We start from the raw sequence: 72089 nt of genomic DNA on the forward strand, positions 1-72089 counted from the left end.
GATATGTTTCAGGGCTGCACAGCACATGCTTTTCACAGACTCACAGAATGATGGGATTTGGAAGAGATCTCTGGAGATCATCAAGGCCAGCTCCCAAGACTGATGTTCCCATTGGACAGTTTAATCTCCCATATGTACCTTCCTAGATGCTTAAACACAGCGTTTCCCCAGGAGGCTCTGGAGCACACAAAGCAGTTGTCCACTAATGGATAGCCCCAGCACTGCTCAATTGCATCACAGCTTTATGCAGCTGATGGCAGCCAATGTGCAGCTCACCTGTGTACTCACAGTCTTCCAGGACCTTCTATTAAAATGTCCCAAAAATCCTTGCAAGTTTGTGGCATCCTCCTCACCAGGTACTGTCGGCAAACACCCATGTTCCTCTGCTGAGGCATTTAATGAAGATAGATAGTGATCAACGTAAGCTTCATCCCACTCCTTGAAAAATCTCTCCTCTCCTCATTACTAGGCCTATTAGCCAGTTCCCCACCTATTTCTGAGCTATTCAATTAATCCCCATCTTCTCCAGGACAGTTTACAATGTTAGGTATTCAGAGCATGAAGGCAGGGGATTCACTGAAATCCCAGAGGAAGAGAAGTGCTGGATTTCCTTTATTTGCAAGGTCAGTTAGGGATTTCAGGTTACTCTGGCTGGGTAAATCATGTTCTGTTCACTCCATTTACCTTCATGTCTCCAAAAATGGTCTTCCTCTCAGAAAAAGGTCACTGAGCTCTGAGTACTGGACCCTGTTCACTTAGCAAGCCCTTCTTAAAGCAAGCCCCACTTCCTGGAGACAGTCCCACCCTGATCAGATACACTTGTTAAGGACCCACCTGTAGGTCTACGGGCCAAATCCTTCCAAACTGTGGGACACCAACTGCTCCCTTTCTGCTGTTGGCCACCCCAGGCTGCTCCTTAGGTACCTAACAAACCCAACAAATTATGCAAATACTTTAAAAAAAATCCAGTTGCAAGCCCCCACTGGGCAATAGGAAGCCATAAACCCCAAGTCAAGGTGGGCTGTCATGTTTGGGATTTCATTTCTGCACATCTTTCTTAGCCTCCAGGCCGTTTGCCTTTAGCCCAAGCTCCAAAACTTTATGCTTTCCATGTGCTCCTACCCTGTGCTTCCAGCCAGCTACCAGCCCTCCACTGTTCTCTCCTTGGTCTTTCTCTTGCCCTGCAGCTGTAGAAGTTACACATTTGAGTAGTCTTTCCTAAGTGTGCTCTCTGGCAAGTCTCTCTTCATCCTTCCCCTTCTATTACATGCAGCTTGCCACTTCATGCTATTTAGACTCTACTGATTCTTGGTGTCTTTCCTAAGAAGACACGTTACATCCAGTTCTGCCTCCAGCTCCTTCCTAAAAGTTTTTTTCCCCCTTAAACTGAGAGGCCTTTTTTCAGATCTGAAGCAGTTGGCCTGTCCCCACCTGCTCACCATGTGACGATGCAGATGGTGGAGTTGCACAGCTCCTTGGGTGATCAAGTGCTTTATAAATTTCAAGCCAGAGATATAAAAAAAAAGAAGAAAAAAAATTGGGGAGGAAAAAATCCCAGTCTTTCCAGGGAGCACAAAATCAACACAACTTTAGCTAACTGCATGCAGGCAGAAACGTTGCCCTGCCTGAAGTCTGCACAGATGTTTGTGCCCAGCTAAATCGAGTTTTCCAGGTACTGCCCGCAGGCTCAGTCTCCTCCAGCAGCACTCGCAACCCCCTGAGCCCCATAACCAGAAGGGAAGGGAACACTAAATCCCAAACCTCTCCTGGCATAAACCAGGCAGCAGATCATAAGCAAACCGTCAGTAAGTATCTGTGCTATAAACACACAACAGAGGGCTTCTAGCCAAATCCAGCAGCAGAAAAGCATCCCTTTCCACCCCTCAGTCCCCTCCAAAGCCCTAGCCATCACAGCTGGCCCCGGAGCTGGGCCTGGGCACACACTGCCCTGCCGTGCTCTGCAGTGACTCCTTGATTAGAGGAAAATTAACAGTTGCAAAACTGTGAGCCATGGGGCTGGGTGTGGGGTTTTAGAGGCGGAGGTGTGCACACACCTCTGTGTCTCCCATAGGACAAGTTCAGCAACGTCCTTGTGTATCAGGCATAAACACAGACATGGAAACATTGGGGAAGGGGCAGAAATGTACATCCCATCCTTTCCCTGCAGAGTGGCATGAAGGGCCAGAGAAACAAGCACAGACCATCAGGCACAAGCTCAAACCAAGATGCTTCAGGCACTGAGACAGACGTTGTTGTATTGGGAGGGTCGAGAACAGCCCCCACATAGCCAGGGCTTCCCCAGACCTTATGGGCAGGTGGTGTGGCCTCTGTGGAGCAGAGCTGGGCACCAGGGCCACAGCCCTCCCAGCAAAGCTCACACTTTAGCTGGAGGAGGGTATGGGAAGTTCGCACATAACTATATAGAGGTCTTTATCTATCTAAACCAGGCATTATTAATTTAATGTTTAAAAGGGTTGTGTATATATATGTGTGTGTATATTTATACACACACACATATATTATACACACACACACATATATAAATGCTGGCTGTATTTATAAAGACCTTTTAAAACTAAAGGAAGGAAGGTTTAGATTAGATATTAGGGGGAAGTTTTTTACAGAGAGAGTGGTGAGGGGCTGGAACAGGCTGCCCAGAGAGCTGGTGGATGCCTCGTCCCTGGAGGTGTTCAAGGCCAGGTTGGATGGGGCCGTGGGCAACCTTGTCTAGATCCAGGCCTGATTGGAGCTCTATGATCCTTGGGATCCCTTCCAACCCAGACCATTCTATGATTCTATGATATTTAGACACATACATACTTACACATACATACACACACACATGTAAAAGACATACATATACATTTACATATGTATTATATATATCTCTGAGCTATAAGTTTATAAAGGTCTTTCAGAAGACCCATATATACGGATGTGCATGTATATAGGTATATTTATATGAATATATATGCACATAATATAATGCATAAATATAACTACATATGCTATAAATATTAAATGTGTGCATTTTATTATGCATGCTATATAATATACTATGTATAATTATACAGGAATAAATATATTTATGCTCTTCATTATGTATATTTATATTGTTATAATTTTTATATATACATTTAGAATATATCTTTTTAAAGGTCTTTTAAAAGGTCTTTACATGCAAGTATAATCAGTGCATATATATGCATACAATACACGTATATACATATATTTTAATGTACACCTGTTTTTGCACATTAATGGATAAAAAATAAATAAATGAAACCACAGAAGTGAGATTGTAGCATTTCAGTTGCAGCCCCTGGGTAGCCCTGAGGTGAGGAGATTGCTCAAATAATTCGTCTGCCTTTTAATGAAAACTCTTTTCTTCAACTTGCTTCCATTTAAGCTGCCCTGTTTCAGGAATACTTGCTCATTGCCTGGCAGATATGAATGTGAAAAGATATAGATAACATCCTCTGATGGGGGTGTGTGTGTGGAAGGGTGTGTATGCACACATGTGTACATGCATATGTACACACACAAAGGAATTTAGATTGCTCTCTGGGACCATCAGAAGAAAAAGCAGCTCAGGTTGGGCTCCCTGATCCTGGGCTGGCACTGACAGTGTAGAAACTCAGCAACCTGTCACCAAAGATTACCTGAACTGTAGGAGAATAGGAATAATATTGCTCCCTGCAGCTCTGCAGAGTTTTATACATGAAAAGCGTGTAAATGAAGTCAGGTGTAACTGGATAAAGCTCTGCCTCTGTGTGCACAATACACATGCCCTTCACCTGGGAGACGCCCTGGTACAGCAGGGGCTGGGAGCCAGCGCTGGGGTGTGATGGCTGGCGAGAGAAGTGTCTGGGATGAGGGAGGCATCCTCCTGCTCCGTGCCAGGAGACACCGCCCGAATGCAGACACATCGCTTGCACATTTTACTTTTAAATCCACTGGCTGCTGCTTTCAGGCCTGACAGGTGCCCTGACACTTTTCCTTACCTTTCCTGCCACCAGCTTGGCCAGAAGACACGGTGTCTGTCTGTCCATTCCTTGTGCGCCCTGCTTCTGCCAAAGCCCCCTGCTCACTTGCACAGTCCCAGCTGGAAAGGAGGACCTGTCACACCATGTCATTTCTCTCCTCCAGCAAGGGGGTCCTGCTGAAAGAAGTGAGGAAATATCATCAAAATCCAGCCAAAGGCTGATAAGCAAACTGACAGTTACCCAAAAAAAATAAATAGGTGAGGTGGGAAGAAAAGCCTGGGTGGGTAGGTTAGTGACTGGCTACACTTACAAATCTTCTGGGTGAGCCTTTCGGGCTCCCCAACATAAAAGCACTTCCTGACACATTCCTAAAATGCCAGGAAAAGTATTATTCCCCCTCTCCCCCAGCTTCTCTCTCTTGTTAGCCGCTCTCACAGAGCTGCCCGTGCCCAGGAGAGTGGCAGTGTTGAGGCAAGCATGTCACCATCTGTAGCTCCAACAGCAGGAGGAGGACAGCAGGCAAGGGTTAAGTAACAGCTTATTTACGAGTGACGAGGGCGTGCAGAAGCCTGGAAGATTTTATATTTTTTTCTCCAGTTTTCATTGGGTGACAGACACTTTACAGGCAGTTCTGCTGTCCCCAGGAACGTCAGTGTGAAATGGAGGACTGGTGGCATTTACAGACTGAAGTTTCTCCTTGTACCCAATGACAGAATAAAGGGGAAAAAAGAAAACAAAAAGAAAAAAACCCAAGCAAAAAAACCAAACACATGAATGTTTTCAACCACCAGTGCCTCCAGCCTGTTTTTATGCCAGCTCTAACTCTGTCTGGTTAGACTCACTGTGCTGCTGCAGCAAGAGGCATTTTGAGCTGCTGGTGGACAAAGCCGTGTTCTACTCAAGCAATTTCTCACTCACTTAATTATATCCTGCACTTACAGTTTTACAGACAACAGATGTGAGAGCTTACCTTGGGACAGATACATTATGTATACAGCATTAACTTCACACCCATACAGCCCCCATTTTAATTACACAGCCAGTGGGGGACCCAGGATAGTTTGCTGGCAGAGCAGTTGGTTTCATTAGCAATTCCCAAGACCTCAGCTGTCTGCAAGCATCCTCACCCACGCAGGCTGAGCAGCACTGGAGAACCTCTCCATGGAAAGATGAGCCACCCACTACCTGACCTCTGGGCTGTCATCGCAGTGTCCTGCCCCCCCTTCCCCCCAAATCACCAAAAGACCAACTTCTGGTGCTCACCTATGGGTTTGTACAAGCTCCAGCCTGAGATTCACCTTCAACAAGTATTTTGGAGAAAAGCCTTAATGTGACATGAAATGTGAGGCCAAAGGATATTGAAAGACAACTCGGATGCACAGCACTGTAGTAGTTTGTCTGATCTCTGACCCTTGTCAGGGAAACATCAGTATGACAGGTCCCCACAGGCTGCATCTCTCTGCTAATAAAAGCCTTTTAGCAACACTGAGAGAAGGGGTTTGATCACAGCCTCTTGCTGGGTTTAATAGGTGGTGAAGGCCAAGCAAGCATTTGGTTTTGTCACTCCATTTGACACATCTCTTCTTTGTACCAAAATAAGCAATGCCCTCACATTTCCTCAGCTTCAGAGAACTCCAGAAATTCCTCCAAATTTTAACAGATCTGAAACCAGACTAAAATTTTACTTGTGCCACTATAAAGCAGAGGAAACCACTCTAAAAGCGCAGTAGTTTCTCCATCAAGCCCACTGTGTCAAAGCCAGGCAAGGAGAGAGTTTCTGCACTTGTTTCTTCCCCTGGTGAACAGAAAGAAGGGTTGGTTTTCCCCTTTATATCTCTGCCAGGAGAAAAACAGGTGTGTTGAACCCTTTCAGCCACCTTTCCTTAGCTGGATTGCCCCTGTCCCCACCCATGGCACAACCACACAGTCCTCTGGTTCAGAAATCATCCATATATATGTGTCAGGTGAAATAAAAATTGTGCCTAAGTTATTCTAGGACACAAGCTAGCACCGGCTACATTAAATCCCATTAATTAATATTTAATTCATTATTTTCCTTGCCCCCTAACAGTGATACTGCAGAGCACAGAGACAAGTATTAGCTGGGATACTTCAAGACATTATAACTCTGAGAGTTACAAAAGCTGCATATTTGTTAAAAACAGTATGACAAATCTGTCGCTGTTAGAGCCGCTCTACCAAGACTAGAAAAATCCTGAATAAACTGCAATAGGTCAACAATTTGCCAGAAATATCAGCTGAATCAGGAGACTGTGGTTTCATCTCACTGGAACATTACTTATTATGTGCACAAAGAGCCCTACCTCAGCAGAACACTGTGCATTACTTACCGAAGGGCCAGCAAGGCATGGCTCATGTTTCGCTAACTTTCACTCATTCAAGCTTAATTCTTTCCTTAGTTATTTCTCATCTGCTTGCTGACCTGGTAAGGAAGGGCACACGGTGGGACAGGCAAACTGCCTTTTGTAGCACAGAAGACCTTTGCGATGGCATCTGCTGAAGCACGGCAGAGGGCAGAACTCAGCTGAAGTGGCCTGCTCTCAGCAAACGTGGTGCTCACTGCTAATCCCTCATATGGGGGTGATGCAGAAAGTGTGAGAGCACTTTTCTGTTTGTTTCTGCTGGTTGGGAAGATGTTCTTCCAGCCAGCACTGCTTTGGATGGCTGCACAGTGGTGCTGTCCTTCCTCCTGCACTCTTACCCTCATGGTTGGAAAGGACAAGGGGGATACACAGGGATAGGTGGTCGGAGGTGGTGAGCATCCAGGGCTGCCTCATTCCCATGGGATCCAGCACTGCTTTGTCCACACATATAAACGGGTCAGCCAGGCTGGTGAATAACAACTCACCAGCTCATCACCATGTGCTCACCATATCTATGCCACTTGAAGAGACGGCAATGTTTTTTTTCTCCATCCATACTAGAGTGACTGCTGATGACATTTATCCAGGTGGTGACGACTTTCTCAGTGGCCTTAGAGACCTGGGAGGTGAAGCTCCCAAACAAAAGCCCTGGTGGCCTTTTGAAAAATTCATCTCTCTCTTTCCCTGCTGAAAGTAGAAGAGGGGAAAAAAAAAATAAAATATCCTTTTACTGAAGTTGTTATGCAATGAGTCATTTGCTGCCTGACAGGAGATGGGCCAGCGTCCCTCTCTGCGCCGCAGTGATTTGACTAATTACTTCTATCTGCTCCAGCAGAAAAGCAGTCTCCTCCAGCTTTTCTGCTGTCTGGGTCCTGTCTGCCAGCAGCAGAGAGGTGGGTAGCGATGGGAAACAACGTCCTTCTGGTTGGAGCTGTGGCATTTTGCCTGTTCCTTACTCCTGCTGGGTGGCAGATCCCAAAACGAATTGCTCCCACTCAGTGAAAAGCCAAAGCCTGACGAGCTGGGACTGGGTAGGCTGGACATTTTGGGGCTGGCGTGTGGGCATTCACATCCTCTCAGCATGGCACAGTTGCCCATTTTACCGAGCCCTGTGTCTCTGCATGCCTCTTGGCTGTGTGACTGCTGGGGTGACAGGTCCTGTGGGGACAAGGAGGCTGCACAGCACAGCCCACTGCAGCGCTCGCAGTGATTAAAGCCTCCCTGGGAATTAAGCGCGGTGCAGACGGCTGGTTAGACTCAGCTGTCAGGCTTCAAGGGAAACCATAGTGAGTTTTAAGGTGGTATTACCTTTTGGCTCAAGGCTGATGTCTTCTTGAGGATTTGGGGACTGGACGGCCATAAGTCTCACTCAAATGTGTCTCCTGGTGTGGCTGGGCAGAGGGTGAGGACGGAGCACAGGCTGTGTGGGGCTTCTTCCAGCGCTTGCAGAATGCTGCTGCCTCCTCCGAGCTGCTGCACAGGGCCCGGGACTTCCATGACTGTTAATTATAGGCAAACGTTATTCAAGTAAATTAGAAGGAAAAGGCAGCTGCTTATGCAAACTGATTATATTTTTACACTTGTTTAAAATCACAACTGTGATTTTTAATTATAGTGGATCAAAGAAAATAACCACATTAATCCAACGTAATCACGTGTGAGCTGATTTGATAACAACATTGTATTTAATTGGCAGTAAGCTCAGGCAACGTTAAATACAAATGAAAAGCACTGACACATTCTGAAGACTAATTAATATGACAGACTAGTAGCAAATGCATTGTTTATTACTACTAATTTCCAGTAGCTGGTTCAACACCATTTTGTTACCGTGATCCCTAGCGCTGCGTCCATCAATGCATGATATTTAAAATGAAAATTGAACATGATTTATTTTAAGGAGGAACAAAGGAGTTCAAAGATAATTAAATTATGCATTTCAAATACCAAGCTGCAGATAAAGAGCTTTAAAATACAGGATTTTTCTCTTTCCAACCATAAGTCCCCTTGATATGTGCACATAATTCACATTAATGTGCTACATCGGTGACGGAAGACACTTCTTTTCCCTGCACATTTTAATGCAGTTAACAAATGGTGATTTTTTCAGGGTCTGACACAGCTCTCCATGAAGTAAACACAGAGATTACCCTCAGGACCCTGCCAGAGCCCAGCAAGCCATTGGAAGAATTTCCTTTGGCTCTGTTGGGCTCTCAATCATATTTTAAGCTTTACAGATCAGGGCCAGTTATGTTTTATTTTTTTTTAATCCTTAGAAAGTACCTAGCAGAAATGAAGATCATTCATTCACATAAAGTCTTTAAAATACAGTGTCCTGAAAGTTTGCTAAAGCTTTTCAGAGAATGGCACACATTAAAATTCTCCTACCTGACTGCACTACCTTCCACAGTTGGTTATGGACTGTAATGGCACATATTTGTCACACCTTGTTACAGCCTTGGTCAATAGAATAATGGAATAATCAATCATCTATATTTTAGTGGGAGACATAATAAATACAGTGCATAATAGTCAATCAGGTCTTCACCAAGGAAAAGTTGAACAATTACGGTGGTTGTCAATGGTAAACTGCCTATGATAAGTATGCAAACATTGACCCCAAGTGTTGCACTGAGAACATGGAAATTAAAATCATCTATCTTACTTGATTCAAAGCCTCCCAGATAACAAGGATGGTATTTAAGGAAAACCTTGGCTGGACCCAGATTGCTTCTTTCTGTTAGATTAAAATGAAATTAAGTCAAAATTTAGAAAATACTGGTTTAATTAAAGATACTTCACTGGCTCATAAATTATACATTCTCCATCCTGTTGCGAAGTGTAAGTTTGATATTAGGTGTCAGAGCTGTAGAGGATTCCTAAAGGTTAGGGATTCACATTTATGTGCCATATAAAGCAGACTTCTGGAAGCGAATGACTAATTATTGAAGTTCCCAAATTGCTACCACCGCCTGCTCAGCAAGGGCAGTCTCCCTGATTTCAGCAAAAGCAGTGTTTTCTTCAGCAGTTCAGTCCAAATATGCAAAGTAAGAAGGCCAAAAGAGACCTTGGCCAAAAGCAGACATTGGCATGGAATCAAGCATGAAAATATTAATAGATAATCATCCAGAAACTAATTATGAAATGTAAAAAGTCCAGCTATCTTACACAGGCCACTGCAAGGAAGAGTGTTACAGTTTCATTAGCATGGCAGCAGAAGGAGAATCCATGCAAAGTAGTTTTCTGAACTTCCTAATGCTCTTACCCATGTACATCTGTTAGCTAAAGCCACAGTCATTTCACTTAGAAGGGTAAAAAGAAATTAACAATGAAGGTGATAACTCACTGAAACATGCTGAAGATACAAATAAAAAAACAGAAACAAACACAGAAGGATTGGGACCAATACCTCCCTGGAAATATCCTGGAGCCCAGTGCACATTATTAGGTCATCTCTTTGGAAAACTGGCCAAAATTAAATGGGTGGTGATATGTAGCAGACCAGGCTGGCAGAATGGTGACTTCTTTTGAACTCAAAGCTTCTTCTTAAAATACACCTGGACCAAAAGATTTACAAAGAAATCTAGTGGGACTTAGGCAGACAGGTTTTAAACATGTCCTGGAGACATCTCCACACCATCAATGGGTTGGTCCCAGCACATGCATCCATGGCAGTCATTCCCTTCCTAACCCCAAGGCCAGGTTACAAAAAGCAGCCTTACCTGGGTGGGGTTTAATAAGGCCACATTTAACATGCAACCAGTTCTCCTGTCACACTGGCTTTGCCCTCCCCATTTCCACCGTGACACATAGGGGGAAGCAGCCCTACCCACCATCAGTGCTTATACTCATGCCTGCTGAATGGACTGCTGCTCTCCAAAAGCAGCCACTGCAAACCAAAAGGAGCCTGACAAACGGTCCCTGTGAGGCTGGGAACACAGATGCTGATCACCAGCTTGCTCCCAGTAACACTCGCAGCTCCGATCAAGGTACCTCCAACACAGACTTACAAGTGCTTGGCACTGAGACCATGGGTAACAGATGCCCATCAGTGCTGAGGAAGACTGCTGAAGATGAAGATGGGGAGAGGCAAACTCCCTGGCTCCAGGGAATCTGGAGGAGAACCACAGACGTTACTGATTCACAGCATTGCTGAGAGGCTCCCTTGCTGCTAGGCAGCGCTGGCACTCACTTAGATGCAGTCCTCCATCCAAAGTGTGTCTGTGATTGCCTGAACCAGTGTGACAGACACACATCAGTGCATCCTGAAATGGTTAGAAAAGCTCCTCATATATTGACCCAGCCATTAGCAGGGTGCTGAGGGGTGGCACAGGGAGCAAAGCCGTCTGGCACTGCTCTTGGCTCCATCATGACACATTTTGGACAGCTTTGCAGAACCACAAAAAAACCAAAACAAACCAAAAAAAAACCCTTCTGAAAAGGTTTAGAAACCCTGAAGCTGATTATTCCCATAAGCCACAATGAGAAAAGCTCTGATATCATCAGAAGGGGTGCAAGACACCATCACACGAGGGAGGGAGATGGGAAGGATGTGAACTCTATTTAAGCAATCCCGCGGTAAAACAGCTTGCAGCCAGCGCACAACTTACTGTCAGCTCTCTCTGAGCGGCTCCTTTGATTGCGCTGCTCTGTGAAGGAGCACTTGTCACTTTTTATCGAAGGAGAGGGGAAGAAAGCAAGGCAGCCTGTTGCCAGGAGAAAAGATGCCACTCACTTTAAGTTAAAATATAGACAGCTGCAATGCCCTGGCTGCTGGTGATCGAGGACTAGCAGAAGCGTGAAGAAGTATCAATGCAGGGCAAGAAAAAGAAAACAGCAAGAGATCGGAGTGAGAGTGGGGAGGGACAGTGCCCCAGACTCCCTGCTTGTAGCTGGTAGTGCCTGAAATGCCTGAGCGTGCTTGAGGAGAAGGCAGCAGCGATGTGCCCTTCAAAAGCTGGCAGCTCCCCATCAGGCTGAGTCAGGATGCTGCTTCCACGGCCCTTGTATCCAAACAGCCATGGGATGCCTGGCTTAGGATAAAAGGCAGACTCAGGGTGACCCACTGCAGAGGAGAGGTTTAAGTCCTCTAATAATAAAAGGCCATTTGGTTGTTTGGCACTGTCTTACTGTGAGCTGGATACTCCTTACAGCAAGTTCTCCTCCTCACATGATGAGCTCTAATCGAAATGGAGAAAAGCCACAGCACAGCCTGTCCCACAACCTCTGCCTCCCCATTGTCAAGCTCAGAGTTGTTCAGTGAAATCCACCTTGGAGAGAGCTGGAAATCCCTAGCTGTAGAGCAAGAGTATTAAAGCACTGTGATCGTATCTCTGCGACCCAGCCGGCAGAGGAAAACAACCTGGGGAAGGCACAAAGGCTCAAGTAACACAGTGTCTCTCCCCCTCCGTGGTTTGTCAGGATTGTGGTTGTTCAAGATAACAATCAGCAAACAGAAAAGGCTGCACAAAAAGGCTCTGGCAGAGAAAGCCAATTCCCCTCCACTTCTGGTGCTTCTGCTAAGTTACTTCGGCATATTGAAAGGGACCAGAGATGACAGTAGTAACTGAAGAGATGGAGGGAAAGACTCTGTAGACAGGGAAGACAAAAATGCAAGACACTATTACAGTAGCCCGATTACCACGAGGCAAAGTGTTTCCCACTGAAGCTGGGAAAGATGATATTTAACAGCTCTATCCAGCAGACTAACCAATTTGCTTCTATGGTTTTGTTGCTTATAGCAAAGCAGAAAATATTTATAGCTATTGTTTCCCTAAATTCAGCTTCATCCCTGCCAGATTTGTCTACAAAACCTGTGCAATTTCTGGCAAGGCTCTTTGGCAGCGCTTCCCCACGCACACTTTGCAAGGTCTATTGCATTTCCCAGTCCCGGCACACACCTGCAGTGTCCATGAGGCTCCAACCCCTTGTCCCAGTTACCGGATTTTGAGGATCATATCCCTCTGTGCAAGCCTAGGAATCACAAATGCTGTATCTGTCCTGAGCTGATGATGGATAAAGTCACTAAAATCACTTATCCACTTGCTTTAATGGCATTACAGCATGATTAACTTTGTGCTGCAGAGGGTGGATAAGTGGAGGTCTGATTTTTCAGTTGGTTCTAGTTGTCATCAGTCTGCTAGATTTCATAATGGATGTTGCATACGCTCATGCTGTATTTTTCCTTTAATATGAGCACAGGGTCTCACTCATAGATTCCACAATTCTGCTGCTAATACCACTCTGTGTCTCATGGCAGCACATAGCCATCCATCCCGGCAGTGGAGAGCAATCACGCTAAGAAATTACACGTACATTTGGCAACAGGCAATACCAATGTCACCTTCTAAACAGACAACCAAGGGATGCAAAGAGTAAACAGAGGAACAGCCTTTCCCCTGAAAGCAGAGGAAGGCAGTGAGTCCAAGTCCTGCAATATTGAGCTATCATCTGGACCTGGCTGCATTTCCCTGAGACTTGCTTCCCTTCATCTCAGCCTCTAGTGGATAGGTGACATATGGATGTCTTCATGCTCCTGGCCGCCTTGCCAGAGGTCACAGTCCTTTTCTTTTCCCCTGGTAAGCTGGGGGTGGTTCCTGGAAGCATCATGGACTCTTCCCTTCCTATCTGCCTCTTGAACTCATTAGCTCTCTGCTGCGCACTGACTTTGTGTGGAAGGGCTTCAAGAGCAACCCTGCCGGCTTCAAAACCAGAGATTTTCCTCCAGTAAAACCCCCATTGCTGTGCAGCGATACATTGTGCCTCAGGCACTAATCCCTCACCAGCACAGGGCTGCCTGGATGTGGCTCTCAGGCACAGAGTCCTCTGGCATCCCCAGGGTGAATGGGCCAAGGCAACTGCAGAAGGGGCAAACAAATACAGCACGGGAACGATACCACAGTCTGCAGGGACAGGCCACCTGCCAGCTGCCCCTGGGGACACACAGAGCCATCACTGTCCTGTGGCACAGCACCTGGGGTGCCCAGAGGGTGTGCATCATCCATAGGGCAGACCTGAGCTGCGACAGCATCTCCTCTGCTGTGTGAAGACATTAAAATGCTTCTTCTGCTGTCTTTTGCGGAGTCTTTTTTTCTTTTGTTTTTGAGAGAGAAGGCTGCAGATCTTGTCTGTCCCAGGAAATATGTTATAAAGCTGCAATTTGCCTGTCTTGGCTCTCTCACCCTAGCATTGACCCTAAAGATGAACTCCCATGAATAAGTCTAATCCTGTTTTTCATGTTTCCCCAGGTTAATGAATATTTATGAATTGTTTCTCCAGAGCCAAAGCATGGCCCTTACAACTGGCCATGATAGTTCAATTTGTTTTCTTGCCAGTTCTTGGAATTGTTTTTTTTGTTGTTCTTTTTCTTCTTTTTGAAACTTGGGGGGAGGGGGGGAAATTCTCATTCCCAGTTGGTTCTTATCAAAGTATGTGGGGTGGTTTTTGGTTTGTTTGTTTGTTTTTAAACTCAGCTGGTGCTTGGAGACTTTCCAATCGGCTTGAATGATTAATGTGGTGCCACTGACTTGTTTTGTGTTTGTATTAAGAAAAAAAAATCAACATCCCCCCCCCACACACACAATTCATGTTTTCCAAAGAGCCAGTTAGGTATCTCTGATTGACCACGCCATGTACATTTTAAATTGTTCTTTGTGTGCACAAAATGTATAGCAAAAAGGAAGCATTTTCACAGAGATGAATGGAACATTCAAGGTTAGAGACACAGGCAAAAAAGAAAAAATACCACCTCTCAGCAAGCTGTGTATTAGACTATAATCATTACAAAGCCAGGTCTTAACATCCTACATTCATTTAAAGGAGAAGATTTGTTCTTTTGCTTACTATTCATTTAGCTAGTCTAAATTCAGTTTGAATAGCAAAACAGCCTTCCCAGTTTAGCTGCATTACCAAGTCAAGGTCATTCCCCTCAGAGAAAGATCAAGATCCTCTATAAGGAAAGAAGGAAAAAAAAAAAAAGAAAGAAATTAATCTCCCCCCTGATTGATCTACTGAACATCATTAGCGAACGGTAAAAGATACCTAAACATGCCCTGTGATCCATTGAATTGCATAGGTGCTTTTTGAGTGCGAAACAGAAGGAAGTTATGCCATTATCCTGTGGAAAATAATGTTCCTTTAGTGGTATTTGGAACTAAAATAGAGTTGTGAAAGGGGGAGGATCCTGAAGGACTTTTACAAGCCGCACGTTTGTAAGTCAATAAAGTGGTAAAGAAATGCAGCTCTATTGATTTGCATTATGTGCTGCTTCCCAGGTGAGAGTTCAGCCTTTTATAATGTTTTCCATCCGCTATTTTAATAATTTCTCTAGAATTTTGATAGCACTTAATAGCCCATTTTAATTTTGAAATAATAACTGTTTGTGCTTAAACTCGTTAGGCTAAGACATGCCATAGTAATCCTATCACACAGAGACTGCTTGGCGAAGCATGCAGGAGCTACATCCAGCCAGCACAACTTTCACACCAGCCAAAATATATTGCACTCTAAAACCCCAAACAACACAAAATATCGCACTCATTTTTGTGATTTTATCCTCATGTCAGAGGAAAAAAAAAAAGTCCCTTCAAAGCCTGAGAGGGAAGGGTAGCCTTTCTTTGCTGCAAGAAGAAACACCATTACCAGACACCCAGGAAACTGTTCCAAGGGTTAAAATCACTCCATGTATTAGGGAGAGCTCCTCCACACGCTCAGTACTGCCTGGGGTGGGGACATGGGCAAGTGGGCTCAGCTGCAGCAGCGTGGCCAGGGGACGATGCTCCCCATCCCCTGGCACTGCAGGGTCTGCAGGGCACGAGACGTTTCTCCTATCGACCTGAGCAAAACCGATTACAGCTGAACCCCAGTGAGGTCAGCGACCACGCGCTTCAGCTCGGGCAGCACCACCAGCAAGCGCCGGGCAGCAGCGCCTTGTGAGGCTGCCTGGAAACGGCCTGGAAAGGCTCAGTTACTTTTCGGTTCCAGTTCCTTTTTTATCCACTGGAAGTTTAATCACTGATCTCTGTGACAATACCTTTTTTATCCAGGGTAAGCTCACAAATCCAGGGGGCTCAGCACCTTCTGAGGAGCGAAGGTGCTCTTGCTGCCTCCACCATGCCCAAGGGTAAACAGCACTGGCTTCACTGGCCCCGCGGGTGTTGGTGGGGCAGGGGATGTCTCTCCAGGCTGCTCGAGGGTTTGAAAATGTGCACAGCTCACACTTGCACATTTGAGAGACTGCAGAGGTTGATACCAGTGTCCTGAGACTGCACCGTGGAGGCAAAACAGGGCTAAACCAGTCTCCTCTGTCTCTCTGCCAGCCACTGCCCAGGCCCAGGAGAGAGCAGCCCTATTATAGTCTGTAATTAAAGACAAAATAAAATGCTAATGATAAAAGCCTCCTTTCTTTGCCTGTCTCCTTTGCCAGCTCACACAGATGACCAATACTCCATTTCAGAGGGGTGCTGCTCCCCACACTCACATCCTCCCCTACTAGTAAAGACAATTCTGGGCTCACACGGCCCTTGCCCAGGCCTGGAGAAGGTGCCTGGAGGGGAGCAATGCCAACCAGAACCCAAACCTTAATGAACCATTAAAGAAAAGCATTGCAGAAAGCCCCACGAGATCCCTGCCTGCTCCTCCAGCAGAGGCATCAGGCAGCTCCAGCAGCACATTTGCTGGTTATCATTGCTGTAAATCAAAGCAGAATTAGCATAATTGTTCAAGTCTGGGGTTTGTTTTTACTGAGGTCATAAACAAGCTGATGACACTGGTTTTTTTTTTTTTACACCACGTTGTAATTGTGCTGGCAGCCTAATTTCCAACACCCTGCTCACCTATGCTCGGTCGCAATAGTGTTAACAGCAACTTTCTTCGAAAGAAAAGCAATTGTTCCAGGAACACATCTGAATTCAGCGATATTTCTGTCAATCCAGTGGGCTGTCTTTACTTCTGCCTTCCTTAGGAGACAATCATTGCCTGCTGGGACTTTATGCATAGATTGCTAACTTGCTGTGCATACACTGATGCAAAGAATGAGCTTTGTAATTTAAATAACAGACTGTGGAATTGATGACAGACGCAAACACGGTCATTCACCCAGCTGCAGAGAAATGCAGCTAAGGCTCTATCAGGAAGGTGAAGGAAACACATTGCTTTTTCAAGGACCAGAAACACAGCCTGCAGCCGTGGCTATCACACACAGAACACTGTATTTATGCATGCAGAATAAAGCCAAACACAGCAAACACCCTAAACCACAAAGGGCTTCCACAGCATTCTGCTCTGAGCATAGAAGCCTTCCAACATTTGCTTACCCGACTAGATCTTCAGTCCAGCTCTGCTGCAAGGTGGAGATGTTCCTTCTTGCAAGTAGATTGGGGAACTGAAGTAGATTGTGGAGGCTCTGTGGTCCCTGGGAAGGGCAGTTGGGGAAGAACCATCAGCTCAAAGACAGCAATGCCTCTTTGCTAGGCAGGATCATACCCATCAACACTGCCTGCAGCAGCAAAGCAGAGAGACAAGGGGCTCCCTCAGCCTCCAAACCGGGCTTTTTTGCCCCTGAATATTCTGTGACTTACCTTCAGGCTGGTGGTAGGTCCCACAGCTGCCTCAGTGCCTGCACGAGCATCTCAGGGACCTAAAGTTGGACCAGTGCGTTGGGAGCATTGCCAAGGAACAGCTCCTGTGCTGGAGAGTCACACTGCAGGAGGAGCTCTGAGAGACCCTGTTAGCAGACACAGAGCCAGGTTGGACCCTTCTGAGGATGGCCAGGGCTCATGGGTAAATGAGATGGGGCAGATGAATGAGGCTGGACAGAGCCACAGAGCTGTGTGACAGAGCTGGTCCTGGTGAGGAGTTAACTTGCAGAGCAAGACAAGGGCACTGCGGACAAAAATATGACAGCAAGAGTGCAGAAAATTATTGTAAATACCTGTTCAGGTAAAATAAGCCTCCTTAATCTGGTGTGTCTCATTTGCATAACAACAAAGGCTTTTATTTTTTATTTTAAGGGTGATAAATACATTTTCTTTCTGAAAAGAAACAAAGACTCTGACAAGGCCTTTAATCATCAAATCAGTATAAACAACATTATAATACATTAGACTTGGAAATGATAAACTGTTATTATGCACCAACTAATTAAATTAGTACTGACAGCTTTCAAAGAGTAGAAGAAACAGGCAAAATATATCCCTTGCTTTCAGGGATGACTTTTCCTAGAAGAAGTGAAGACAGATAAGCTGTAATCACTTGGGACTGAGGATCCATGCAGGAAACACCTACACCTGAAACACCACCTCTTCCTGACACCAGGAAGCCCCTTTTTACAAGTGGGAGCTGAGACTGGTCAGCTGTGAGCAATAAGCAGTAAGTTAAAGTCAAGTCCCCCTTACAATTAAATCCAAGAATGCACTAGAAAAGACTAATTACAGCCCCCTGTGCCACTGAGCAAGAGTTACCGGTCTTCTGGCAGTTAGCTTGAATTTCATTGTTTGGGAAGATGAAAGCCTTCACTCGGCTGGGGAACGGCATACAAACAATTCATAAACAGGAGTGAGACAAACTGTGTTTATTCATGAGTAGCATTAACACCCTTTTGAGTGTTCTTATAATAATTTAGGGCTGCTGTGCAACACACTGGTCCAAACCTGATTCCAATAGCAGCAACAAAGCAAATTGTCTGCTGGCTTTGGTAGGACCTGGAGAGACCCTGCACAGGCACTGCTGACTGCACCCAGCACGACATTCCAGCTGTATATTTCCAAATGAATGAGGGATAAATGCAGCATAAGCCCCCAGACCACCACTATGCATGGCTACATTCCCATCCCAGGAAACAATAGCAATTGTGGAAACAGAAATCCCAGCCCAGGCTCTTGTCATATACAACACTTGTCAACTTTGTCAAGATGCTGCTTTCTATAAATGAGCTTAATTTACATGTTAATAACACCAAAAAACATGGTGTGGGAAGGAGACTGAGGAGGAAGCAGGGAAGACTGAAACTGAAGCATCCATCTGAATTTGTCAGAATTGGAAATTTTGAAATCTTACAATAGGCTTAAAATAAAATCCACCCATTACACATGCATTTCACAACAGGGCCCTCTAGTTATGCATTCAGCTTTTCATCTTGTGGAGACTTTTGCAGGTGGCCACATTTTGCTCATGACAAACCTTGTCTGTTGTGGATTTGCTTTTTCCAACCACCAAAGTCCCACCTGTGTTTGCAAAAGCCAAGCATGCTACAGAGTCAGTGCTTCACCCTGCCAGGAACCTGCAGCATGACACACAGAGAGCCAGACCGCAGCCTTGCCTGGATTTGCAGGGGACACGCTTGCTTCCCAGCGTGGAGGAGGTGACTGGTTGTGATTAGAAAGACAGTGTCTAAATGCACTGGGGAGAAAAGAATCAAAAGCAGAAATGCTGCTCTCCCAGCTGTGGGAACTGGGGACCAAGAAAGCATCACTGCCATCCCTTTCGGGTCAGCAGGGCTGTGGAGGAGCATGTTGGAAGGATCAGGTGCCACAAACTGAAAAGAAACTCTGGGCTGTACACTGCCAGCCCCACTTAGGGTTTTCCAGCCCCCATGGATGGAGCTGGGTTGCCCTTAGGCCAGTTGGGTCCTGTCAATCCTCCGGTGATAGACAAATCCTGCAGTGACACAGCCGCCCACGCACACACTGACAGCTCTGGATCAGAGTATTCCCACCCCTACTGCAACTACCACTTTACTCCTCACCAGCACTTCCACCTCCATGTAAGAATACAACGACAGGCTCCGGGCCACCCCAGCTACCCTTCTCCTCTCACAGCACAGATCTGGGATTTTCAGTCTGTTCTTTTTATCACCTTCTGCTTTCACATGCTGACCTCTCCCTTCCTTGAAAACTCCGATTCAATGGTTGTGTGCAAGCACGTTCCCAAGATAACTGGGCTTGGGGTGAATATATGCAGAGAACTGGATGGAACGAAGCCAACCAGCCATGTGTGTTTATCTGTGAGGAAAGCTGGTGAAGGAGGGAATCACAATGCTACTATCCATTCAGCACCAAAAACTAAAAAATGGAAAAACAGTTTGCTCTGTAAATGGCAGCAGCCAACGAGCTCATCCATCCCTCACTGTCGCAGGTCCCTTTGCTTTAGCTTCCCATACATAGCACAACAAAATCAGTGAAGCTTGCAGGATCAAGCCAACAAGTCAGCTTAGGAGACAGCAGAAAAGAGTCATTTTTTTGTATTTAATTACTTTGTCATAATGGCCTGTGTTATCTAGTTCAATGTTTGTGTTTGCCACAATGTTCCACTGTCAGGACTGAAGTAAGAGTAAAATTAAAGCTTTCTTCTGACTCTTTGTACTTGGCCACATCACATCCCTGCAAAGATGCTTAATCAATTCATTTGTGCATGAAAGGACAGATAAGGCGTCCTTCCCGAAGGGCCCCTCCCAGCACAGTCAGCCTGGGAGCAGAGGTGACTCGGAAAGTGATAATTAAAAGAAAATTCTACCCAGGACTCACAGGCCCTCTACGGTTGCACACATTTAGAGAAGTGGGGACAAAGGTCCCTCTTCTTCCCTATCCTCCTTCCCAGGGCTCATGGTTGGGTATTTTCAGAAGTGATGCAGCTTCAGAAGGACAGCTCTGGATATGCTGCTGAGGGATGTGGTCTGGAGACCCCTTTCCTCTCCAGCATGCTCTTGTCCAGGCTGTGAGGGAAAGTGGACCTGGCAGGTTTACTAGGCACGAAACATGCAACCTTAAAAGCCACCAAATCCAACTTTCTGTCCTTCTAATACACATCAGATAAACAAACCTATCCTAAGATAACAAAGAAATATAACCAGTGCCAGAGAAAGTCCTGCAGCCAGCAAGTCTCTCCTGCATATTTTATCTTATAATCCACTGCACTAATACTTAACCACCACACCAAGCAGGTGGAAGTTTGAGGGCCATTGAGCACTGTGAATTTTCCCAATGCATCACAATTACCAAAACACCTGTGCTAAATAACTTTGCGCTGAGCCACTGTGAAAATTCACAGAGTGCTCAATAGCCCTTGAAATTTCTCATTTCTAACCGGCGGCGGAGTGGCTGAGTGCTCACACATCACACCGCGGCACAACACACGTAAGGACACTGGTTCAAGACCTCATAAAGGCCCTTTTCTCCTCGGCTGGAAGTTATGCCGTCCCTGTGATTTTCAGGCTGCTCCAACTTTTGTCTCCGCAATTACACTCACTTGGAGCTGGTGAACTTTTGTGTGAGAGGACTCCAAACACAGACGAGCTCCCCAAGCTCTCCTTCCCAGCCCAGCACAACTGCCTGCCTCAGGACCTTCCTTTTCTTCTTGCATAACCTGGACAGATGACAAAGCAGAAGCACAGAAAATTCTTGGGCTGTGACAAGCTGATCCTGAGCTCAGGACTGGCCTCTCCATGCTCCCCATCCCATTCTCATGGGGCCACTGGAGCAGGACGAAGGGTTCAGCCTGACCTTGGACACAGAAGCAGCTGAGGAGAAATTCAGCTCTGCGATGCACAGAGCAAGGCAAGGCTCAGTGGGTGGCCAGGAGCTCTTTACCGCTGGTGGAAGACATGAAAGAGTGCACAAGCCCCTGCTGCATCGGGCTGGAAAAGAGGACGAGAACAAATTGGAGGGGTTTCAGCAGGCAGAAGCAAGAAGAATGGGAGGCTGATAAACCTCCCTTACAGCTAGGAACTAGAGACATTCAATCCATTTAGTCTGTCCAGGGGAAGGTTAAGAGGTGACTTGAGAGTGGTCAGCAAGTGCCTACACAGAGAGAGGAGTAATAAGATGAGGCTCTTTAATCTGACAGATGAAGGCATCTTGAGATCCAGTGGCTGGAAACCAAAGGCATTTCTACAGAGAAATAAAATTGTTCTTGGTGCAGAACAGTCAAAGTAATTAATTAACCACTGGAACAATTTACCCGAGGACATGACAGATTCTCTGTCACTTCAGCTCTTTAGATTGGACCTCTGTGGGACATCTGAACTCCACCAGTGCACCAGGGTTTTAAGACTGGGGAGACGAAGACAGGGTCATGAAGGAAAAATCACTGGTGTGCACTACTGGGGACTCCTTTATAGCCAGTCCAGAACTGGAGACCTTTGCAAGTCAGATGTCAATAACAGCCGGCTGCTGTTGTATAAGACACAAAACCAGAGGGGAAGTAAAGGCACAGAGAAACAAGATTGACTTGGAAAATATCATGCATCTCATCAGCAGTCCCCAAGGCTTACAAGGCAGCCCAGGGCTGTGTCCAGCTCCTGCTCTCTGCCACTTTGCTGCTCAGGGAAGAGCAGAGCAGAAGAGAACCATCTGTTCATGGGTGGAGGTTGAGCATGGCCCCACCATGTCCTAGTCCTGCCATTCCCAACGAGGTCTATGAACTACCCACAATCGATCCCATCATGAGCATCCCGGGTGCTCACCAGCCACTTCCAGCTCAAGTGCAGGACTGCAGAGCATCACTTTGGTCTTGTTGCTGAGGCTAAGTGCTTTCCTGAGGAACCATTCAATTTGGCAGCAGTGCAACACAGAGCAGCGTGAGTGCCTTCAGCAATGGTCCTTTATCCTTGGATAAAGACAGACTGAAAGCAGGAGTTCAGATTAGAAATGCACATTAATAAATTGCCCCATTTTTCCACAAATTAAATTCATTTCAGATTACCTGCACCCGCATCCTCACTTTCTGTAGCTTCTCAAGGCAGCCCACAGCACAGCCTCAGATTCCCAGTGCTGCCCCACTACTCACTTGTAGCAAGTTGCCATCATAATGAATTACTGTAAACAGCCTGTTGATAAAAATAGTACAAACCTGATTTTTAGGGTTGCTTAACTCAGTCACTAAAAGGTTCACTGCATATCTACCAACCTCCAGCTGAAATCCAGATTATTTAAAGTATGACTTTTCAAGAGCCTTAGGCTTTTATGTTACTTTTTGTATTTTAGAAAAAAAACAACAACAACATGGTTTGGAGCCCTTGACACAAGTAAGAGGTGAATTTCAATGATTCCAGTTTAAAAGTACTTTCGTGTTAATCGTGTTTAAATATGATTATGTACATTAGCATAGGAATGTTGCCACACAAGCCCTGCTTTCTCATGCATTTTTCTAGTAATTAATACTCTAGACACTTCTGATTATAAAATAATATAAATACATCAATGGAGCAACATGATGTAAAATAGTAATAAAGAAATTAATCAGAACACATACATGCAAAACAGACAGAAGAGGTCAAAATCTGGCCACACAGGCACACCATCCCCACGCCCCTAAGTGATCTATCACGAGACTCATCAAAATAGAGGGCAAAAGAATTAAGAAAATTAAGCTCTGGAAAAGTAACTTTTTGTTTAAACCACAATTAACGAGGCTGCCCAAAGGATTCCCACCTCCACAAAAGCAAATGGAGAACCCCAAGTCCCTCAGGCAGTACATTCACATCCTGTGCTGAGCACCAATGAGCCCTACCTGACCCCCAGCTCCTGCTCCTGAGACACCTCTCCCCATGCTGGGATGCTGCACAGCAGTGCGGGCTCCTCCTAAGGCACTCACAGCCTACGTGGGCTCATCACAGCGAGCCAGGTTTTTCCCAGCCTTGCTCTCCTGGGCCACAGGTGCCTGTCAGATTTGCTGTTGCTCCCTGCCACTGCTCAGACAAAAGGTCTATGTGACCTCAGTGCTGCTTCACCAATTGTCAGACAACTGCCTGGGTAGTTAAACAGTTTAGGTGTTCCACATATTTTGGTGTGTTTATTTGGTGTTGGCAAATAGCAAAAAAATAGTAACTTGCTCTGACTGGGTAGAAGACTTATTTCACCCACTGTCCAGGCTTCATTTGTCTTCAAGCAACTCTAAATAGGTGGCGTGGCCATTAACCATAAAATAACCACAGCATTGCAGCCAAACACCTTTGTAGACTGTCCAGAAGTCTCATGACTTCACTATGAATCACAGAAAAGGAATAATCAACGTCCCATTATAATGACCTGAGCTATTAGTTCAACGTCAATAAAAGTGACTCTCAGATATCTGCATGGAAGGCTTCCACAGATGCCATTCCCTCTCCAGGAGTGAGAGACCACTCTGAATGTCAGTGGAAGGTAGCTGTGATGTTAATTGGCACATGAGCTTTATTTGGCTGACTTCTAAATTATTTCCCCCTCCTTTCTGATTAGGAGAGCTCTCAGATCTTATGCAGAGGGCTCTCAGGCTCTTTGTTCTTCAAGACTTTTTTTTTTATTATTAAAAAAAAAAAAAAAAAGAAAGAAAATCCCACACAAAAACCTGACATCTGCAAACAGAAATGCAGGAAGACAGCCAAAAATGAGATCGTGAGCATTAACATTTAACTATCGCTGTATTTCACTGTGTGCCTGCACACGTGTCGTACAGAGGCAGACACCCTTATGCTCCATGTCCCCTGGAAGCAGGCGAGTACACATGCTCCATTCATAATTAATGGCCCGGCTTTTCCAAAAGCACTAACAACTGCATCTGCTTCTGCCTGTGGAGGATTTGACCCTCAAGGTTTGGCTTCACCAGACTAATGCTCTGCCTGCAAAATAGCCACCTAGGACACGCTGGAGCCAGGCTTTGTCACCTGGATCCCAGATGTGTCCAAGCCAGTGGCAAACATCACCCCACTTGTCCTCTAAAATTGATGCTGACTTTGCCACCCATTTCAAGGGCGGTGGGCTTGGCCTCCAACCGCTCAGGTTTCCGAGGCGTTCAGTGTTTAGGATTGGGACTAAGATCTCCCAAAGCCTCAAGCAAGCTGAGAACCTTCAGCACCCCTGCTGAACCGAATTACTACCTTATTTCAAGCTGCCATACTGCCCGGAGGATAGATGGACAGACACACATCACCATTAGCACAGAGCTGGGCCTGCACCGATCGGGTAGCACTTTCTCAGCAGGGCAGCAACAATGCTCCTGGCAGGTAGGTTTCTACTAAAAGGCATCAAAATCCACCTGGAGATGGTCTGATTTGTTTTATTTGCTTGCTACCCTGCCCATAGAGTGAGATATGCCCTGAGTATATTTGTTTTCCTGTGGCAACCAGAAAGAAAGGCTCCCCAAAGCAGGCTCTCTGCTGCCAGAGGACTGACTCCAGTGAGTTTTTGTGTTTTAAGGGAACCCAAAACTGTTGGTTAGTGGAGACTCAACCAGAAGAAAACCCTTCATTCCTTTTCCTGATGGCTTTTATTTGAGCTTCTCTCCACACTGTAAGGCAAACGCCTCTCATGCCCCCTTGGGAAGCTTCTCAACAAGAAAAATAAGAGCTTGCGTGCACCAGAGGACATCTGAGGCTCTGGATGTGCTCTAGGGGAGCGCTCTGCACCAGTACCTTACACAGCTTGTGGCCAACAGTTGCTGGCAACTGCAATCAAAGGCACAGACAGCGTTCAGCTCAGCTGGGACATTCTTCACTGCCATCCATTACACCCCATCTTCACCATTCACCCTCCAGCACAGAACCCATTATAATTCTTGAGCAACACAGGAGGGGAAAAAAACCATCCAAAAATAGGTATGTTTATCCTCCTTAGACCAAAAAACTATTCTGGGTGCCCTTGGAAGTCCATGAACAATAAAACCTAGAAGTCAGGCTCTGTAGTTCACAAACTGCCCCCAAGGTGATCCCTTCTGTGTATAGCTCTTCATGGCCAGAGACACCAAAGACCTGGGACAGATGCTAACAAAAAATTCTGCCATCCCCCTAAAACCAACAATCTGAAATGTGCCCTGAGACTCAACTATACTGTATCAAATGAAAATTTTCTATAGCTATTTTTCAAGTTTTACTTTTCTACCCATCACATGAAGTTCCCCTCAACAGTGATGACTGCCCATAGGCATGCCAATCTTTACTTCTTCAGTTACAGGAAAGTATGTTGCAGAGGGACATCCCCTGAAGATAATATCCACATCTCTAGAAACTAAATTTCTTTGTCAAGATGCCCCAGATGGGTCCAAAAGACCTTGTTTGCTTTGATATGCCTGTTTGGCTTTTACCTGTTTTGGCTGGTTTTTTCTCTTTTAGTGTGTTTCTCTCTTATTTTGGAGTAATCTGTGAAAAACTCTAAAGGTACAATATGGAGGGAACAAAGCAGTTTGTCAAACTGACAAAAAAACCCAATCCAAAATCAAAGCAAAACAAAAACAAGCCCAGCCCTCCCTCCCCCCCCCCCCCCCCCCGCCCCCCAAGAAACAAAACCAAACAACAACTAAGAAAAACACACACAGGCACAAAACCAGAAGAGAAAACATCAAGCAAAGCCAACTCAAATATCAATCTACTTTTGTGTGCTTTGTTTCATTAAATTTGCTTTATGATTCATTTGTAACAAACTGGGGTGGATAATGAGTACTTGCATCACAAACCTCTGTGTGCTTAAGAAATCAGTCAGGCTCTGCAAGGAAGGGCTAAACAAAACGAGAGCCCTCTCATTTGCAAAAGTGTTTGGTGGTGTAACCATGAGTGGAGATCCCTCAAGCAGCGCTGAACTGATACCTCTAGCAACAAAGCAGTCATGTCATTGCCAAAGCATTGGAGTGCTGTGGAGACAGTCCTGCCCAGCCCATTGCATTCAAGTCTGCCAAGATGTCCTGAAAGCCTACCTCTGAGCACGTAGGGGTTTTGGGGCAGCTGCCTCCCCAGTGGATGGACCAGAAGACACCCACGTGCTGGTGGGCCAACAGGTCTGCCAGGGAACACCGCCAAACGTGTCTCAAAAGCCACTGGGTGGTAAGTGTTCGAGGCTGCAAAAGTCACAGAATCACAGAACCACAAGTTGGAAGAGACCTTTGAAGATCATCAAGTCCCACCGTTCCCATCCTATGCTAAACCATATCCCTAAGTACCTCATCAACCCTTTTTTTGAACACATCTGGGGACGGTGAATCAACCACCTCCCTGTGCAGTCTGTTCCAGACCCTGACAACTCTTGCAGTAAATTTTTTTTTTCTAATATCCAATCTAAACCTGCCCTGGCACAGTTTTAGTCTAACACATTATCTTGGTGATAGTCCTGCAGCTCAGGGTCAGGTCTACTCCACCAGAGTTTACCCAGCTCCCTTTTGACATCACAGCCAGGCTTTACGAACTCAAGAAAAACATCTCCTGTCACAACCTACTCATGTGTCAGGCTGGATGTGGACAAACACAAAGAGGAAGCAAGCCCAGGACGTGATATCCCATTAAAATAAAACCAGCTTTGCAGCAGAGTTCATTTCCCACACAATACTCACCCCTTACACCGGGAACTTCCAGCATCTTTCGGGTTTACAGAACTTTCTTAATATTTCACTCATAAGTGATTCTCCAAGGAGTCAGATCACAATCAAGACATCAGATTTCCTAAACTTCAGGATTGCTCCATGCTAATCCCCAGCTGCGCCTGTCACCTGTCTCCTTCAGCCAGGATCACAAGGTGCCAGAGAGGCACAGAGTAATTGCACCTCTCCTCCTGCCGACAGCCCTGCACACAAGGAGTTGCTTCAGTAACAATAACCTCTGTGCTGGAGAGGGCATCTCCCGTGTGACAGGCAGCTAGGAATGAGCTGATCAAGCAGGAATAAAAGCGCCCGGGATTGAGTTGCAGGCAAGCTGCAGGTGTTACAATAATTGTAAGAGTTTGGCAAACCATGGAACAGCACACGTTCCTGAAACAACAGCACAGGCGTTTATACTTTCATTGCACATCTGTGCATCAGCGTCTCAGCCCCCTCACAGGCATTCTGAAAGTACACCAGGGCCTGCAGAGCCTGTGGGTGAAGATCCAAACACTCGGCGAAGCGATAAACGGGATCACAACCCGCTCTGTTTTCTCACACTGCTGCAGACAGCTGTTGAGGATGGAAACGTTACGCAGTGAGAGGTGACTCAGGGAGATGTTTCCTGGCACCATGACCAGTCCCTAGCTGGGGAACCTGTCGCTGCTGGATTCCTTCAGCTGTTTGGCTTGGTGAATCCCTTCCAGATACACAGGAGAGAGGACTGTATGGACTACAAGCCTTTTGCAAGCTAACCTTGAGGGAAGAAGTAGCCAACAGGACAGGTTTCCACTTGACTCAAACGCACTTTCATGCTTGCTTTTTTTTTTAGTGGCTCCCCTCCTCCCCATTTTCTACAATTCCCCATTTTGCAAAACTTTCAGTGTAGGAACACAGCTTCTCTTTCACTACAAAGGCCCAGCAAAAAAGCAATATTCATTGCAGCCTGTATTTCCCCATCTCTGCCGAGGCAGAATTCTCCTGCACAAGGGAAAGCTGTGCGAGTTTACCAGCTTTTACTTTTCTGTGCATCCTATTAACACACATTACAGTTTCCCGCTCATTAATCCTGCAAAGGAGCATTTACAGTGTATTTAAAATGGTTTTCCTCCTTTACTAGCTCCCTGCGGTGCCGTCCAGTTTCTGATCTGAAGAGCAATCAATAAATAAGCTCCGCCATCCGCCGGGGTTCCTGGCTGCCCAATTAGAACAGCAAACCTCAACATGCTGTTTTATTATACGACGACAGCAGTCGGCTCTGGCGCAGCTCGCAGTGCCTAATGCTGGTTTTAGATGTTTGCATTTGAGTAACAAAGCAGTGTCGGCCTGGGAAGTCAGCAGGGCTGTTCTCTGCCAAACTCTATACAAATTCGCTCGCGGAGGACTGAAGTTTCCATCGCAGAGCGCTTTCGCCAACTGGTTGTGTGGGGGTTGATGGCCATGTCATCATTTTAATTGCTCCAAACAGTGAATGGGCGGATTTCTGGCTTGTCAAGGACGTTGTAGAGAAAAGAGACATTATTAATCTCTCCAAAGCCTAGCTGGTGCGCAGGTCCTTAAAGCAGCTGAACAGCGAGGAAAGCACACGCAGCACAGCGGGCAGCCTGCCATGGTGAGGGACAGCGTGGACTATGGCTCAAAGGAAAGGTGCTGCTGGCTGGTGAGGTCTCCTCAAACTGCTAAATAAGTAGTGTTAAAAAGCCTGGCGGGAGGGAGCATAAACAGAAGGTGCTGCTCCACCTCATGTAGTTTTCAGAAAGAGGGATATATTTTCTTGGGGCACAACAAATGTACTTCGTGGGCCCCTGAACTGGCAAACAGCAACAATTTGTTGTGCCAATGGGGTGCCACCACATCTCCCCAGTGCCTGACCAGGAGGACACAATGGGCATCTACTGATGCTAAAAGTGGAAAATGCTTCTCAGCTGGTCTGGATCAGGCCTAAGGAGGCTGTGGAGAAAGAAAGGACCACATAAATGGTCTCTGCCTGCCTCTCCCAGAACTATGCGGATTTCTGCTGTCTGGCAGAACTATGCTGATGAGCACAGCAGTTGGTAGGGAACGAGCAGGACATGATACAAAGAGACAGCATGCAAGGTGGATGAGAAGAATCCCATCTCACCAGACTAAGGATTCTATATGTACTTGAAATTAAAACCAAGCTAATTCTCCAAAGGTGTTGATGGAAAGTCACCATGTGGTTTTGCAGGGAAGCACCACCATCCCATCAGAATTTATTCTTCTGTTACCTGGTTCCTTGGAGCACTGAGCTCCACAGAGGTTCACTCGCTGCAGAAAGCACACTTTCACAGTAGAGCAGGTCAGTCCACAGCATCCTACATCACATGAGGAACAGTACCAAGCTGGAAGAGACAGTTTACCCAACGGATGCTGGAAGAGGAAGGGAACCCCAAGGGACAGCAGTGTTCCCATTTTCTAGGCCTGTCCCCAAGTCACCATTTTCCTTGTCTTCAACACATCCTTGCAAAGTCTAGCCAACAGCTCAGTTAATCTGAACCCAGGCTTTCCTTGCTGCACTCCCACTACTTGACACTCACCTGCTCTCCTGCTCCCCTTGCCCATCACAAAGCCATCCAGTCAGTCACACCTCTACCCCAGAACAGTAACTTTGGAACTTAAAATCAGATGCATGGCAAAAGCAGCAACAGGGTCAGAGCAGCCAGAGCAATGCGGCACCTTGTAGACAAGGAGCAGACCCCGCTCTAGCAGGCAGCAATCTCAGATGTTCTCAAACATCTGGTTGAAATAGTTTTGTATGCGTAACACAGACTTGTAGAGGGGGAGGTCAGCATGGGTGAAGAGCTTGGGGTCTGTCTTCCAGCACTATCTTAGCCAAGGCAGGGCAGGCCCCTGCCTGGTCACTCTTCATTCTGCTCTTCCCTCCTCTGAAAACACCCTTCTTCAGCCTGCAACCACTGCAAGTTCTGCAGGACAAGGATTAGTTTTGATGCTCATGGATGCAATGCTAGAGAAGTTAGAGGGGAAACTAGTAATTTGTTTTCATGCTTCAGAGCTAGTGTGAGAGGTTTGATTTGTTGTTGTTTGGTTGGGTTTTTTAAAGGAACATCATCAGAACTGGAAGCACCAAATGCCCAGATATTGGGACCAGAAAGAACAGCATCCTAATACAACTGCACATGGGTTTGACCATGACCAGACATACCTGTGATTCTGTCATCATCATGAAAAAAATATAAAAAATAAAGTGTTTGGATGTTTCAGCAGCAGCACAGAGCTCAGGCCAACACCCAGAAGGAAGCACAACACAAAACCAAGCCTTTCCCAAACAACACACTGTCTTTTGCTAACAGCCTTAAATCCTTCTTAACCATAGAAGTACAAGAAGCAGATCTGGAAATAAAGGATGATGGTGGTCTCTCTCAGCAGGGGTAGCATTCTCCTAGGTGAGCCTTCTCTGGAAGTGCAGCAGAGATCATTAGAGAACCTGCTTGTCCTCATTTAAGCCTCCCCAACTATCAGGAGCCCAGTTGACCTGCTGTTACCTGGTGGGTAAGCAGAAATACAGGAGACTCGTTACCTTAAGCTAAGGCATGGCAGGTCAGTATGCCTCCTAAGGAGTAAAAAAGACAAAAGATTCCCAATTTTCCTCCTTCCTGAGAGAAGCAGCCATTTTGCATATCCATAAAGTGGACCTCATCTGAGCTATTTGGCCTATACAACAATTAGTCAGCACTAACTAGCTGCCAGCTTAACACCAGCAAAATGTTACGTTCCTTCTTCAGTCCTATTTTTAAGCACTGACATTAGAAGGAAAGACACAAGAGACTTAAATCTGTTGGAAGCCTTTAAGAGAGAACACATTTCTTCCACCTGCATTTTGCAGATAACACCCTAAATTTCCAGCTTTTACGACTTACTCTCATTAATTTTTTTATTGCACTACCCACCCAAGGAATGGGATATTTGCAGACAGGAAGCAGAGCTGCAGATACCTCTCACAGGTAGTCAGAGCATCCTCCAAAGAAGTTCTTTGCATCCCTCTCTCAAGGAGCTGAGTGCCCAGCCCTAAGGCAATGCACATCACACTTGATCTGTCTCCATTAGCAGCTTGACTACTTCCAATAGATGCATGAATTTAAGATTTTTTTTTTCCCCCAAAACCACAGAGTATTCAAATTAGCAACTGCTGCCAAGAAACAAGTCCCAGAAAGTTTAGTGGTAAATAGGCACAGAGAAGGTAATTAAATGGAAGGGATCCTGGTAGAGCAGAGACATGCAGGAGAACTAGGCAGACACATCAAAAGTACTGCCCTCAGCCAAAGGCCCATCTGGAGGAAAAGGGAGATGGCCCTGACTCTTTTGCAGGGAAGCCACGTGCAGCTCTAAGGAAGAGGGTCTGCCCTCCTCAGGTAGCATTTTAAGCAGGGAGACCTTTTTAGACCTTTCCCTTACAATGTCTGTGCTCTATGACTGTACTTTGCCGTATTTTTGCTTGAGACAAGGCTGATGCTCCAGGCCAAACGCTGCTGCCAAGAAGTGACACCTCCCTGGGGATATTGCTTTGCTGTTCGTCAGGGCCCTTTCGCACCTCCCTGGGAAGCAGCTGGTGCTGCCCACACTCTGAGAAAGGCTCCCGGAGCACATGAGTCACTGGCTTGATTAAGCCTGGCAATTCTTACCATGCTGGGCAAGACACATACTCTAGGTGCATAGCAAAGCCTAGCCATGGAGTTTGGGCTACATCACACCAGAGGTTTGCAGGGTGCAGTGTCTGTGTCTCTCTGACCCAATTAGTGTTGGGACATGCTAACAGGTATTTCACAAGAAAGGTCTCCCAAATTAGTAAGCCAGTTATATCCAGTGATGATGCGGCCCCAAGGCCACCCTATTCCAGGACCTAGGATGGTCCTTTTCATTTACAAAGCCCATGACACAGTAACTGAGCAGTCCCTACAAAGAGGGGCTGCATCTGCTTAGCACTGTTGCCACAAGGCTTGGGTTGGCCCCAGAACCCCCAAAACCGGCACTTCCAAAGCTGCTCTCCGTGCTGCTGCAGCACCCAAAGCTCTCACAGAGACCAAGCCTGGTGGCAGGTCACAGGGCTGCCAGCTGGTAGGGGCTGGCCCTGACGCTGTGCAATGGGATAAACAAATAAGTGCCATGCTGTGAAAGGCCTGAAGTACTGGTGGGCTCCTCTGCTGCTGAAATAGCCTCATCTCCCCAACCTGCATTAAGCCCAAGCCCCATGGATCTGAATCTTTGCTGAACGGAGCCCTAAATAAGTAAATCAATCATTCTCCAGCATCCAATCCGTCACTGCCTGCTGAGCTGCCATTCCCGCTTCCCCCAGCCTCTCTCTAACAGGCTCATATTGACATTTAACAGTGAACGGTACAGATGGGAGCCGCCACATGTGGGTGTCCCAGAGGGGTCCGCAGGGCCTGCAGACAGCACCCCACTGCGCCACACACCAGCGGGAGCCCGCGGATGCAGCGCTTCACGCCGCGCTAATGACCACGACAAATCGCTGACGACGCTCAGCCGGTTTGCACCAAGCTGCTCCGACGCTCCTGGTTGATACAAGCAGTGACGTGCTGGTGACAGGGAAACATTAGTCATCCCTAGTCCACAAATGCCAACCAAATCCCTTGTCCCTCGACCCCTGCCTGCAGTGCGGCTGTGAAAGGGAAGATTACTCTGCATGGCCAGGACCACCTGCCTGCGCTGAGCTGAGTGGGGCGAGAGAAAGAAGAGGGTGCCATGTCCCAGCACGGTCAGAGAGGGTGCCATTCCTTCCACCAAGGAGGTAGAGACCAAGCCACCTTGTAGGACCCCTTCATCCACGACCCACAGGTTGCCGACAGCTGCTGTGAAGAACTAAGCCACGTGCATGGAAATGTCAGTATTCCTCCACATTGCCCATACTTGAATTTCAAATACCAGTGCAGAGAGCTCACCATCACACTGTCAGACCTGGAGCAAGAGCCATCTGTGGTTAGCAGCAGAAACTTGTCTACACTAGGTAAGCTGATAGGTGTTGAAGGCCAAGGTGTGACACTGCCACACACAAATTCTGTCCCACTCTAGGTTTAGTCTAAACTTGTGCTCTCAAGTGGACCAGACTTGCTGAGAGAGGGAGGGTCATACTGGGGCCAGCCCAGAGTATGGGCTGGCAGCCTTTCAAGTGTGCAGTGGCTGTGCATTAACTTCCCACAAAATTAGAATCTAATGGAAACGCTGATGACTGGCTTACAAATTCTCCTGCCCTACATGTACATTGGACCCTACACATGCCTGGCTTGTTTGCCTTACTCCCTCACCTTATAAACCCTGTATCAGCTTTTATCTTTGTAGCTGCAATCACATTACACCTCTGTATTAATTAGAGTGTAAGCTCACCATGAGCTTATAGGAGTTCATTCTGGGTCTATGACTGTTTCCAAGGTGGAGAGAAAACCGCAGCAGTATTCAGGAGAGGGAGGAATACTTGGCTGGTTGGCCAAGTTCCCAGTATTTCACTGGACACAGCAAGGAATAATCCAGGGAGATGTGGTTTGTGGCTTTTTCCTAATGAGGTCAGGTGTCACAGTATTTTAGCTGGATTAAGGGTCGCAATCACATGCCTCATCTTTGGTTTTCATGAGCTGCTCTCTGCTGTGTAGGGCCTGAGGATGAATCAATCTTTGCCAAACTGGAGCTTCACCTTTTGTGCAATTAGCTCGACACTTCTGGAACAACACATGTGGCCTCATTGGCAGGGGGGCTTTACACACACCATTAACCATACTATGGCTCTGAAGGGCTCGGTGATGGAAGCCCACTCCTCTGGGCTGCCCAGGGACCTGGCCCCAAAAGCTCAGTGGGGGACTACAACACCCCTAACTGTCTGCAGGAACCGGGCTGTAAATCTGCAGCAGCCCTCTGGAGGGTGTCAGTGCCAGCTGCTGGGAGACCTCCCTGCAGCATGAAAATCTCCCTCCAAATTAGGTGAGGCTGCTGTGGGAGGGCTGGGGCCACTCTCACACTACAAAGGCAGATATTTCCCCTTCTCCCTGCCCCGAAAGGTTTCTGTCCTGGGGTGAATCAAGGTTATAAGCACAAGAGAAACATAATCCTTGAGCATTGAAGAGGGAGAAGGGAACAGGACACCTGAGCTTTGAAGCAAGATGGAAGATGAGTTGAGAGGCATCCTCCAATAAGTAACCTAAAAGAAACAAAATGCAAATTTGCAAGAGTAATTTAAGCTCCTCATCCCCAGAGTTCAGTCCAAGACAGCATCAACTGTTTCTAAAAATCCCTGGGAGAAGCAAACTGGGAAGGGGCACAAAGAAAACTGCTGATGAAAAAGGCATGACATACACAAGGGGTGAAGACACACACAGCCCCAAAGGCAGCTGTCATCTTCTCACCCCCCACCTGTTCCCTCTGCAAAAATCTGTGTCAAAGGACTGTGAAATGTCATATTCTGTGTAAAGTTTTTGGAGTCAAAACCGAAAGAGCTTTCATGGAATAAAGCTGCTTTAAAAGTAAGAGATGACTCAAAGGATGACACATCCTGAGTGCCTGCTGAGGAACTCCAAGGGGAACCCCAGCCGAGGAGCTTGCTGCATACTGAAGTGTGCTGAGCTGCTCTCGCGGTGCCACCCGTGCACAAACACGCTTCATATCACAGGATAACCTTAAGGGGAATGGCTTTGAAAATCCAGAATTAGACATTGCTGTTAGACATTACAAGAGAAGAAATGCTGCTTTTAATGTTGCTTCCACCCTGAGACTGGTTCGCGCAGGTAGGAAGGAATGTTGTGCTTGTTTGTATTACTCACCAGGAGAAAAGACATCAAGAGCATCCAGTGATAGCACATTTCTGCCTTTCATGAGCATACATCAGCCTTCACTGAACTCCTCCAACAAAGCTATTGACAACATACAGGCATCCCCTGGCCAGTGCTACTACACGTTGGTTTGCCAGACAGAAAGATCTCAATCAAGTTTGTTTTCAGACAAAGACAAAAATCTGAATTCTAGTGCAAGATGCAAGTTGGGACAGTAGAGAATAACCACCTTGACATCTCCACCTAGAAACTTTCTTTCTGTACCCCCCTGTCCCACACACAACAACCTCTGCAGCTGCAACCCTCTTGGTAATAGCAGAAAGCAGAGCATCATTCCAGGAGATAGATCCATGTTCATTCCCAGAATATGGGACATGGTAGCAATTTCAAATCCCAGCACACTGGTTTCAGATGGGTGATGTGCTGGCAGATGACTCCACAGTCACTGGGCAGTGTCTTTCTCCCCTAATGCTCGCAAAAGAAAGAAGGCTGAAACAAAGGTACAGATCAACCCCCAATCAAAGGGTCTGTACATCCATTCATTTACATACCACACTAGAGGCAAACTCTGTGCCTTATTTGACAACATCAGGAAAAGAAACTTAGGCAGCAAAAGGGAAAAAGACTCCTGTGCCACATTACCAGACTGCCAAGGAACAAACCCTTGTCATAGATCATTCATGCACTACATACAGCCGTCGCACTTCTGTAGCCTCTTCCTTCCTTCCTTGGATCTCCAAGCTATTTGCAAACATAAATGAATAAAACCTCTCACCTCCCATGAAGCAGGTAATTTGTTTTTATTAATACATAAATGATAGAGGAAATTAATTAAGGAATAGAAAGGGCAAGAGGCCCAAGATCACACAGCAAGAGCACTTTAATCACTACATTCTGGCCACTTAAGAGTAGTGCTTGCATGTTAATGCTTTCCTGCTCTCCAGCAAGCACTTACACTGAACCACGCTTCCTCAGGCAAAGGACTCCTCCAGTCCCAGCTAGCTTTGCAACTTTGCACCATCAGGGACGTGGAGTTTTTCTTCACATCCACGCCATCACACCTACGTCCCCTGGTTTAATTATTATGTATGTTGGATATAAATAGCAAAGATGATTGTAAGATGAATAATGAAAAGGCAACAAGAGACACAAAAAAACCCCTGCTCCAGTCAGCTAGTATCCTGCCTGCTTTATATTAAACATGTCTTAGCACTGGTTCTCTGCATACCAGAGAAGGAAGGGTGAGTTTTAGGGCCATTGCACAATATGAACTTCCCCAATGTATCACAGTTACAGAACCTCCTGTGCCAAATAACTTTGTGCTGATCCACAGTGGAAATTCAGAGTGTTCAATAGCCCTTGAAATTTCTAATTTGTACGTTCCCATAGAGGAGTGGAGCACTGGGTGCATTTCTTGCTACTGCACCGCACATTGGACACGAGATCAGACACTTTTTGGAGCCTGACTGCTCTCCCCGAAATTTGTGGTTCTATTTTAATTATTAAGCAATGCATATCTATCTGCTTCCCCATTTGCATCTAGCGCTTCTAACGAGGAGAAAATACATCCTTTTAAAATGCTAACCTAGTGAGAGGTATTAGGGAAAGTGAAAGCTATTACATGTGCAAATTTCAGAGCAATTAGTCACAGAGGCAGAAGCACAGACACAAGATTAGTTCTCAAGCCTCCATTCCCGTCTGCTTCCCCACTGGAGCCAGCAGCTTTGCGCAGACCCAGGAGGCAAAGGCTACACCCAGCACCACTACCATGTCTCAGAGCAGCTCCCCAGCATCCACCATGCCACTAGCAAGTGCAATGCCCTTCAGTCAGCATCTTTGATAGCTTTGCAAGACTCTGAACCGGGCACAAGCTGTCAGAGATAGACTGGCCAAGGGGCAGGACTCAGAACAGCTTTAGATATAAAGAATTAGGAGTTTTCTTTCTCTGTTTACCTGCAGCCAACATGATCCCACTGAAGAATATATCCTCTGTGGGTAAAATACTAAGTGCACGTAGAAAAGGGGACACAAATAGCCAAGTTCTGTTCATGTGAAGATTTCTTCCCCTGACAGTGCTATTCTAGATGCATCACTGCATATTTGCAGTGGAAGATGGAAATACTTCTGGCATTAAAGATAGTGACATTCTTAATTTATCTCACATGTGGGAAGGTGCGTGTGGGAGGAGTGTGAGCAACTCTTAGGAATGCATCCTGTGTAGTTTAATAAAGAATAGTACACATTTCCCCTAGGATTGTTTTTAATGAAGCTCAAAATTGTAATAGAAGATTCTTTGTAAGAGGTTAGAAAAAAATAATGGAAATGAATCTCTTACTGTGCTCCATCTTGCAGGATTTTTGAGTGCTGTATGTTTATATATAAAGAGATTAAATTATTAAAAATGAAATCAAAATTGTTCTTTTTTTACACCACTCTTATGCACTTACTCAAGTCTGCTCTCTGATCTGAATTTCTTTAGATTGTGGATTGTTCCCAGTTTTGAACAAATGTGTAGCTACAGTTGCATTGTGGCAATGAAAACCGGTGCCTTAACAGCACGTGGACTGCGCATCCATTTCTGGGACAAGACTGGAGCCAAGGAAAACCCACCAGCCTGGAGATTTCACACTGAGATCCCTACAAGAAGCGGTGTGTCCTGTGAGGGTGAAGGCAACGACCACCATTTGAGGTGAATTTCCCAGGCCAACTTTGCTGACAGGGCAAGGAGGGCAGCTCAGCCCAGCCCCGCACCCTTGCCGACCTATGCAGGATGGAAAAAACTTTTCATGGGCAGTGCAAGGCTGCCAGCAGAAGGTGAGCACATGCAGAAGCACCTTCCCACACCTCAGGAGCTGCTCAAGTTCTTCATGGGAAATTGCAGAGCAAAGGTGCCACGGGGCAGCGACGGGGATCCAGACCCGCCCCCAGTACAAGAGCTACAAATAGCCTATTTTCCTCTGGCTGACAGTACATTAGCAGACCTATTTTTGTTGTTCATAGATGTTCACGGAAGACCTAAAGATAGTCTGTTATTGTCAACAGAAAATGCAATTCAATTCCCTAAAAATATCAGGAACACGGGTTATGAAGAGTTTGTTTTTCCCCGGTAATGCACTTTTTCATTATTGCCCTGGATTAAAATTAAATTGCTAACATAAGGACAAGCAGATGAATCCGTGGTTATGATAGCATAGAAAAATGTCAATACAATTCTCGTACACTGTATGCTGCTTCAGTATTTAAAGATTTTGATCTCTAGAATAATATAAACTGAAACACATTGTGAGGATCTCACCCTATTAAATGAAGCGACGCTGCTTGTATTGCTTCACTTCGGGGATGCTGTCGTCAGAGAGGCAGCATATAACATTCTGAAACCCAGTTTCAAGCCTGCTTTCCAGGTTTGCCTGCTCAGGAAGCCAGCATAGTCATTGTTCAAAAAAAGAATAGGACTGTGTTCTGGTACCTGCAAAACCAATGGCAACACTGGCAGAATACTGATAAAAATGTTAGAATTGTGTACCAACCTTAATCATATCAATGTCTTACCAAGCTCTGGCTCACAACATTTTTGTAGCAGGGGCAATGTGCTGTCATTTTTTGGTGACGGAAACAACAGCAACTCAAGTTCTGAAACATTTAAGAATATAATAATGACTTACGTGGTCAAAGGAATTGTGTAATTTCCAATTCCTTATAAGAACATAAAAGTAATGGGGAATTCTGTTGTTTCAGAACAGGACACATTCATACACTCTTCAAAAACACTTCATAAAGACAACCTCTACTCTGAAAATATCTTTTCTCTTCCCAGCACGCTGAGGTGGAGGTTGCAGCCAATCTCCATGGAGCTGAATTTCATCTCATTGCCTCACACATTCCTCTAGATAAATAAAAGTTTCTGTCCTGGAAAAGTTTCTTTACAGATCCTTTTCCCGCCCGAGTCTGTATTCTCCTTGGTTTTTCCTTTTCAGCTGGTGAAGAATAGTTTAATTTGCAAAACATATTTTTACACTTGTTTCAAAGCAGTTTCATCACTAAGCCCTATACAAATACACAGGAGCAGTGACTGGCAAAAGGTGGTTACCGACAACAATCACTTCGAACCAATTAACTGGGAAACACTATAGATGGAAATGGCATCACACACCAATAGCTTCCTTTTTTCTTAGTGACTATTTTCCTCAGGATTATTCCCAGGATACTGTGCAGATGCACTTTCCCCACGAGACCCGCTGGCCGGTGCAGGCACTTGGCAGTCCCCGAGAGAGAAGTACCACAAGAGCAGGATTAAAGCACGCGAAGCTGCATGAAATCGGGCTCTCAAGTCTCTGAGCTCAGTGCAAACCCAATATCGCACACGTGGCAAGCAGCCCTGCTAGCCCTTAGGCTCTCTCAGGAGATCAGAAAGGAAACCAGGGCTTTGTTCTAGGAAAGGCATAAAGGGCTTCAGAAGTCACATTACCAAAGAGCTCTGCAGGCACAGGCCAGAGTGCAGCATTTTGTTATGCAGTCTCACCTTGTTGGAAACATGCTGTTGGCTTCTAAGGAAAAAGAATAGGGATTGGGTTCATTTCTGCAAACTCAATTTTTTTTCTTTGCTTTCTGGACAAGTATTGAGGCTCAGAGTTCCATATATTGCTGCTTGGAAAATATTAATCTAAAATAATATGGACAAAAAAAAATATCACTGGTTGTTGTTGTTGAAGTCTCAGGGGAGCATCAAATGAAAAAATAATTCTGGACAATTTCTGCTCTTCCTGTAATGAAAAAAGTAAATGGAAGTATCAAAGTGACACCTCCATCAATTTAGAATTAAGGAATCGACTTTTCCTATCTTGAGTCAGAACACTGAAAAGAAATTCTGACAACCCCAGTTTAGAAAACTGCCATAGGAAAAGCAGCTAATTCATTCCCCCATGCAACCTTTTAATGTATAAGAAACTGTACATTATACAAACTAATATACCTACTGCATTTTACCCTACACAATTCTTGTCTCACTTTTCACTTCTGTGCTTTCACTAATTAAGCTTCTGTCCTTTGTTATTTGTACAACAGCATCTGAGGTCATCCTCTTGCCCTCTTTGTGAAAGCGTGACTTAAGTGCTCCCATAAAATAACCATGTCTTTGTATTAAGGGGTGTGTTGCAGCTGCATAGCTGGATCATTTACATATACTGGAGAAGACACACAGCACGTACAGAAAGCTTGCATAGTGTTTACATAGTCTTCCCACACATTTTACCAGAACTGTATTGCTCCAAGTCCTGTAACATACTAAACAAAACCAAATTTGGTACCAACAAGGGCAAGCCTCTAGCACAGAAAAACACAGTATGGAAACAAAAGTGTTATTTACCATAAATCATATGGCTGAGATCCTGAAAAGAAGCTCCTTCCCTATAGGATCTTGATGTTACTGAAAGGAGTGACCCCCAGGATGTGATACTCCCCACAGGACAGCTGACCGTTAGTGCTCCACAGCTACACTTCCTGAGCCCTCACCATATGCCACACTCAAAACACATAGTTTAGAAATCAAGGCTCTGTCCTTCAAGCAGCTATGTGGAAGCTCATCCATACTCATGCAAGTCCTGACAAGCAAAGGTAATTCATTTTACAGTTACCTACACTGGAATTTACGGGCTCAGATGTTTACATATTGGTCACAATTAACAACGTGTTTATCTACATTTTTATTCTTCATGTGTGTGCTTGAGTTGCACATCGGTCAGACAAATTATACATTTAAAAAAGGAAAAGCTAATTAATTTCAGCCAGGAAAAGTTCTCTATGGACTCAGAGAGGAATGAGAGCTGCACAGAAAGGAAACTGTCCTCTGCAATAAGCCAAGCTGATGCATTTAGGCTCCAACACAGGAAACATCAGACTTCCGAGTACCAAGAGGTCTGACCCCCAGCACAGCTGGAAATACAAAGGTGGCAACAGACTCATCTTCCCACCACATGCGGATGCCAATAGCTGAGAAGGGGCTCATGACGCAGAGCAAAGGTGACATCGGGTGGCAGCAGGGTTCTAGGTAGACAAATGAACTTACCCACCCAAAATTAAACCTCCCCTTTTACAGCAACACACCTGGAGCAATCATCAGAGTCCCAGAGCTGTGGGCACAAATGACCTCCCAACCTCTGCACCAGCTGGGTGCTGCAGAGGCACAGAGCATCTCCTCTTGCAAAGCCAGGGATTAAACTGGTACCCAGCTCCTCATCAGCTCAGGCAGGAAGAGAAAACACAATGACATCTGGGGGATCCAAGATCACACACAAAAGCATCCATTACCAAAAATATCCTCAAGGGCCACCAGAAGCCACATGGCATAAGCCACATGCATTCCAGTTCCCTCTGCTCCCACCCTAATCCAATGCGTTACTTGCAAACGAAGGCACAGAGATGCAATTGCAGTGACAGGCTACTGGGTTTCACCATGCAAAGTACACTCTGCTTTCAGCTGCTACTCTGGATTTTAAATTAATAATCAGATACACAGCCTCTTCTGAAGCAAATAGCAAGAACATACATAACTTTATGCTCATTTTCTGCCCCTCCATGGCAGATCTGCAAGGAATTCGTGGCAGATTTCTGTTCAGACTGCAGTGAGCAAGTTGTGCCAACACATGTAAGGCACAGGGAAGGACTTTGTGCTGTATCAGAGCTGGTCCTGGCGTGGATGATCACAGCCCCACGCGCTCCCCTGGAACATCCTTTCTGACACACGTTTTTAAGGCGTGTTCCTGGGGTTGCACACATCTTTACATTGCAAATGACCACTTTCTTTCAAAAATCAATCCTTCACCCATTTTGGCACCTGGTGTATTTGTGGCACAACCAGTGAAGCTGTATTATACATAACATTAGCACTGTAAGGAAAGGGGTGTGTGTGTATATATATATGTATTTATACACGCTCACACAGTATTGTCTTTTCTCAAGTCTGTCAGATCACTACATTATAACAGAGAGGCTATTACAGACAGGTTTAGTTAGCTGTGCATCATTTCACACCTTCATTACAATCTTTACCGGGAAAATGGATTGCTTTTGAGCCTCTCTCCATTCTCATTAAACTTCCACTCTTGCGAGGTGTCAGAATTGTAAAATGCCTAATATGGCCAGTTAATTATAACACCTCTCACAGCTTTAGCCTTTTCAATTACCCCTGTTTCCACTGGCTGAAGCAGCTAAGCTCCCACCTAGGGTCAGTCAGACCAAAACTAACAAGAGAAACCAAGGGGTGGCCAGCAAGCAGAGGACAACACGCTCCACCAGCCAACATAATACTTGGGAGGCCAAGAAAGGTCTTTCCACCAGCAGGAAACAGCATTTCTCAGAAGATGGAATGGGAAATCTGGGCTTTTGCAAGGAAGAAAGGCAGAGGTGCAGTGTGCTTTTCAGCCTCCCTTACTAATACCAGTAACTAGAAACCAGACAGTAGAAACATTATTAAGGAAGCTGTACTTGGTACTATTTGGGATAATGGTACTATTGGTCAGAACAAGAATTGACAGACATTAGCCTGAAATAACAAAAACTTTGATTTCTTCTTCAGGATACAAAATGCCAGATGGCCAGGAGTTACCTCTATCCTTGAGCATTGCCACCTTTCCACACCTGTGGTGAGACTCACAGAAACACTGGCTGTCGGCAGCTCCCATGGATCAGGCACTGGATTTTCCTTCAAGTTCAGCAGGGCCACTTTCATTCTTCTACAGATGGAGAGAATAAGGGTTTAGGCAAAATCCCTGATGCTTACACACAGCAAATGCCTCCCATGTCCCTTGAGATTCTGGTGTGTGGTTGTTCAGCCCCAAGCAGGGGCTGATCACCACACACTGCAACAGGGCCTCTGTGGGTTGTGATAATGATTGACAAAAAGACAAAACTGACAAAAGAACCCTGAAAATAGAACAATAACAGCCAATTACACTCACACCCAGTGATAACAGAGTACCTTACCACCCAATTACAGAGGGCTGCATGATGTGAGGACCAACCTGATGCCCTGGCTGCACTCAGACTGCACTGGAGACACCAGGAGGGCCCCTCCCCAACCAGCCTCTTTTATGGAGAAGTGATGTCAGGTGGGTGGAAACAGCCTGGGCTAACTCAGCTCACCTGAGCTCACTCAACTCTCCTGAGCTCACTCAGCTCACCTGGGCTGGCTGCTTGGGAGGTTAATTCTGGCCTGGCCAGAACCAGGACACGAGGATACAGTATTTCAGGAAAGACATGAAGCTGCCTGAAGTTTCTTAACAGCATAGATACCATGGTGATCAGGCAACCTGACATTTAGTCAACCGTTGCTTCACAGCTGGATGAAACACTTCTGACCACCCCATCTGACATCCCTGACAGAGCCACCCTACAAGCTCCCACCTGAGCTGACACCAGACTACTCAAAGAAATCTTGATTTAAAGTTTCTCACAGCAGCAAACCCACTAGGACACAAAGCAAGATTTTTCTGAAGATAAATTACCCCCCTACATTGCAGGCACGGTGTATACCCAAACTCTTTGCTCTTATTTTTAAACTCTTCTCTCTTATTACAAAAACAAAGCTACTAAGAATTGCCCAAGCCACACCTTGCCATGCGAGAGAATATTTCATTTTTAACAGGGAATAATTTTCAATGCATTTATGAAGCAAGCATCTTTGCTGTGAAGGAACACCATGTTCTGGCAGAGACATCCCAAACACAACTGAGAAAGCCATCTCCCTGATGAGGGATCAGAAGATCAAAGTTGTGTTTTATTAGTTGTATAAAAAGTATCTTTAGCTCTCAGTTGAAAGGAAAAATTTGCATTTAAATAGAAAGATTAATAACTGTAATACACAGAGCCCACACTGAATAATTTTTTGTAACTGAAAATAATTCATATTGTTTTATATAAATTGTGCACCTTAAGTCAAGCTACAAAAAATGATAATCGTAATATTTTATGGAACAATTTTAATATAATACAGCTTTGTTACATTATTATTCTCCATTGTAAATAATGCATGTCCAGAGCTTTGGGAAAGACTGGATTTAAAATACTCATCTCTGAAAATTCAAAAGGGCGTGTGCTTTTTGGTGTGTTTAAACTCTGCATGAGTTTGTCTTATTTAAATAAATAAATAAAATCTATCAGAAGGCTAGGAATAAACCATCCTTCCTAGTGCAAGGACAGACCAGGAGGTGATGCCTATGGAGAACTTACTGAATTTTGTTTTGGAAAGAAAGCTTTTTATCTAGAACACATGGATTTGAATTTACTCAAGTATTTGGAAATGCAATTGAACTGTTCAGTTTATTCAGTCAGGTCAAAAAAATTATCTTTAAACCTAAAAAATTCCAATTTAACATTCTTTCAGTATTGAGGGGCAGCTTTTAATTATATTTTTCAACAATTTCTCACTTAAACTACATTTTTGAAAAGCTGAAACCTGGGAAGAGCCTACATATTCCATGTCATAGAAGCCCAAGACTGGTTTGAGTTGGGAGGGACCTCAAAGCCCGCCCGGTCCCACACCCTGCCACAGGCAGGGACAGCCTCCACTAGCCCAGGGTGCCCAAAGCCCCATCATCAAACCTGGATTTGAACTCTGCCAGGAGCAGCCACAGCTTCTCTGGGCACCCTGTGCTAGGGCCTGCCCACCCCTACAGGAAAGGGTTCTAATCAAGCCTTTAAAAAAATAAATAGTTAAATACTGATGTTTCAGACAAAACTTTAAAAAAAATCCTTTTGGATCAACCTGAAGCCTTCCCTTCTTTGCCTGGTATGATTTGCTTTAGTGTACAAGTTATTTGCCCAGAGCTGAGGAGGTCAGTGGCAGCAGAGGGCTGTGTCTCTGCGTTATACACCCAGAGCTGCTGCTGTACCTCTGGGGTTTGAGAGCTACGATTTCTTCCTGCTCCATCCTTCTGGGCTGCCAGTCTCCTCCCTGCTACCTGCCCTGCTTGTCTCCAGCCTGCCACAAGGAATGTGTGGGGGATGTCAGGTAGAAGCCTGAGCTGCTGCAGTTAGGCAGAAAACCTGCATTTTGCACCCTGCAATGCTGGGAAAGAGGCCAGTGCAGCCCAGGGGCTGCGGCAACTGCTGTAAGCAGCTCTACAATTGCTTTTTGAGTGCTGGAAGAAGGCAATTCCTTTGCTTTCCTTCTCCTGGAATAACGCCAGCGTAGCCCTACCACGCTCAGTGCAATTATTCTGCCTTTGCTCAGGGGAGACCTTCTACATCCCATCACTGGTTTGCTAACCCTGGGCACTGTCACTGGTGCCCAGGTACCGAAAGTACCACAATCTGCCCCCCCTCACCTGCTGAAAGCACCGCCAGCTCCTCTTCGCAATGGGAAAGGAGCAGTTTCTTTGCTGGCCTCATTGCAAGATGCAGAATCTATTTCCTGCTGCAGCATGAGCACAGAGCAGGGAATTCGCAGCATTTAATTTATCACTTCTTCATATATTCCAGTCCTTACCCAGAAAAACCTTTTAATTAGAGAAGGATCAGGAGGGAGTTGCCCAGCATTCCCCCAGTGCCACATGGATAATAGAAGAAAGCAAAACCCCTTACTCTGCTCGGAGCCACTGGCACCACTAATTACCCTCCCAAAATTCAGCTCAGGTTCCTCTCACTGCTCATTTAATCTCCGTCACTCTTGCTGCCTTCCATTTCATCACGCAAGCACCAAGCAACAGGCACAGGCGCAATCAAGGAAGTTTGGAAGAGCAGTTGCTGGCGTACAGCAGAGAGTCCAGCGCTGCTTGAAACGAGGGCTCAACAGCAGACAATCAGGCAAAGATGCACAGATGCTCGAAAACACGGCATGTGTCCATTAGGGAGCACAGCTCTCTCCTTAGGCTCTAATGCATCTGGGCTCCAGAGGCTGTGCAGGCTTCACTGTTGCTGAGATATATGCTGCTTGCCAGCAGCAGTGCTGGGCTGTTAGGTTTGATGCTGGCGCAGGGATTGAGATGTCCCTCCTCACCTCCCCACCGTCACTTCCAATGCCACTGCGTGCCTGGAGCCCAGTGCCTGGGTCCCACTAGCAGAGACCCATTGGCAAGGCTGGGAGCTCCTGGGGAATCAATCCCTTGCCATCGACTGTAATTTTGGAGGCAACACACACTGAAGGTGTGCAGGGAACCACATAACTTGTGAAGTGCTGCATCAAAAACATAAGTAAAAAGACCCTTTGGCAATCAAAGCAAAGAGCCAAAGCCCTTGACAACTAGAGAAGAGCACATGGCAGCTAATGAGGACCAGCCCCAACGTTTGCAGCAGCCCACCTCAACCAAAACCTGACCTGCCCATGCTAGCTGGGATCCTCCTGACCTGTCTGCTCCCTTTGGTTTGGGAGCTCAGTCACTCAGGAGATGCAAAAGGACTGCAGGAGATCAGGGGTAGCCCTTCCCCAGGGAACAAGCTCAGTTCAGATTTGGTTAAGGAAGTGAGGAGATTTATGCCAGGGTGGTGAGGCCAGAAGGAGCAGATCACAGGCATGAAGGGTTGCTGGCCAGGCGTACAGCAGCTGGCCTGATGTGCTGAAACAGCTGGAATTACAGCTTTCATTGCCTCAGGACCTAATGGCACAAACTAATATGAGCCAAAGCATGGATCCCTGGTATCCTTAAAGAAAAAGTTAAAGAAGAAAAAAATTGTTCAAGTAGGACTTTTTTTTTCTTTTTACAAATCCCCCCCTGTCAGAAAAGACTTTTGGAGCATCTCCAGACGGCTGGTTTAGGGAGCAGAAGCCTGCTCCTGAAATATATCTCCAAAATAGCATGGGAGAAATACAGACAGCGTGGGAGTAGAAGCCTGTATATTTAAGACCAGCAAGATCACTTCCAGCCTTGGGAATTTCTTCTGAGCTCCTTAAAGAGTTTGATCCTGGCCTGTGTCAGGAACAGTGTGACCAGCAGGAGTAGGGAAGCAATAGTTCTTTTGTACTCAGCTCTAGTAAGTACAACACCTCAGGTACTGTGTCCAGTTTTTGACCCCTCACTACAGGAAGGATGTTGAGATGCTGGAGCATGTCTAGAGGAGGGCGATGAAGCTGGTGAAGGGTCTGGAGCACAAGTCCTGTGAGGAGCAGCTGAGGGAGCTGGGGCTTTTTAGTCTTGAAAAACGGAGGCTGAGGGGAGACCTCATCACTCTCTGCAACTACCTGCAAAGCGGCTGCAGAGATGTCGGGGTTGGTCTCTTCTCTCTTGTGACAAGCAATAGGATGAGTGAGAATGGCTTAAAATTGCACCAGGGGAGATTTAGGTTGGATATCAGGAAGAATTTCTTTACTGAAAGGGTTGTCAAGCATTGGAACAGGCTGCCCAGGGAGGTGGTAGAGTCACCATCCCTGGAGGTATTTAAAAGCCATGTAGATGAAGTGCTTAAGGACATGATCTAGAGGTGGGCTAGGCAGGGTTAGGCTGTGGTTGGACTCGATCTTAAGGGTCTCTTCCAGCCCAGGTGATTCCATGATTCTATGGAAAGAAGTTACTTTGGAGTTTCTCAGATCCTATGCCAGTGTCACCTAATGCTGTCTCCACCACTCAAGCTGATCTTGATCATCCAAAAATGATCCTTAATATCACACAATCACAGAACAGCAAGGATTGGGAGTGATCTCTGGAGATCATCTAGTCCAAGTCCCCGCTAGAGTAGGATCACCTAGAGCACCTTGCTCAGCTGTGGGATGCTTTTAGTGTCAAGATCTTTGTGAGCAAAAAGAGCAAGAAAGACCTGTGAAAGCCCTCAGACCTGGGCACCTTAGGCACACTGAACCACAGGACTGCTTTATCCCCATCTCTTCGATAGGGATCAGAAAGCAGAGGATGAGGTGTTGGATGCTACCACTTTTAAAGATGGACTTGAAAAGAGGACTGTTCTGCTGCCCATGGCCACCTGACGCCTCTGCAAGCATGAAAGAGCAACCCTTCTTTCAGCAGCTGTCACACTTACAGGCAGCTTTGCAGGAATTTGTGGTCTAGTCACATTTTTTCCCATCTTGAAGGGGCAAAGATTGATAAAAATCTTTTCTATTTAAGCCAGCAATAAAAGCAAACAACCTGTTTTGTAAAGACTAATTTCCTTCCAGACAATGTCAGTTGACTTTACACTGTTTTGTCATATATTCCTTAGCTACTCAGTGTTACTTCTGGAGCTTCCGAATGCAAATATTTCCTGACAAGGAGGAGGATGAAACCACATGATTTTTTTTTTATCTGAGTTATACACTCACATATCATATATCCAAAGTTAACAAGCGACTCTCCTGTGTAAAGCAGTTTTCTACTTCCCATGCATCCAAAATAACAGCTATGAAAATCCTTGTCTATTATATAGTAAGATAGTTTGCTGCCTTTATTTTTCTGACCACATGTGCATTGTACAAGCAGAGGACAGAGTCTTTTATGTTATCACCCTGCTGCCTGGAAATCTCATTCTGCAATCTCTGCTTTTTCATTGCCATTTTCAGATGTTTAATGAAGCGACACATGGATATGAGATGCCCCTGTTATTTCTCTTGCCCAGTCTCTATCGCTTTCAATCTCAGAACTATTGAATAAATGGAAATACAGTTACCAGCTCTGTTTTGCACATCCAGAGCAAAACTCACATTGGAGACAATGAGAGATGTGGGTAAGGTAGACAATGTGGAATTAAGTCCCCTTTTTCTCCCCACATTTCCTGTGTAAAAGACTGTAAAAAGGAACATCATCACTGTACATTGGCCTTGTTTCCTTTTTTAGCCAAATTTTATCATCCAAAAAGGGTGTTTTCTAAATGAACGATCTATGTTCGTGCTCTGCCACAGCCACTCCTTTACCTAGTTGCCTTCCCCTTTGGGACCTCATGCTTAGCACCAGCAAATGTCCAAGACATAAATATGCCACACTCCTCTGCACACAGGTGGGGATTTAACCCAAGAAAGCTGTGCAGAAAGCTGATTTCTCACCGTCTCCAGCTCAGAGGTGCACCACTGACCTTTTCTTCCTGTGCAGCCATCACAAATGACAGGAACGATCAGGCTTCAACACTGAAGGTCACTCACATCAACCTTGTCCATTTTCTACTTGCGTATGAGTTCACACACATCCTTCCGCTCACCAGGATCATGCTCAGCCCACTGGCCTGCAAGAGCATACATTAGAGAGAATTTTAATGACTTGAACTTGTGCTGAACTTCCTCTTTTAGCTGCTGTTTTAGTGATTTGTTGACTCTCCAAGGCTCATTCAGGACTCTTTTTTTTTAGCCTTGACAGAGCAGATAGAGTAGGCATGGATTTTATGTGCCAACTCTTCTGTATTTTTGGCACTCCGCTCGTCACATAGCAGGTCAGTGAAATACAAGTTCAAGCAACAGAGGATGCCTCCCACGTATATCTGTGGTGCCTCAAAGTAGCCTAAACTAATCTCTCCCTCTCTCCCCCATTAGCAGTGATGCTAAGCTGGAAGCAAGGGCTGAGGATGCTTTAACAGCCACACAGAATCTTAATAAGATCTACTTACATTTATATTGTGCATTTCAGGCTGGCTGGCTCAGTTTCCTTAGCCACAGCCTCACAAAAGGAGCTGAATACATTGGTTTATTTTTGTGGGCTTTTTAATTATTTTAGCATTGTCTCTGATTTTTGCATCAGCCATCTGCAAAGTGTGGCAGGATGTGTGTAATCTTCTATGGCACATGTTGTACTTTCTCCATTATTATCAGATGGGAGAGAAAACCAAAGTTAAGGGAGATTAAGGTCAGCATACTCTCAACATCCAATCGCTGTATAATCCACTGCATTATCGCTAGGGAAGATTATCAGCCTTGATAGGACCCATTCTTGGAGCTATTCAGCTCTGCTGAGGCCCACTTCTCTCACAGAATTGTATTTCTGTTCGATCCGAACAGAGAGAAATCATACATAAATTTTCCACTACATCCCACTAATGTGCAGTAAGTGATTGTCTTTGTGCAGGATGCAGGAACGGCATCTCACTGTACAGCACAGCTGTGCTCTGTGCTACCCTGGGCCAGACCAGAAAGGATGCTAATGCAGCCACGCCGGCAAGCTGGAGCCAGCCCTGCCCCACCCCAAGCCTTCACCCCAGCAAGGTGCAGCCGAGTCAATCACTAGGCTGGGATGAAAGCAGAGAGAACAAGCTGCGCTGACCAAGGGGCACCCTCCCAGCCAGGGAGGTGTTGCTGGGCAGGGTCGAGTCTGCAGAAGCAGAAGTCGCACACTGTTTCTTGCAAAGGGTCCACAGGCATGATTTTGTGGGTGTTAAATGGTCTAAAGAACTATTTGGGGACTCTGCCTTCCGTGTCCCAACAGAGATGTGTGACATTCCAAAAAATTCCCTGAAACCAAGATAATTAGTGCATTATCTCTGGCTGTATCATCTCTCTCTAGTAAGAGCATAGCTCAACAGACATGCTTCAGCTACCAGAGTTCAGTAATACTGTGCCACAGCACAGCTTCTGAGCATCACCATGTTTAACCAGCTAACAGTCTCTGAGTGTCTCTGTGTGACAGGTGGAGAGCAGGGACAGGACTGAGCAGCCACTGGGCTCTGCCACACTTTGCGTGGGTTAAATGTACCCCAAAGAGAGAGAGAGAACAGCAATAGCTACACAGAGTTTCAGCCCCACTGTGAAACATCCAAACAATGCATTAGAACTACCACGCTCCCAGAATAACCAGAATTTCAGGATAATTTCCCTCTGTTTGCAATTAAGGTATGAAGGTAGAAGTGTTTTCAAATTACTTTAATTCGCGGTTCCTTTTCCACTCCCAACAAGTTAATGACTGTTGCTCCTCCAGAAGTCGTCTCTTAGCAACAAAAAGGCTCATCAGCTTGGAGGAGTCCCTCCATCACCCAATGCTGGGAGTTTGTATCCCATGTCAAAGAAAGACAAGATGGAAGAGCAGAGGCTGACCTCGGGCAGGCAGTATTCAGCTCCAGGAAACTCTCTGTGAATTATCATATTGTGTGCAAGTGAATGGGGAATCTTCTGCTCAGTGTCAGGAGGGGACAGAGAAACAGGCATTTCCTCTTTCCCACAGGAAGATCCACCATGTGCACCAGGAGCTAATGCTTCATCACAAGCCTTGGCTGCAGAACGTGCTCCTTACAGATTCCTGCTGGCCTGCAATAAGCAATGGCTGCAGTTCAGGCAGTAGGAAACCACTAGAAAATAAATTGCAATTTGGTCACACATACCAAGCCAGCACCTTGTTTTGTTCATGGGGCTTTCTGATCTCCTTCACATTACACCTGTGTCGCACCACCCCCTTAGTAGACCAGATTTTACAGTTGCTTTCATGGATTTTCGTTTATTTCTTGTTTTCAATGACTTGAGCTTGAAGTCCTCATCTTCTGCCTCTAGTCAGTCCTTGCCTGAAAGTGCATATAGCATGGATACACACAGGGCAGGAATTCAGACTCCAAAACTAATTGATCTGGAGCTGAGCAAACGAGCAACCAAAGCTAATACTACAGAAGGAATGAAAACAACAAAGTTGCAATAAGCTATGAGCAAACAAACAAAAAATTGATAAAATATTTTCACTGTGGGAAAACAAGAGGCAAAGTATCCAAACACACCAAAATGTTTCATTTTTCAAGTCAAAATATTTCAACATCTTCCAAATAAAGCTTGCAGCTTTTTCTTTCCAAAATCAGCTTTAAAGGAAAGCAAGTTTTTCTTAAAGTTTCAGATCACTTACAAAGTAGCCATGGCATCCTTTGGTGGATTCACAAATGATTCAGAAAGTGCAAACACAGGAGCCTTTTTTGAGAAAAGAGGATTACTGGCTAGAGAGAGGATCCACCTCATAAAATGGGGCAAGAAGCAGTCAATATCCTACAGAGGAAGGCATTCAAGCTAGGTTCACAGGGGCCAGATCCTGAAGCACTCAGGAAAGTGGGATGATTGGGAGAGGGAGAATCATGCACACACAGTGGAAGGGGGAGACTTTCAAGAGGAACCTCTATGACTAAAGCTTTTATGTTATACTCAAATAAGTTAAAAATACACATAAAATTTTGTTACATTGGTTATGAGAAGGTAAATGAGTGTAATGGGAGGGGAGGCAGTGAAGCAGTGTAAAACAGGCTTTCCCCAGCAGCAGAAAAGGTCTGGAGAGCTGAGAGTCAGGTACTTACAGTAGGCTTGGGAAAGCTCCTCTCTTTGCTTTAGGGTTTCCTGCGAGACAAGAGATCATCACAAACACCATAAAGCATGGCACTTCTCTACAGAGAAAGCTGAAAAGAAGCAGTCAAGGCTGAGAGGTGCTCACAGCCCACACACGATCGAGATCTGGCTGAGCACCAGCACAGTCTCATGGACAGGTTTCTCCTGGGACATTCCCTAGCTGATTCCCTGAACTGACCTGGACCTAAGCAAGCAGCATGTTTGGTCTAGTGTGGGAAACCTTCCTGGTGCCTAATCAACTTTCCAGCTAGGGTAAGGTCTTCATTCTGATATATTTTTAATTTTTTGCTTATAGCTTTAGTATTGCTGCATCATATATAACTGTACTTTCATGCTTGGGTAGCAGCAGTAATGGATCAGCAAGATTTCTTGCACCTATCTCAGGAGGAAAAGTTTTATTAAATCATTAAATAAAATCATCATGTAGTCTGCCTTTACAAAATAATAAAAAAAAAGGTCAGCTTCAGAACTGAAACACAAGTGGGAAAGTAGGTGTTGTGAACACTGTACCAGAGTAGCTGAATTAGATGCAGCTCATCAAGGCAGAAATAGAGTGCATGAATTTAAAAGAGAGAAAAAGAAAAGCAAAGAAAGATCCTTTTGAATTAAGCCTTTTCTCACCTCTAACAAGGCTCTAGAAACAGCACTAATCAATCCAAATGACACTTTAGTGCAGAGATCTATTATATTCCTCAACGATCATATGGCTTTATATGTTATAATTTGGTTCTGAATTATGGCCTACATCAATTATAATTGAACACTGCTTCCCACTCTACAATCAGACTGTGATGAGAACAGAAAGGCAGTGGACATTAGAGGATTACTATCAGAAGCACCTAATTTAATTAAGGAGGAGATTTATTAAAATGGTAACATTAACAGGTGTTTTATGAGACTAATAATTAATAAGGTTTCTGTAGAACATTTGTAAGAGAAATAGACAATATGCAGTGCCAGCAGAACTCCCTGTAATGGGATAACAATAAAGCATTACGAACTGTAGATCAGATATTATGATAATAATCTGATACTGTAAATTATGGCTTGAAGAGGATTAAATGCCATTACTGCAAATTAGTATTTATTTAAGCTCCAGCAGGCCTTTGCACGCTGTCTGAAGGAAAGGTGGGCTGCAGACAGGCTCTGAAGCACGGACACTTGTCGTCTTCCTGAATCTTGCCACCATGGGCTGGGAATCCTGCTATCCACCAACACAGCAATAATGCTGACAGCAGCCACAAGGGAACTGCAGCAGGATTGGGAGGAAGTGCTTCATGCCAGTGACGTCCAGTCACTCCTTTCTGACCTCTTTAAGGTTACCTTCAAACAGCTGGAAGTGGGCAGCCCCACGCTGCTCCCCAAGTCACCAGTGTCCCCATGGGATGGGTCTACCGTGTCTCCTGGCACTGCAGCCGCCTCCCATCACACAGGATAGCCGAAGGTGGGAATGGCAACGACTACTCTCTCCTTTCCCATTGCAAATCCTGTAAGCACAGCAAGAGGGGAACCTCAGGAGCATGAGGTGAGAAAGGGGAGTGCGGGTGGGAAGCCAAAAGGGACAAGTGTGCTTTCACAGTGGGGGCGATACCGCAGATTGCTAAAGGAAGGAGACAAAACAGCTTCAGCGTCTGTTCTGGAAATGAGGGTGCTGCAGGACCAGAGTTATTCCGCAATTTGCAGCTCATGTGAACACCCAGTGCCTTCTTAGCTCTAGGCTTAAAGAAGCTTTATCCCAGCCCTGGTCCCAGCAGCCCCCGAGGTAAGAGAAGGGAGCACACAGCTCTTTCTCTAAACCACCTCTGATCCCTGATACAGTGATGGAAGAGGATATTAGCAGTAGGAAATTTTTTCAAGGCCACTACTTTAATGAGCTCCTAAATAATGACTTTATCTTTGAGGCACACTCAATATTCATTCAGTATCACACCCGAGCAATACCACTGCCAGACTTCAGCCAACAGGAAACAAGTCCAGAGCTACAGCTCGGAAAACAGTGCTCCCCTTCAGGAAGCAGTGATGGGACCAGCACTCATCCCTCACTGGGACCAGGATGGGAGACTTCCTGGTGTGGTAGAGGGTGGCTGGAGCTGTGCTCCCCTCCCTCATCTGCTTCCCACTGGCGCTTGCAGCAGCGACAGCTCCCACCACCCTGCGCCAAGACACAGATGCCCACATGTCTGCACAGCTCAAGGAGTTGTTCATGCCACTCAGATGAGGTCCTAATCACATTTCCCCCCCACACACATTCTTTTAATTACTATTCAATACCAACAACTAGCACAGGGTTTGCAGAGCAAATGAAATAACCACTTAGTTCCCCTCTTAGTTGCAGAGATGCTGGGTTTGGACAAGAGCTCTGTTTTTCCAGGGGTAGGTTTCATTTGCTTTTTAATCAGGCTAAGCCAAGGGGGAAGGCCTTCGGCTTTGCTCCCAGCACCCAGCCCTGCAGAGCCTCTGCCACAGAGCTTCCACACATGGCCACTAAACCAGTTTGGGTTTCTTCAGATGTGCCCGTTAATCGCAGCTGAGTTGCAGTGAATGGTTCTGGTTAAAGCATTACAACTGGGATAGTTTTGATCAAACTTTTGATCCAAGTTTTAGGACCATAAACATCCTGAAGATTTATATCTAGCCCAGTGTGGAATATTCTCCCTGACAGACCATAGGGGAACGGTCCCATTAATTCCCATTTACATATCCCCTTTCCAGAAACCGACTCTGAGCCACAGCTATTTTATGGTTCTGGGATGCTTATGAGAGCAGATTAACCCGTCTTGACAGAGAAACCAACTACCATCCAGCAGCCTCTGGAGCTCCTATGTACCTACTTCCAAGATGTATTTCATTTTTAGCATTCTCCTTTCTTTGTGTTTGCCCGCAGGGAGCAAAAACCCATGCCAGAGTGCTGGGAATACCCTGCTTCCCCAGCCAAATGCCTCATGGGCAGCAGAGGCTAAGAAATGTCTCTCATCAGCACTGTGTTGGGCACTGAAGAGGTTCCCAGCATGTAACAAAACCTCCAGCCCATTTTCCATGGGCAGACAAAGACTCCTGGGCACGTCGAGGGACTCCATTGCCCAGCTCCCACTTCACAGACTGCGCGAACCCACTGCCTCTGTGAACCCAAACCCCTCAAGGACTTGTGAAAGTCCAATCCGTAAGTGGCACACATTTTATGACTATTGATTAGCCAAATTCCTTCCATTTCACAGGAAATAATGCAGGGCTAGGAGAAATACCGATGATATATTCCAGAGAGGAATAGTTGTGCAGCCTATTCCCCCCCTGCAAGGGAGATCCTCTGCACCAGCTCCAGCAAAACTGTTGCAAAAGCAACGCCTGCTTTCTTCCCTGGTACTGTTATTTAAATCACTTCTATGGGATGCCACTGTCAGTCACTGAGTTTTAATATTACCACAGCAGCATTACAGGCGAATGAGTGCTGAATCAATAAAAAATTAAGGAAATACAGTTTTTATTACACAGTGATATTTGGAATTGATCCCTTAGGCTTTCCAGTCACCTCAGTTTTGTTTTATACGCCAGTGGATGGAGCATTGTGCAAAGTAGTTTGAATGCAGGAACCAATCAGTTGTAATCTAATTTTAAATGGACCACAAGTGAACTGAGAAAATAAAGACAGGCAGGGGCATCATGTTGACAGATGCGCCTGTGGTATATTGTATCTCTGGTCTGCCTAACTAGGAAAAATACTCCTTTAAATTGTTTTATCTATGTATAATGCCAATAACAAGAACAATAGGGGGGAAACTTGGTTTCTGCAGGGACATGAAGAATAAATTTATAGCAAAAAAAAGTGGAAAGAGAAAATAATATCATCTCCTCTTGGCCTCACTTGTAAAATGCTAAACTAACAGCCAATAAGCATATAAAAAGCATAGAGTAAGCACCACAGCTGTTTTACTTGTTCAAGTTAACAAAGATTTCTCTCTGAGGCCAAAATCCAATTGTTTCCCTGACTCCTCAAGCAAAGGGGCTACAATTCGCCTCGAGAAACTGTGGATGAACAAAGAGATTGTGATAATCAGCAGGTAGTTACACACAGCACAGTGCACAGGTTTCTGCAACTTCACCTCACGCTGCAGTCCTAATTAATTTCAACTGCTGTCACTTGCTATTTGCAATTATGATTTTCTCTTTCATTTCTACCACCATGAGCTCTCACAGTTGACCAACCCTCCCTGCTTAATCCAGCTTGCATTGCTCCATGAAGCAGGTCCTTGCATCACCACCTCTTCGCTGCTCCCACTGCTGCGAGACAGCAGCGCTGAGCCAAAGCTTTCTTTGTTCCTTCACTGAATTTGCACCTTTTACCTCTTTATCAAGTCACCCATCACTGTAATTCCTGCTCTGGCCTGACTCAAACTGCTGTATTTGCTTCCTGAACACAAAGAAAACAGAATTAGAGGCTTGTCTATAAATTTAAGACCCAGTTAGTATAGGATGCTACCACAGTGCATTAAGAGCCGTCACTCTGAGACCCCTCCAGACCTACTGAAATACATCTACCATAATATGTGGAAGAAGTTACATTACCACAGGGGCTCAACTTCAGGAAACACTTTAGAAACTGATATTTTGCTAACACAAAAAAATACAGCTGTTACATTGAGGTGGTTCAACAGTCAATCTCCCTGGATGAAAGAGCAGATAAAGAGAACGAATCACCAACCTAAATATTCATCATGGCTTCACTACGAGTAATCACAACCACATTTCATTTTTCTCTGCCAATACTGGCTTGACCATTAATGCTGACTGGTGGCATTCTGAAAAATCAACGATCCAAAACAGAAACTGAAAATGCTTTTGAGGCAAACGAAGTGTGAGCAACTAATATCAAAAGGTAAGTAAAACAAAACAAAAAACCCAATCACTACAACCTTGAAAGGAGGGTGCTTTTTTTTTTTAGTTAAAAAGAAAAAATACCCAGTTAAAATTCAAGCTGTAAAAATAATTTAAAAATTCAATCACAACTGGAAAAACTGTGGCTATGATCTCAAAAAAATAAATCAGCGACAAGGAAGAGCAGACAATTTGAAAAAGAAACCTAAAGGTATCAATGGAATTTCTATGACTTGTAGAATAATAAAAATATGGAAATTTAATATAATAGCATGACATTAAATCCTAGCAGGGTTGCAGATTTCATAATAGATGAGGATGAAAAAATTGTCAAACATCATGCAGAAAATGCAGAAATAAACAGTAAACATTTTTGTTCCCTATTTAAAATGATAAAAAATTTGTTCAGCTTTTACAGCAACACTTTCTGTTCCAACAATAACAGACTTTAAACAGCCATTAAATGTAAACATTTAAGCACAAGATTGAATAATTTGCTCTCCAGACTATTAAAACAATTGATAAAGATCTCTCAAAGAGCCACCTTCCTTTCAAATCATCTACATTCAGTGAGGAAGCCCCAAAAGAACCTTAAGAAATTCCACATGACCCCAATACTCAGGTTTCACACGGTGACTGCAGCATGCATCCCCTGCACCCACCGCCTGGGTTCTCACCCCCAGCCCTCCCTAGATCAGTGGGAAGAGGCACTGCTACATTATTTCTTGGCTTTGAAAACCCTTTGTGTCAATTTATTTGATTTCCCTGTTCTCCAGCCCACCTTGGAGAATGCTATTTGTTAAATGGATCCTACTTGAGAATTTATGAATATATTTTGATTGGATTTGATTATCACATATAAACTTCAGAGTGCTTGGGCTGGCCAGGAATATAAATGCAATTATTAGTAGTAACAAACACTAGGCAAAGCTGCACTGACTCACTGTAAAACGCTCTTCAAGGCCCAGCCAAACAAATGCTTTCCCTTTGCTTTCCCAGCCACTGTTTGTGCAGTGGATGTTCTTCAGAGGAAACACTGTACCACCTGCACCCAGAGTCCGAGTTTGACTTTTCTACACATTTGCCCTCTTTACTTAAGTTATGCCAGCCCATCTGTAGGCATAGCTAATCCTCTCGTTAGCTAGCAACTGGTAGCTCAGCTCTGCTCCGTTGTGCTTAGCATTATACAGATCAGCCAAGTATTGATGCAGCATCACTGAGGAGAATCTAGATTGTTTTTTCCCCATACTTCTTCCTTTTGAAACTTAAAATACGTGCTGGAAATAATTTCAAGGGCTGCTGAGCACTGCCACTGGGGGAATGCAAGGGGCTTTCAACATTGAGACTGGAAAACAGTTGGAAATTTGCAAGTGGTTGATTTTGAAATTACATTTTGAGGCCAAATTCAAAGAAGCCCCTCTAGCTTGTCCCACTCCCTGCAAGCACACGTGGTATTTCTGACAGAGGCTAACAAAAGCTCTTCTCCCTTGCCGGGTCCAGCCCACTGTGTCTCATTCCAGAGCCTTGGCCCAGCTGAAAGCATCCAACTGACGGGGTGTGGGGGATTGGCACTGGTCCTGGACCTCCAAGAGTATCAGCCAGGGGAAGCCAAGACAGCACTATGAACTCACAGCACTGCTTGCAAAGCCATGGCAAGAGGAAGGCACAGGTCAGCTCATATTTGCTCAAAGCACAGACTGAAGTCCAGATTTCTTCAAAGGCAACTCATCAGTAGAGGTGGGGTAGGGAGTGTCCCACCAGGTCCTGGATCACTAGAGACAGCCATGAGACACCAGATGCTGTTGCACATCTTGTGGTGTTATTTACCATCTGTGTTTCAGTAGCACACAGAGGTCTTCAACACGAGCCAGACCTCCCTCTGTTACACCCTTTTCATGATAAATCCTTTCACAAAGCATTGGCACACAAGCTAGCCAAAGCAGACCAGAAATACTCTAAACCCAATGGTACAACAGGAATAAAACAACGAGGAACTTGCTGAAGTGCACAGAAGTCATTGGTGGCAGAAACAGAAACTAAAGGCAGGTATCCTCTGCCCCAGCTTCAAGCTCAGACACTCCCTGCAATCCAGTTATCCAATTTCTCCTCTGCACCTCATCCCTCTGAGGCACAGTAGTGCCACACTTCCTATTAAATAAAGAAAAGCAGCATTGTATCAGAAGATGATCTGGTAGGAACAGTCTTTGTACAGCCTGTTTCACGCTTGGTACACAATGTATTTTACATGATGAATTTCCACATTCAGTCTTCCTGCAACCTAAACGTGGCTTTGTGGCACCTGCTTTCATGCCATCTCCACTGTCATGCAACGAGTGAAGGAGACATGCCAAGCCATCCTCATGGAGAGGTCACTTAATTTTGGTTTGTTAAGCCAAATCTCCTGCAATCTCCATAATTACCAATCAATTTTACATAAATAGCAAAATTAAGCCCCATTATTCTCATTTACCACAAAATTAAAGGAATTAATTAAACATGGGAAAAGTGCTGATGTCTGCCAAATTGTTACTTCCACCAGATAAAAACAAATTGGGGAATGATATGCAGAGAGGAGAAGAAAATCAGTTTTCCATCCAGCAACTCAGTGAACTATTGCAAGAAAGACTATAAATAACAATCAGTGTGCCAGGCTTCTCTAGCTGAACACTGGGACAAGAAAGACACATTCTTTGTTATGGAGGAAAAAACACAATTCTGAAACAATCCCCTTGTTTTTGTTTTTGCAAACCAGAAAAGGCCCTGGGGACTGGTAACAACAGGCTTCAACAAGAACGGGTTCTTTCAAACTTTGATTTGTCAAAGGACTGCTGCTCTGTAATTATCATGAATGGTTTTAGTGAAGCATCTCAAACGAACAAAAGAGGGTGCAAATATTGAGAGACAAATTGTGACCACAGGAAATCTTTGCAGGTGGTTGAATTAATGGGGGGAGAGAGAGAGACTTTCCAAAGTGCCAGGGTTGGAAAAAGAGGGAAAAACTCAGCTAAGCATCGAAGAGCTCTGAAACCCCAGCTCTTCTCCTGTCCTAATGAAGATGCATCAACAGGCTGGTTCTTAAGGTACAGTTATAAGACAAATGCATTACTGCAAGCAGTGTTTGAAAGACACTTGCAATTACAGCTGCTCTGGAACAATGAAATATATACTGTTCCTTAAATAAACTGAAAAAATGATAACCTCTTTTAACTGTCGTGGTGTAGTAGAAAGATCTTCATATCTTCCTTAATGAGATTTTTATTGCCAGTGTAAATTTGTCTTGAACTGAATTTTTGTCTTGGGAACTCTGAATTATGTTATACGGAGTTGTTCCTGGTAAGCATGCAGGCTTGCACACATTTTTTGCTGTGAAAATGGCTCCTTCTGGCAAACCGAAAGCAATTGAAGCTCAATTTAATTAGCTGCCTTCTGTAAATATGCCATTATTCTTCTAGCTCAGTGCTGGAGTTATATTTACAAAGGGAACAGATAGCAATAATTATTTTGGGCCGTAGTTAGTCAGTATTAGTTAATGCCTGAGTGTAATTGAGTGGAAATTAAGACAAGTGTAGTCTTTGGGGGGGAAACAAAAGAATATATCAGTCTATGGCAGCAGTATAGACACTGCACCTGTATGTTCATCCTGGTGTTGGAATATGTAGGAAGTTGCAGCTAAAAAAGCAAATGTTTGCCCTGTGCTCTGTAAGAAGAAAGGGTTAATGATTGTCTTTGCTCATTAAAAACTTATTTCAAAAATCCAACAACTCTTGTCCAACCTCCTTCTCTGAGCTTCCATCTGCTTTTCAAGTTACAGTCCCATGAATGAACAGCCATCATCATGTCACTCCTCACCAAGGACAGAAGCACTGAGCCAAGCAGCTCAGAAAGCTGCATCAGAGGATCCACAGCCTGAGGAGTACAAGCTGCTTGGAAAGGTTTCACACAGTGGCCAAGAGCCTCTGCATGCTCAGGACAGGGGGAACCTGCTCCAATGACATTTTCTCAGGTCTCTGAAATGAGCTAACACTTTCCATTGCCCATCTTTAAAGCAATTGTGATTCTTCAAATGGAGGCACTGCCCCATAGCCCTTTTCATGGGTCTGGATACGTTATTCAAATTAACTCTCGGAACAGATTAGTTTAATTGCATCGCTATGTAGATGCTTCTATTTAGAATTGAAGAGTCCTTAATTCAATTTACCTTAATCCACTTTCAAAGTAAATTATAGCAAATGAAGACTTCACTAATTCTGAATGATGGTTCACACTTAGGTTAAACACAGTTTAACTAATTCTCTTTAGATGTATCTACTTAATTTTCATTACTTTCCCTTTATGTCACCACAGCACATGTTCTCCCTTCTTTGAGCTTGCAAGTGTCAAACCGTAAGTGAAATAGTAAAAAATAAGAAGTCAGATACAGCATTCCTTGATGGAGCAAAAGTTCTTGAACAGATTTATGGGAGTTTTATTTGCACAAGGGTTAGGAAATCAAGCCTGCCGTTTCCATGCTGGAAGTAATTGTCAATGCTGTAAAACTGGGATGATTTTGAGATTAGCTTATTGCACCAAGGAATAGCAGTTACTGTTTTGAAATGCACGTTTCCAGTAGAAGGTGTCTGTGCCATACTGGACTGAGAGTATGTGATAGCTGAGAAATGTGCCCCTGCCATCAGCATCAGCCTCCTGGAATCTTGCACTGACAGCTGCTGTGCTGAACAGCTTCAGGCTCCAGGGCTCAGTCACTTGCTGTGCTGCCCTTCATGATGGAGAAACTCCTTCCAGTTTCCTGGTCCTTAGCAACTCCTGTAAGACAGGTCACATTTTCACGTGCTTACTGCCCATCCAAGTCACTGGCTCTGGACCTTTCAGTGTGGCCATGCACAACACTGAGAACAGTGGGAACCTGAGCCATGACACACAGTGCCTCCCCACACAAACACAGGGCTCGCACAGGTGAGTCAGCCATCCATCCCCCTTCTCCCCCCCTTCCCCAGGCAAAGGCAGGATGCACCAGGGCTTATAGCATCCTTCTCCAATGTGCACTGCTGTCCACAGCCTTCCTTCAAACCAGAAATCATGGATTTCTCACTGTGCTTAACGCTTGGCTAATCAGCATCACTATAAGCAAATGCACGACACTACCTAATCTGCAGGTGGCAAGTTAATGGGGTCTGCATGGCAAGTTAATGGGGTTTGTGTAGCAAGACACTGACGAGCCAGAAAGTACCCAAGCTCCATTGGTGCTACTAACTCCTGTGCTGTTTCCATGCATACAGAGCTCTACAGCAAATCAAAGGACCCCCCAGGGTACCTATTCAACAAGGAACAAATTCTCACTTCTGCCATTATGTAAATGAAATGCTAAAAATGTTCTTTTGTTCCTCTGAGGTATTAGTAGTACTAATGCGAAGTGCACAAACTTCATAATCAAGTAAAATATTATCTTATGGTACTTGCACAGTGCCAGAAGTTTATGGACTACATCTCTAGGAGACTCCCAGTGCTCAGGGAGCTTTAGATGTCCTTTTGTCAAAGTTCAGACAAAAAGGGTTCTCATAATTCCACGTTCTGCTGTAGGGCGGGATGGGAAATGGCATGTGTCTGGCATGTAGCTACTTAGAAATGAAGAGTTAGTACAATAACAATAAAAAAAGATCTAGTGTATCTGAGCACACATGGTTTCTCCTTTGTGTAACTTATGATTTCAGAGCACCCTGCCAAAGCTGAGCTGAACTATGAATACCAACTATTTTAGTCTGCAAGAGTTATAGTGCAGGAAATTCACATCTCTGTATTCTTTCCCCTAGCTGTCACTCAGGCTGATCCTTGTGAAAGACCTGAATCCAAAAGCCAGGTTTGGACATTAATTTGACAGCAGATGGATCAGATAGATTGGACCCCCATCCTAGCAGTATAAAGCTCCATTGCCACAGCACACGCTGAATTGCTGTAGTGCCTGACTTCCAGAGTAACAGCCCGTTTGCCCTGGCTAGTGACACTGCTGCTCCACAGACCAGTGAGGATCTGTCCCAGGGTACTGCAGGCTCACAGACACAGTCACCCTGATGGGCACAACAGCCATGCTCTGCAGCGAGCCACATGCAGCACAAGAATCACGGGAAATCAGTAAGAAGCGTCACTTTCATCTAAGCACCAAAACTCCAACCCAGCAGCAGGCTACAGAGAACAAAGCCTCATCTGCTCCCGTGGCTTCCACCTGTTGACAAAGTTGATGAAATGTCTAAGACAGATCTCCATAGAAACTACTGACACTCCAATTGGATCATGTCTCCTAGAAAATACATCCATCACACCCAGCAGTCCATTCATTTAAGTTCCTTCCCTGGACCTGACTTTAACCAGAGCATTTAAAAATAAAATTGAGTGCTACAGCTGTACTCATCAAGACACAGAAACAGTCCTGAGCAATGTCTTCAACACCAACTCAAGCGTCCATCATGCCAAAGTGCTACTAGTCTGCCAGCTGCATTTGGAAATTTGGGTCTAGGCTCTACAGAATCCTACAGAGAGCAGGTGTAAGATGTTCTAGTATTGAGAAAGGAGATATGGAGACTGGGGCACAGCGTGTAGGAGGAGGAAGGCAATCTTCTTCACTGCAGGTGGTGGTGTGTGTTTCAACTCGGGTTAGACTCCGAGGAAGAAGCAGGTGGTGAAGAATGGAGGACTGGGTCCAAATGAGATACCTGCAGATGACAGGTACAGATCATTGTTCCCTGGGAATATGAATGGCAGCTGGGGGTGCAGATGAGACAAAGGGGTTGGAGAAGGTAAGGTTTCCGGAGAGGGGGGCTAGGACAGAGTAGGCAGTAGCTTTCAAACTCAACACAGAGCTGATGGAAAGATGAAAAAGGGTTCAGAGCAGGGAGTGGGTGGAATCAGTAGCAGCAGAGGCACGAGCTTGACCTAGCTGCCAAGAGCTATGAAAGAGCAGACAGGTAGAGAGCCTGGGAGTTGCCGGTTACTCCTCCCAGCTGAGCAGTAGCTCTTACCAAGCAATGCAACCGTATGAAACACTTCTTTCCATACCTCAGAGTAATTTCAACTAGAGCATTAAATGGTTTTAACACAGGAATAAGTAGCAATGGATGGAGAAGGGCTCCTTGGGCCATGAGTCCAGGCTCCTGCAGGACTCACTCCGGTAATCCCTTTCATGCCCTGAGGATGCTCCATTGAAAAGCCAGCTCTGGTTTTTTGCCTGACTGCTCCTACTGAGTCGTAGTCCCAGAATTGCCTTGAATAGATGCGAAGAAGCTTCCAGCATCCCAAATTAATTCCTGACAAATCTGGCCCCCTTTGTTCTCTGCTAATATTATCCTCAGCTGAAACAGCTCTTCCCCACCCGCTTGGGTTTTTTCCCCTTGATGTGCTCATAGGAAGCAAACTAATCCCTTCTCAGCTTTTGTTTTGCTTGGCCAAGAAGGTCAAGCTGAAGTTTAAACCTACTGGTTAGCTAAGGCTTTGTAGCAGTTCCAATTAGTTTTTAAATAGAGCTTAAATAACGTGACAGTGGCCATTGGTTTTTTCCTGCTACATGCACAAAACTAAAAATATAGACACCTGGTGAATAAAATACATCCAGGTTGGTTAGCACAGCAACCCAAAGCTCACTTCTACTGCTCACCTTGTACAGCCAGGTAGGATGGTTGAACTGAAGCCCAATTTAGCCCCCTTGAAATGGAGGGAGGCCTGCCAAACAGGCAGCATTGCAATCAAAACCTTCTGATGCTTCTGAATTGCCATGCTATGATTGAAGACCAAGTGTCTCTTTGACAGATGCAGCAGAGGGACATCACAGCAGTGCAGTCTCAGAGGGCAAAACTATAAGATGTCCGAAGGACATGCCCTGGAGCAAGGAAGTTGGGGAAGCAAGCAGAGATACAGAGACACCATCAAAGCACAATGTCCACAGATGGCTGGAAGACGATGCCATTACCCCACCAGTGAAAACAAGAGAGGGATAAGAAAACCTACAAAGGACTAAATTCCCATTAGCTTGCAGGGATCAAACACTGACCTCTCTTATTCCAGACTAACCTGGGTGCAATAACTGTTCCAGATGAGCGGTGGGTAGTTAAGGGCAAGCACAGCCACAAGTATAAAACTGGGAGCAGGGCTGTACATTGCACAGCAGCAGAACAGTCTCTGCTTCACTGCTGTAACATGGACAAAAATGTGCCATTAAACATGTTACTCTACTCAGCACTGCCATATATAAAAGTGTTTTTCCAAGACACAATTCACTACAAAAAGAGTTGAGTACATTTCTCTGTCACAGCAAGAAAACAAAAAACACAAAAGTAGTTAGGTTTAAAGGAGAAGAAAGCATGTGCCCTGCTTTCTGACCCTGGGTTTTGTTTATTGTTTGGATCCGACACCATATTTTTCTCATTTCCTCCTTCAATTATTTATTAAGAAAAAAAAAAGAGAGATGGAGAAGGGTTCTCTGTTCTTGTTTGTGCCACTGCTCATGGCTGCTGCCGTGGGAATACTGCTAACAGCAGCTAGTAGTGTTTTATTAAAAATAATAAAGTATATCGTTACCATAAAATAGCAATGTGATCAAAAGGATTATTCTCTTATGCCCTTATCTGAGTTTTAACTGTAAATTAGAGCTCAGATAAAAACAATCTACTGTAGAGCATATAAAGTTTTGAAAAGCTGATATATTTCTATATAAACCGTTCGGTTAATCTCACATATATATTACAGAACAACCCCCTCCCCGAAACTGTGAATCTCACATATATTTTTTTTTTATACCCAACCTTTTATTCTGTATTTTATAGATGCACAGGGGGCCGATCGGCTTAACTCTATTGCCTTTGATAGCGCTGCTCCGGATGCGGCCCCGCTCCCAGCGCAGGGACCAGCCTCCCCCCTCCTGCCAGCATCCCTCTTGAGCAGGAACACTGCTCCATCTGCTGGGCTCCCGCACAAGGGACAAGGGAAGGGCGAGGGATTGGAGTAATATTCCGGGCGAGCAATAAATTCGAGGCATATCGACGCCCGGCACCAGGGCATTAAATCTGTCAAGTCAGCCAAAGTCAAACGCAGAGCGCGCGCGTCGCGTCCCTTCCCGAAACACGCACCGGCCTTCCAGCGAGCGTTGGGATGCGAAGCACGGCTGCACCAACAGCAGGACTGCACATAAACAACCCTCACACGCCTTATCCTTCACAGCTCCAGCATGACACTCTCTGCGAGCTCACACACCTATGCTGAGGCTCCCAATGCACGCTGGGGGTTCCCTCACCTGCTGAAAATCACAACCCCTCTGCAACAACCCACCGTCCAACTGTCCCCTTTGGTTAGAGCCTTGTTGCTTGTTTGCAGATAAATCTGTTTCTTATTTTCAGCCCACAGCACCCATAGCTCTCAGTTATTACTAATGACTCTCTTCCACTGCCTGATCTCTTTTCTAACTTCTCACATATATATATATATATTAGATTACATAGTCAAAAACAGACCTGAGGCACAGTCAAACACATCTTCAAGCTCTTGATCTTTCCAGTGCAGGCCAGTAATATCTCTTCCCCCATTACACACTTGTACTCCTTTAAAAACAAGCATGAGGTAGATGAATAAAATGGTTTCTTTCTCCAGCAATGTAACATGGCTTTGCATTGAAACAATCTATTTAAATCCCTTTTCTTAAAAAAAAAAAAAAAAGGAAAAGTCTTGATTATTATTCAAAGCATATTCAATGATTCAAGTAAAAAAAAAAAGTGAAATTAAACATTTGCATTTAACTTTTTAAAATTATGCTCTAGTCTCTTCCTGTATTTCCAAGAGCTCAAACAGTGCAGAACATAGGCACTGACTTCCTGGCTTCATTTTTACCTTCTAACATATCCTCACCTCCCAGTCAATTCACTTTGGGGTCCTTTTTCATCAACATAAAGCAGTAACGTGGATTGCAAATGCTGCAGGGCAACGTTCATTTATGTAAAAAACATTCCTGCTGAAAATAAACAACAAAATAAACTTCATTTATAGAGGTGGTTTTATTAACCCAGTGGCTAACAGGGGTTGAGAACACTATTTTAACAGGTGTGACCTGGTGGCCTATCTGTAACACCCTCATTGATAGATTTTAAATCCAGAAGTTTGGGATACGAATATTGCCAGAAAAATAGTTGGGGAGGACCTCTTGCATTTGCAGAAGCCTCTGCCTCTCACCTTCACCTGCCTCAGGGTGCGGGTGAGAGGCGCAAGCACTGCCCATCACACCGCCACGGAAACAGAGATTATCTGGGAACTCACTGATCCACAGGAGGAAAATAACAGGTGGCAAGTGAAGGGAGCTCTGAGATGATGAAGTGAACTGGTTTTATGTATCCAGGATGCATAGTAAAGCAGCAGTCTTAATGCTTATCCCCTAGCATTAAGCATTATATTGATGGAGTGACTTTTTGGTCAGAAGCCATCTGTTGTTTCCGTGAGTAAGAGTCTAAAAAAATTTGCAAAGCTGGCTATCAAAATGGGGCTTCATTGGGATGTGGGTGTTTTCATGAGGCACCAGATCAGCAGCAACACAGAGATGCAAAGCAAATCTGTTTCTGAAACAAATCAGAGCACAGGAGGCATCCTGCTGCCGAGGCTCCAGAGTGACATTTGCTCACAGTAGCTGCCCTTTGACATGCAGACGGCAAAAGTCTGGTCTTTCTGGGAGAACTGGGATAACTCCTGGTGTCTCCAGCTCTGAGATGGACCAGGGTTGTGCTTGCTGGGTTTATAATTTCAAATCATCTAAGGAGAGAGGGGGAAAGGAGATTCAGCAGAGACGCAATGGAAAGAAGAACAGCAGGGATGGCAGAATTCTGGGGCTATGAGCCACTACCAGCAACTGCAGCAGGATCAGCAAGAAGTCAAAGAGCAGCTGCCATCCCATGCTGCCATCAGCAGGAGGTGCTGGGGGCCAAGGCCCCCCAATGACCCTTGGATGTGTCCTGCAGCAGTGTGGCACCAAGAGCACAGCTGGCAGAGGAGGGGCAGGGTCTTGTGCACATCCTCTGTGCCTGGACTGCAGCAACAGCCTCTCTGTCTTCAGGACAGAGGAGCTTTCCTCTGAGCCAGTTCAAAACTAATATGCATCACTCCACTAATGACCTCCATGTTTCAGAGTGGCAAATGCACCCTGTGCCAGTGCTCTGGGCTCCTGACTGTGCTTCAGGGGCTGGGACATTGTGGGCATCCTCAGTGCGTCACACAGCCCACTTTAAGCCCCACAAGAAGCGCTCAGACATGGAAAGACATGTTTGGGATGCAGGGACACACTAGGACATTCGACTTCACCAGATACCGAGGGCATTTATTCCCCTACACCCTCATCCCTACCCGTGCAGCTGCCCCAACCAGTATGAATAGCAGCATTTCAAGGTGAACCTGAGTCTCACAGAGCCGGTGTTTCCCAGCCCCAGAGCTGATAGCGTAAGATAAAAGCCCAAGTCACAGGTAGGAAGATGGGCAGCCTTTCAAATTTTCAAGAAGGTCAAGGCGGGGGCAGAGGGACGGTGAAAGACAGGACAGCCTGGCAGGAGCAGCCAGGACTGCCTCTCTGCTGTCACTCCCCTGGCACAAAGCAGCCAAATCCCTTCAGTTGTCAAACATGCACTATGCTATTGTTAATGATGCTATTACTTACCATATGTTTAGCAGTATGGCTGGATTTATTCAGCTTATTCAAATGCGGGATTGAACATTTCTGTGTAGCATGCGGCCTCAGGCTCCGGGAGGTTTGAACTGTGGGAGAAAGCAAAAGCTATTGCAGAGGAGGAAAAATGTTAGTTACTTAACAAGGTCAATAGCATAAATTCTTATTTTGTTTACTTCAGAGAGCACAGAAGCCGGTGTTTACACCCTGTTTCTGTTAATTACTTTCGGAGTAGGCTGTAAAATCATTTGCTCTCCTACCTAAAATTGTGCTTTATGCTGCTAAAAAGAGCTTCCAGCCATTTCACCCAGGAATGACTACACCCTGTGGACAGATAAACTGCTTCTTTTATATCATCGTAGATGGGGTCAAACTATAATATTCAGAGCCGGGGCTTCCAGGGCCTGGAACATTGGTTCAGCCACTTGAAAAACGTAAAGGTTATTTGTAAAATTTAGATTCAGGGTCAGCTTTCAAACTTGTCCAAAGATTTGGGTTCTCCAATGAGAAAATCTTGTTAAGAGCTGGCTTGCTTTGGCTTATCTCTCAATCACAGATGCTCAAAACCTGTAGCTCCCATCGATTTCATATAAATCTGGGTTCTGCATGTTCAAATAGCAAGGTCAGGTAATTGCTGAAAGTAACACAACATTCCTGAAAAACTTGCAAATAAAATCTTACTTAAAAATCACACTTGTTTGAAAGAGACATATGCCCAAGAATTGTCTTATTTCCCTTTGCCTTGTTGCTGTGAAGCAGATGTGACCACCATGTAACAAACTCACATGATACCCTCATTGGCTACTTAACCAGTTTAATTGCCAACATCATCTTATTACCAGAACTTGCTTTGGTAACCAGGTACCCCCAGTACAGAATATTCCACAGATGGGGCTGCAGCACACTGACCTCTTTTACCCCTGCCAGTGTCATATTCTGGCTCTTCTTCAATGTATCCAAAAACAGCTCCAAATCCACCACCAGCCCAAATTCTTATTTTTATTCTGGCAGGACTGCTGGCAGTAGTTGACAGAAAGGAAGCATCTTCCAAAATTATCTTTAAAATACCATTTTATTAGGAGTCCTGAATCGAATCAATAAAACTCAAGAGTTTGTACAAAATGCAAATGATGCCTGCTGACTTACAGTTTGACTGGATCATGTAGTGAAGAGAAAAGCAAACCAAAAAATTGTAGAACGGTAACTATAAGCATATTATTTTCCAAAGCAGCAAGAAACCTTGCAGTACCCCTCCAGCTATTTAACATCAAATATCCTTCAAGATATTAACTCATCTCAGAACAAACTGTACTAGTTCAATGCCCGCGAACTACACCTTTACTGCCCATGGTTTCCAAGAAACAGACACGGCAGTAATTAGTGGGGCACAAAAATCAATTCTGATGACTCAAAAGACAATCTGTGATTGTGGAAGTGACAGTGCCTGGAATAAAAAGGAATGTACTTTGCTTTCAGAACAAAGCAAACTCTTCCTTTGACCACAGCCACACATACACATCACCATTGTTTCAAGACAAATAAGAGGTAAGTCCAAACCCAGCCATTACACAGAATTGCCAGGTGAAACACCATTCCTGAAGAAAAAAACCCCACCCAAACATGCTGGAATCAGGGCTGCAATGCCAGTTCTTGCTTGACTTCCATGGAGCTACCAGAGCTCTGTCTTCACTTCTGAAACTGTCACAAACAGCATCTCCCTGGTCGTGTCTGATGTGATACACTTGGAGCATGCTATTGTTCTACATGAACAATGAGATGAAGATATGGCCCTCAACCCTTATAAATCTCTGTTTGCTTCTGCTATAAGGATATAACAGGTCCATACTTGCCTAGCAGTGCATTGACAGTACAGGGAGTTAGATACTCACCTCCTGCAGTTTACCAATCCAAACCAATTCCAGGTACAAGCCTGTAAACAGATCCCACCACATACGAGTATTTCATACCTCACTTTAGTGGATCTTCAAAACAGAAAACCCATCAACTTCCTCAAGACTAAAAGGTACTTTGACAGAGAAGAGTAGCCATCCAGCAAATTTGCAACAAAAAGCATGAACAAGACCAGCAAGTTTCTTCTGCCAAACAAGATCACATGCTCTCTGTAGATAGCACTGTAATTTACTCAAAGCATCACTAGCCTAGCTAAGAGGCTCCTATTTCATAAGAGCACACTGCGCAGGCAGCCTTGAGAGGCACCTAATCAATGGGTAATGCAAGGATGGTTCTTGCAGTGCCAGATCCTGGTTAAAACAGAAAATGTGTCTTTTTCAGAGTGGCTGCAAGGCTGGGGTGCTTTGTAGCATGCACAAAACACTCCATAACTGGATGCCCTTACCACTGTGAGCCAATACAGCATAATCATTTGCAAATTACAGCTCATCAGTCGCGGCCTTCATTACTTTTACCTTCACACTCAATGCTGCACATGTGGGGACACCAGCACAGTGCCAAACAACAGAGAAGAAAATCCTTAACCCATCTGTAACTCTGTTCATAACAGAAAGCATTCTCAAGAGGACTGTGAAGGGAGCTGGCAGCTTGTTCCAGCGTCCCAGCACTGCTGGCACACTGCTCCTCATCCAGGCAGGACCAGACCCCTTTGTGCAGACCTGCCTCTGACCACACCACCACTTCCCCATGCTGCTCCAAGCACAGCTCCGTTTCCATTACAGCTCAGGGGCAAAAGATTAATGGCACAAATTGATTTCAGGAAGGAGGATATCAGAGAACTAGAAAACTACTGGTTATGTAAGAACAGGGAGAGAACAACGCCACATGTAAAAGGAAATTTTAACAAGACATTTCCTTTGGGTTAAGATCTAGGGCCTGGCTTGGTAAGGTAAAAAGTGTGAGGAAAGAACAGTAATAGAAGCAAAAGCATCTGGGACTGCAAATAAAACAAACAAAAAATGAAAGACAGAAAAGAAAAAAACCCCACATTTCAGAACTTAAAGTAGAAACTTAATAGTACCAGGCTGTTCTTTAACAAAAATACCGCTTTGATCTGTCCTAGCTCTGCCTATGGGTGTGCTATCCTGAGCATTTCAAAGAAATCTCTTATCATTGTGTACCTGCCTCAGAGAAATCATACCACTGAAGGAACAAAAAGGTTGATTGTTATTTTAATTGAATTTGTTTTCAATTTATTTTCAAGCTGTCTGGGGGAAACCTTTTACACGTGCATTGTTTGATTTGTTTTTAACTTTGGTTCCATTATCCTAATAATGAAGCTTTTAAGGCATTTTAAGAAGCCTGTTTGTCAAAAAAGTTACTCACGTTGATCAGATCAATACCTGGGAAAGCACCTGAAAGCAGGAAATAAATATAGATTAAAAAAACCCAGCAATATTTTACAGAACTTTGGTTTTGTTGCAACCTCAGATGCTCAGCGTGAATCACTGACTTGATCTCTGCCAACGTACACATCCATGAGCTAATGTGCCAGGGGATTATTTTTCAGCATCCTTTAATGCAGGCTACCTGCATGTGGTCTCTTTTTCAAAGGTGCTGAACACTTCCAGCTCATGCTGCTCCCTGCGTTAAACTCCGGGACAAGCCAGGACAGAAGGACTCCTTGAATGAGATTAACAGTAAAGCCAGGATTTGTGCTACAATAAGTTAATTAGTTTTCTGGGTAGTTTTAGCTAATAGTTCTTTTCAATTTTATAACAAACCAGAGGCTCATGAGCTGCGGAGCTGCAGGAAAGGGCACGCTGCACACAGAAAGAGCTGTTGGGCAGCTGTGCTCTTCTGCGGACTTGCCCTGACCCTGGTGGGCTCTGGGATGAGATCCTGAACTGCAACAGCTCTTCTTCCCACGCA

The sequence above is a fragment of the Gallinula chloropus genome (genome assembly GCF_964237585.1).
Source record: "Gallinula chloropus genome assembly, chromosome: 12".
NCBI lineage: Eukaryota > Metazoa > Chordata > Aves > Gruiformes > Rallidae > Gallinula > Gallinula chloropus.